Below are 70,724 nucleotides of genomic sequence, written 5' to 3'. Positions count from 1 at the left end.
AATGTTTGTGGATTCTTTAAAGGAATTCTTTCAGTGTAACTTCATATGTGTGATGTCCACATTGCATGAGATTTTTCATGAAAGTGCAAAGAACAATGGAAGCTTGTTTTACACTGATTATTTGAATCAGTGTGTATCAATTATCAGAACGCACATGGTTATATTGACTAATAATGCATCGTAGGTAAGACACCCAGTAGGATGAGATCTACAGTATAAGAGACAAAAAGAACAAACAAATCTGAGGCTGGAGGCTGATATCAGTTAACAAAAAATATTGGTTATAATATCACTTGATTAGCCTAAATGAATCAGAATATAAATGGTTGAAAATTAAACATTGGTTGCACATCTTCACAGAGCCTCAGAGAATTGAGAGATCGTTCTCATTAAGTACATATTTTCGCAGTTGCTGTCGGATTGCAAAGGAAGATTGTAATGATTTATTTATCATTAATTATTGAGCTTGATTATTCGCTTAAAGCATTTTCAAGAAATCTCACTATAAGATAATGATGCTTCTTTGGGAAAAATGCAATCTGGATTTAAAAATATATGCTGCTCAATAACCTTCAGAGCCAAGCTTACTTTTTAAAAGTGAAATTGTGTTGTGTGAAAATTCCTCCCTGAGCTAGTGAAACATAAGTATTTGTATTGTGCACACTAGCCTACAAACACGTTCTGAATTGTACACATTGGCCTGGGCTGTCATGTATCAAAAGCATCATTAGTTTGGCTTTGATACCACAAGTAATTAATGCTATAATGTTTCAAGATTTATGATAATCCACTCATCATGGTGGTAAATTGTTCTACCTTATTCAGTGGAGCCTTTCTAGAAATTAGAGATCAAGCACCTCAAAAACCGAGACTGATCTCCTCTGATGTGGGGATTAATGTCTTATCATAGGGTGGGCCGACGCAGAGTCAAGGAGATAAATCCTACAAACTCACGGTCTGAGAAAGCTTGCGCAGTAAAGGTACTGTATGTTCAGTCTGTGACCATTCCCTCATTAAATCTGACCTTCACATAACACCCACAAATATAACTGAGGGCGGGAGGGGCTGGAGACAGCGGAGGGAGATTTGATATGATTCTATTTCATTCTTGCCTCAGCATTTGTTTCACTGGGCTGAAATCGATACAGCTTCTGATCAGTATGTGACAGAAATCAATGAAACCGGATCGTGTCAATCCAAGGAGCCTTGAGCATGACTGACATGTAATCAGAGTTTGGTGTGAAGAGTAGAGTTTGGTGTGAAGAGTAGTCTCACTCTCTCCTCCCCTAACTCTGAGCACAGGCCTCCAAAGGTAAAAAGGCATAATCTTAGAGAGAATAGCTGAGGAACATCATGGGTTGCATCAAAGCATGGTTCATATTAAATCATAAAAAAAAGCCATCATGACGATGGCATGTTGTTTATCCAAGACACAAAATCTTGGATATGTACATGCAAATTGAGCCTAAATGCATCTCCACCTTTATTCAACGTCCCCCAGGTTTACATCCTCTAGGGGGTGTTGCATCACAGCCTGCCTTTGCGCTCATGTTAAATGCCATCATGGCAACAGGGACCACGTCTCAGGTCCTCATTCTCAGCATCCCAAATGAAACTGCAGAACAGAGACCAATGTGCAGCAGGAGGTGCAGCCTGTAATCGGTGTCAGACGGTGTTGCTAAACGCTCTTGACTTGATGGAGTCCATCATGGGTCTCTGTCTCAGTTATCAAATTGAGTTGGATTATCTGCTCTGACACCCACTTAACAATACAGAAAGGCAGGCAAGATTCTGCCTGTTGTCAGGCAGGTACAGTAAGCGCTGAAGTGAGGGTGAGATCCATACACGAGGCGAGCGACTGGGCCACTGAGGTCTCTGACGGCCCTCCCAAATCCCAGACTAGTGAATGTTAGAATGCTGCAGGGCCTCAGCGCTGTTTATTCTGCACTCTGAGGGCTGCAACAGTCCATTCCGGTAGAAATAACAGATTAGAATCACACAGAGACGCATGCGTACGCATGTGCACACACACATACACACAGAGACACACACACACACACAAAGACGCATGTTCACGCATGTGCACACACACATACACACAGACACACACACACACAGAGGCGCCTGCTCACACACGCGCACACACACATAGACACAGAGACGCACACACACACACACAGAGGCGCATGCTCACGCACGCGCACACACACATACACACAGACACACACACACACACATGTTGTGTTGGAAAAGGAAGCCTGGAAGCGTTGTGCATCAGATGCGGGGCCCATCACAGCAGTTCATTGTGATATGGGGCCCGTGGTGGCGTTTGTGCCCCTCTGATAAACTGAATCATTTACTCTCTCCCGGGCTGGGAGTTAATTGCCTGTGGGTTTTTTTTTTAGTCTGGCCACCGTGTTTATTTTTGTAACATATTCATTCCCGGACTTATCAGCGCTCATAATTTTCGCTACCTCCCAAACCAGAAACATATCCACATGTTCCACATACCCACAAGGGTCAAAGGTGACAGTAGTGTTATTTTCTCGGCATGAATAAATAATTGACCCATTTACATAACATTTGGCTGGACCAGAAATGTCAAATCAAAATAGTGTGGCAATAGGGGGAAAAATACTGTAATTACCCAATCACATTACATGGTGGTGGGAGATGGAAACTCAGAGCTGTTGCGGGTGTCTGGCCTGCAGGGCTTCAAAGAGCCCATAACAAAAAAGCACCCTATCAGTGTCAAACAGCTGTCCATCCTGATCAGCCATATTAGATCCGCCTCTGTGAGTTTCAGAGCCTACCTGCTTTTATTTCCCAGACTCTGAGCATCTGGCCTTTATTGTTTGGCCGAGGCCCCACACCAAATTACTGTACCTCAACAGTCAACCCCACCACTCTCTCTCTCTCCCCCTCCCCCTGTCTGTCTGTCTCTCTCCCTCTCCATGTCTCTGTCTGTCTGTCTGTCTGTCTCTCTCCCTCTCCATGTCTCTGTTTGTCTCTGTCTCTCTCTCTCTCTTTGTCTGTCTCGCTGTGTCTGTCCTGTGAGCGAGTATGGTGGTGTTACCTGAGGACACAGAGTTGTCCCGCGTGCTGATGGGAGCCCGGAGAAGTCGGCGCAGGCTGAGAATGGGCCTTTTATGAAGTCATAAAAAAGCTGCCCATCTGCCACCGAGATGATGTCATTTGTGGTGGAGGTGATCCTGTGATTTTATGACTGCTTGCTGCCCGTGCATGTGGCAGCCGGGGGAAAGAAACATAACGCGGGAGATGAACCTATCTGTCAGGCCATGAGGGTTGCTCACAGGTACGCTCCCAGGCAAGAGCTGTGAACACAGCGCCAGATCAGTGGTGGCTGAAACGTATTAAGGCCACAGCTGTAAGTAACCATGCCAACAACACATCCTTATATGTGATTTGGGGATGGACTGCATCATTAATTGATATAGGGGAGAGCCGGGTCGATTGAAACACGGGACGAAAGTAACACAGCGATTTCCTCGAAAACCATGCACATCTGAAATGTCATATGTCGTCAGTTTGTTCAACACACAAGACTTGCCAACCACGGGAAATCTCGTGCCATGACGTCATCGAATTCCAACGTTATCCCCGCAAACCTGTTTTTGACACCGGCAAGTAAAATCTTATGTGCGGTAATTTTTTTGTGATCACAACTCGTGTTTATTGTTTCATGCAATGATCACATGACCATACGAGAGATTAATCATTACTTAAACATGTCTGAAAGTGTTAAATGTCAGCATTTTGAGGTTTAGAAGCAAAATATGTTTAAGTGTTAGTTAGCACTGTCGGGACGAGTTGTTTCAATCGTCCCGAACTATCAATGCAAAAAAAAAAAAAATGTTTCAAAATAAAAGAGGAAGATCAATTGTGAATCCCTCAACAAGGCTTACAACGGGAAATAAGTAAATTAGATGGAAATGTAGTCATCAGCATGGTATAAAATGAAGAAATGTGAGTTTAATCGAAACGCGTATCTCGACATTGACGCACATGGAAAAATACCTTTTTTGACCTACTTATATTTTGAAGAATCAGGTGAAATTTTAGAGTAAAGTGAATGGTTTCTGTTTACAATATGCTGTTTCATTCGTCCCGCACATGTGTTTCAATTGACCCGACTGGGTGGGTCAATTGAAACAAATGACAACTTACGTTCAAAGTTAAAAAAACAACGCGATCACTCAAGGTGTATATGAAATTACACTGGTAACTAAGAGAGGACACATGTGAGTTGTTGGTCATATGACAACATTATTTGTATCACTTTCACCTGTTTTGAAAAAGACGTTAAACTGAAAAGTGTTTCAATTGACCCTGCTCTGAATTGATTAGTCGATACTGTGATTTTCAACTGTGTTTGCTTCCTGCAATGAACCTCCAGATTAAACATACTGTATGATGAAAGAAATTTGTCTTGTGTTTACAGTTTCTGGATGAGTTATTCTCAACTGAGTGTAACTTTCAATTGAGCACACAGTTGTGTGCAAGAGTAAATAGACACAGAAGAAGGCCGTTTTTATAGCTCACAGCTTGTGATGTCTCCTGAAGAACACATCCTGTCTGAATGCTTGTTTAGGTTTCATATCAGTATCTTGTTCTGCTGTTTTCATCAATTGCTATTGTTATTTTTTTGTTTGTTACTGAATACTGCAAAGGATGGGGTTTCAGAGAAATGCATTTGAGAACAAACCGACCTTGAAAAAGAAGCACTGCAGACTGCACTGTATCTGTCTGTTTCCCCATCTATATTAGATTTAACTGCTCAATACCCCACATTTGTGTACCTCTGCTTACTGGCGGCCTATCCCACCAAGTCTGACACAAACCACACAACCAAACCATAGCCTATAGGCCCCCATTGCTGTGGAGGGTAAACATGTGGTCGCTGACTGTGGGCTTGATGGTGGTGGAAGTGGATGCTTTGGATACTGGAGACAACGCTAATCATAACAGCTTTACCTGACCCAAGGAGAAGGTTAACAATGCACCAGTGCTATTTTTGATAAGAGCGCTACTTGACACCGTCCATCAACTCACATGTAACACAAGCTTCCTCTGTGGCATGAAAAAAAAGCCTGGCGCTAATGGCTCTTAATATGATACAATAGCCGGCGTGTCAGCCTTAATTGGGCCTGTGATTGTCTGAAGTGGTCTCACCATTGCGCTGATTAGTAACGAGACCCCTCTCACCCCTATGACCTTCCTCTGTCCACCACACGCAAGGTGTCCCTTTTCAGAGGCTAATTGCACTTTGTCCTGTGGGAAGGCGAGCAAGTGAATCCAACACCGTGTCCTCGCACCGCACCCGTCTGGATTAAATGCCAGTCAAGCTGCTGCACTTTATCATTGGCCATGTTTATTTAGGCCTCAGAGTGTGGTTCGATAGCAACGACAATAGGATCCTCCGTCCTATACATGAATTGTAACAGCTTGAACTGCTGTGTCTCAAACCATACACTAAGTGCTATATAAAACCACAGCCCTACTTTCTGACAGCAAAAGCAGCAAATAAAGTCAGATGCAAATGCTGACATATTTTAATCAATAGAAAATTGTTTAAAAATAATGTTGCTTAATTAGTGGCAAGTATCTTTAAAATACTCTCTTAGCTATTTGTTTTCTCCAGAGCTTTGCATATGTCTCAGCTTAGGTCCAATAAATCCCGACATGAAGCACTTAACGGAGGAATTCATCACAGGCAAAGAGATGAGCTGCCACATCCAGCAGTGCAGCCAAACATCACTCTTCAGGAACATGCCATTTGCACACCGTCTGTCTGATCACAGTACACAGACGCCAGACCATTTCAACAACAATGCATTGTATGTTTAGTGTACATTTACTGCTATTGTGTTGTTGCACTAGCCTGGCTAGCGCCTTCCACTGCTCAAATGAGACATTTTTTCTCGTATTTGAAAAAATGCCCAGATCCGTTCATTGGGCGCCACGGATGTCTATCAAATGCGTCTGTGCATAGCTCATCATGGTCTTGCTTTCTCCCCTGTCATTTGATTGGTCGCCAACATCAGGCGAAAATGTGGGTGTTAGTTTCCAGACTGCCTTAGCAGCGTGAATGAAATCACCGCGCAAGGCAGGATGGGAACACCCAGGCTACTATTACACTAAATTGAAAACGCAAAAAACATTCACACAGAGGAAGTGCTCCTCTTTAAGGTGCCACAGCCTGCACTCAAGCACATCTGTTCTATAGAGATGCCTTTCTAGGCACCAAGAGGCATTCACACTCTTCACAGAGTTGGCTCCCAAGTGTTCAGGGGGAGTCACACCTGAGGCCTCGTATGCTAGAGTGATGGCCTCGATCAAACAGTAGGAGAGCCTCTGCTTCAATGGCACATGAACAGATTTCCGGTCTTGTGTGCAAGGGGTGCATTCGTTCCGTGTAGGCGAACATCAGAGCAAATGAAGGCCATGTGGCCGAAATCTTGGCATGTTGTTTGGCCTACAAAATGGGTGAAATAGAAATGAGTCCAGTTCTATGAAGAAGTGTGTGTGCTTCCTTATTACCTTTGGGTATTCATGTGGATTCTTGGGAATGTTATTTAATTTAGGCTTAGCACCACAAATAAAGACTGGGAAAGCGCATCCTTTCAAACAAGTTTACTCCTAAGGGCAGAGTTCAGCACTTTAGGTCAGTAGAAAGGGTTCGGATGTGATTCAACCTCTGAATCACCCGCAAGGAATTGCATACGAACAGAGGTCACTGCTAGGGCTGTTGGGTCACTCATCCGTTTAACTGGTGTGTCAGAGCAAGCAACGGCGGTTGAAATGAGCTCAATGTCTTCCAGAGCTCGAAGAGAGCACTACCGAGTGCCTTTAGCACCACCGTGAGGTCCCACAGGGGCACCTTTTGAGACGGGATGCGAGGGGGTCAGCCCCTGAAGTCATGCCTGACCAACACCAGGCGGAGCATCCCTGTCAAACAAATGCTGTAAGATCATGAATACCAATTCAATGGGACGCGTCAAAGAGTCTCAATTCTTCTACATCTACCACGTCAAAGAGTAGAGAGACTGTGCACATGGCTCTACAAAGAATAGTTTCAGGAGTAGTTCAGGAATAGTTTTCTAGGGAGATAGATAATCCTGCTGTCGGCTGTCACGCCCGCTCAGGAGGCAGGTGGTTAGGGGCCAGCTCTCAGACTCTGGGTGCCGTATCGACCCCTGCACCAGCATCAGGAGGTCTTTGTACATGGGCAGCTGACATCCATACCTGGGGCTTTACGGCTAGCTCACTGATCTCCTGCCTCAGCGAGCATGGCAGGGCCGTTGAGGAGGAGATCTTAGAGGCCAAGCGTTGATGTGGGAGTATTGTGCGTATAGCATTTGCGGAGAGCTGGTCCAGAGGCTGTGCCGCTCGGTAACGTGTCAGGTCTTGCCACTGCTCGAACGGGTCCTGTGGGGTGAGATTGGCAGCCACCGCCTCCTCAACACGGGGCAGGGAGGTGTGCCTGAGCTGATCCATCGTGCAGAGAGTGGCAAAGGCCGAGTAACCCTGAACCGAACCCTGAGCCTGTGGCTGGCGATGAGGGGTGATGCCAAGCACACTGAATTTTTTGAGCTGAGTGAATTGATGTGGACGGCCATACTTTGAGGGGCATCCAGGGCTTCATCTCAGCACCGTGGGGTTAGACAGTTGGCGAGCAGAGAGCCACCTGTGCGTGTGCGTGCCCGTCCAGCCTGCCGGCCGGTTAGAGGCTTTCTGCAAGCGTGGGTCAAAGTCTTTGTGTTTGCTGAAGGATGCCAACAGAGGACTAGATTATCATGGTGCAGCCATTTATAGGCAGTGGCCCATGAAAAAATCCCTAAGGCAGGTAATTAGAGATTGGCTTGATCGATGACGTCATCAGAGACGCCTACTGGTTAACGTTGAGTGAACTTATATAAATATACCCATAGTAGCCTACCCCTGCAAGTATGAAGGTCATATTTGAGGTTCACTGGTGAAGTTATCTGAGGATATCTCTACAGAACTATTGGTCTGAGGTGACTAGAAATGATCATCTGAGATGTAGTCTTTATTTCTCATGCCACTGACTTTACCATCAGTAACGCATACCAGCATCTTTTAGCTGTGATTATTTTAGCCTCATGTCTCACTAAGCACTGCTTGCATCTTCAATTAATATCTCGAACAGTGAGAGATAATGCTTGTTCATTTGTCACCACACGTGTTCCATATTGAGTAGGTTAAAGCACACTGGAGAGGTGTTCATTAAAAACCATGAACCATGAAGCGCTGTGGTTCTTGATCAACACTGTCACACATCCGCACAGCGTCCTTTAACAACAAAGTAGAAAGCTGTCTCACAGAAGAGGCAGAGGATGTTTTTTCTCAAAAGGCAAAAAAAGGATAACAAAGATAACAGGTGCTTCCATGAACACAAGACGAATCGTTACTTTCGATACCACAAAGTGAGCATTGATCATGAAAGTGAATGGGAACTTTGAAAGAGGCCTTGTGTGGTATGGAGTGAGGTTTTCCATTCTAACTTTAATTGGCTGCTCTGTGTTCTTGTCCCCTTGGCAACAGAGGATGTAGCCTTCCACTTCCCCTTCTGCCCCGAGCAATTTCCTCTTCTGTCTATATATCAGTAGTGGTGAAGATTTCAGGGCTGATCACTGGTCCCAGTAATGTCACTGACATGATTCCCATGGCCACATAAGTATCTATAAGGCAGAAATTGCCATATGCCAAGATGACACAATGTGTCACACTGCATATCCGTTGACACTGGTATCTACATATGCAATGTGCAGTGGTCTCTTATACAGCTCTTATATATACACACACACACACACAAAATTGAGAGACCACTACATATCTAGAATATTTTTCTGATGTCATCCTTCGGTTGCTGAGTAACATTCAAATGAGTTGACAATCATTCAGAATTAAGAGACCTTTGCTAATTTGAATATGACCATCAACTCATTTCAATGTCACTCAGCTACCGGATGACATCAGAAAAATGTGCTGTGGTCTCCAGGGCTCCTGTGGTCTTCCAGGGCTGTATATGTATGTGTGTGTGTGTGTGTGTGTGTGTGTGTGTGTGTGTGTGTGTGTGTGTGTGTGTGTGTGTGTGTGTGTGTGTGTGTGTGTGTGTGTGTGTGTGTGTGTGTGTGTGTGTGTGTGTGTGTGTGTGTGTGTGTGTGTGTGTGTGTGTGTGTGTGTGTGTGTGTGTGTAGGTCTTGGAGAAACCAATAAGAAATGCTAGTGTCAGCTTTAACTGAGAGTGTGTGGCCCTGTGCTACTGCACAGAAATTACTCAACGCCAACACTGTTTGTGTAAACTATACTCCAACATTTCAGTTAAATATGTGAAACTTGATTTGTATTTGACACTTACAAAATTGAAGTGATCGTTATCTTCCTGCTGTGTACACTGGGGAGAGAGAGAGAGAGAGAGAGAGAGAGAGAGAGAGAGATAGTGTATCAAGTCTCTACTGAATTTATGACTCAAGGCATAAAACACATAATCTGTTGTCATATGGAAGAACATCATTTAACATCACAGTGTTCAATCATCAAACAGTCTCATAACTGAGCCATTCAACTTTTGTTTGAGGTATGTTTACATGGGCAACTACTTTTGGTATCATCTGAACATTATGATGGCACAATGCTATGTGATGGACAGGTGAACACAGCTGCTCTTCCCACCAGGAATTGAGGAGTTTGAGTGTGAACACACACACACACACACACACACACACACACACACACACACACACACACACTCACACTCACACTCACACACTGACCCAGGACAGATAATGCAAGAGAAGCTCTCATAGCATGGCATATGTCAAAGTGAATCACCAAAAGACATACATGTAGGTCGGCATGTCAGCAAATTTATCATTGACAACTGGGCTGCTGATGGCATTTATATAGTTTTTTTTCTAGCTTTTTAGGTGGCTTGTTTTTTTAGAACAAACTCCAACATGTTTCTTTAAAAAACACATCTAAAAACAATCTGAATCTGACCAAATAGCAGACAGCGTGGCAACATAACTGAACACATTTTACATACCCTTAGCAATCTCACAATGCAATGCAGATGACCTGACACCAGCAAAGTGACTGACAAAACATCTGGAATTTCACCAGCCTCATTGAATAGTCTATCTGTGTGTCCATTAAACGTACCGTGGGTCTTTACTGCCACCTGCTGATAGTACTTAGGCTGCACAATCTCCCTTGACTTGGCCGTTGCCTTGCCCTCCGCTACCTGGGTTGATTGGATTCTAGTAATCTCTGACTCTTCACCCCATCAACATTTGCCTATTTTCACCGACTACCAATTCAGCCTACGGCTAGTAATACTCAGTATTAGGTAATTGCTGTGTATAACCATAGACTTAAGTTAGGCTGATTCATGGATTGTGGACATGCTTGTGTGTAGTGCAGTGTGCTCCAGAAACTGCTGATGAATCTGGGCATTTGCCAAGTGGTTCAGTTCAATTACAAAATCTCTCCGTCACTAACCCTTATATACCCCATGAAAGTGCCACTTGACTCTTATCTTCCTGGTTTGTTTCACAATCTCAGACAAGACTCGCTATAAGCTGACTACTACTTCCATTAATAAGACTTTCAGTGTCTGCAGACATTCATATTTCAGTAAGAATCAGCAGGTTCCATTAGCATACTGGAGAGTGGACAAAGACTTGGCTTGATAGTTTTAGTGTAGTCCACGAAAAGCTATTCTTAATGCCACGGACGTCAAGCGTAAACATATGATCCTGCCAACCAGGACAGGCAGTGATCCACACGTACTTACCTACAGGCTTTCCAAGTCTCTAGGTTTAAGAAGCCAAGGTGGATAAATCCTAGCCCCGCCCCCCAGGAGTAATCAGGCACTGTGGACTGTAAACTCTGTTACATAGGAGCACACTGTTTTCTCTCCTCTAACATTGGGCAATGACAATGAAGTATGAATCAATCATTTCATTTGGAGAACTAAATAGTTAATTAATTACCCTTCTGCTCACAGACTTTCATGGGATGAATGAGTTTTTGAGGTTAAGCACTACGTGTAAGTCCTGACTTTTTCTAATTGACTTGTTGACATGCTGCTTTCTAGGTGACGTTTGTCTGTAGTCTGGTACAGTATGGAAAAAAGCGATTTGGTGGCTATAACTTGATTAGACCCCATGAAGAACAATTTATTATATGTTAAAATAGGCTGTAAATTTAAATATATTTTGTAGACTAGCAATGTTCTGTCTGTTTTTATTCACTAACACTTGGGTTTGTCATCATACTCTAGCAATTTGACAATGTAAAAGAGACAAACAAATACAAAGATTTCAGTAGTTTAGAGTTATCAACACTGTAGTAGTTTAGAGTTTCCCAGACTGAAAAATAGGATGTTCATGGGTTGGCTGGAATAATGATTAAAAAAAAGAAGAGTAAACACAATAATGGAATATAAACACAACTCCTTATGAGTGAATAGAAGGCTCATCAGCTTACATGGGACAATTTCCTTTTTATACTGTAGTGGCCATGATGCCCTGGTTGCTGTTGTTTGTCCTCCTTTTTGTTGGTGAGTTTTATGTACAGTAATATGACATCTAATTCTATCTAATGATAATATGTTATACAACTGTGTTTCTAAATTCATACCTTCTGTTCTTCTAGATACTTCTTTGGCAGGTGTGTGACCAGAGTGTAAGAGATGGGGAAACAATTAGCTACCAGGTGTTATGTGAACATGTAGTTAATTTGCACATTATATTTCAGTATTTCAATCACACTATGGACAATGATGATGAGATTGTGTGTTGTTTTTAGATAAGCCAGAGGATGTTGGTGGATGTTACAACAAGAACTTCAGTATCCTACTCATCGAGGCGTCCCCAACTGATATCCCTGACCCTGCAAAAGCTTCAGTCTATTTTGCCTCCACCATCTCAAATGGTCCTCAGAGACTAGTGCTGGAGAATGGACACGTAAGTGTTTCCATTTGGGCCTGTCAGTGCTGGATGTATAAGATATAAACCATAACTGTTATTATTATTATTATTTATCCAATATTGTAACAGGCACTAATACGTGTTCACTAATTCATGCAGTTTACCACATGTTTGCATTTCTGCTTTGTAGCTAAAGGACAAAAGATACAGTCTTGTGTCCAACAAGTCAGGGCTCTATTTTGAGGTGCCCCAGCTAAAGTTAGAGGATCAGGGAATATTCTCTGTGATATTCAATGATACCGATATGGATAATGAGACATTCTCCCTCACAGTGGCAGGTGAGCTGTTTTCGGAGCTGTCTGTTGTCTTTGAGCTGTCATTGTCTTGAATTTGCTTTCAACACGTGGTAGCTGAAACATACAAAAGATGCAATACAAAATCAAACTTTGCACATGTCCATGCATAATATGAGTCTCACAAAGTCTCACCAATAAAACATGCATGGATTTGTATGACTGCTCTGTATATGTCTTTAATATTTTTATATTACTGGTTGATATTTTCAGAGTGCGCCCATCTAGACCATTTGGATTATGGAAGTAATTTCTCCATTCTTCTTGATGGAGACCTTTTGGAGTTCACCCGAAGGGGCTCGTACTTGGAGCCAACACTTTTGTGGAACCGCAGTGACCCTACAGTGAGTGAGCGGGGCAGAGGTCGAGTGGTAGCTGGACACTGGCTGGCGCAGAACATCACCCAGTCAGACCAGGGAAATTTCACCCTCCGAGATGTTATGGGCAAAGCTGTGTCAACTACAGTGCTCATTGTCACTGGTAAGTCAGGACTTGAAAGACAGAGGATTGAGGGAACACTTTATTAAGGTATCTTCCTTTCTCTCTTTGAAGTCATGAAGTCAACTCTCTTTTCATCTCTGACCATTCCCCAGGGACCAAAACCTATGACTATTTGGAAGTCAATGAAGATTTGGTCATTGACCTGCCCTTCAGTCTCTCCAAAGTGACCCTCCTCTTCCGTCCTGAAATCGCTAAGTGTAATATAAACAACTACGTCAGGCCGAGGGTCCTGATAAGGGACGGGATGCTGGTTTTGGAGGAGAAGCAGAGCTATGAGGGGAGGCTGAAGATGTCCAACTACCAGATCGTCTTAGAGGAATTCCAGATTGCTGATGTTGGATCTTACCATGTGCACGACCCCCAAGGAAACTTGGCTACCACTGTGGAGGTGGAGATCATATGTGAGTTCTATTTTTTCCCTAATTTTTTTGTCTTTGCCCTAAATCATGAGTCATTTGGATTTAATGTAGCAGCAAATTAGTATGAAATTGCATATTTTGTCATATAATCATAAATATATATATATATAATCATATTGTCATATACTGTCAAAGCTTAAAATACACTAATAAAATCATGAATAAATGTTCCTTCATAATATCTGTAATATCCTTATATCTTAAGATAATAATGTTGACATTTTCTCTTCCTATTTCCTTGCAGTGCCCTCTGAGGCCTGGAAAATTGCAGTCTTACCAGTGTTTGGAATTGTGCTCATGTTACTAGGTTACTATTGGAAGGGTAAGGGTCGCACATGTTGCAAAGGTGTTACTGGACCGGTGGCAGCTTAAACTTTTTGTGGCTAATGAAGAACAGCAGAGGAGCAGGAGTGTCTGTTTGGGTGACTGTGTGTGTGCTGTGGAAATTATGGTCAAATTTATCTGTCAGTCAGCTCAATCTGAGTTCACAGGCCAGACTGTATCACATGACAACTTACTCTGCAGTTTCCAACTGACAGCTTTATGGCCCCTCCTGCAGAAAAGAGGCTACCAGATATCACAGGCTGTAGCAGTTGGAAGTGCAGCATTGTTGAGACCTCTCTAGATCATTCAGCCATACACAATCCTAGTTGAAGAGACTGAGAATTCCAGTCACTCAGTCGGCAACCTTGCAGAAGTTCTAATAGTTCTCCCATCTGCTTCTTTGTAATCCCTGTTGAGTAATCTTGGTATACGAAGAAAATGCTATCGGTGATCACCATTTCAACGGATAGCTTGATCTGCATGGCATTTCTCTGTAAACAGATGGGCATTTCAGCAAGTTGATTTTGGCACCATCGCCCTCTCTGTACTGAAGCCTGATAGATAATCTGCTTGCTTCTCCTCCACATCTCGACGATGTTTTAGCAAATGTTGTCTCACTCTAAACTTGGGCTGTGTCACAGTTAAGCTTATATTATCAAACAGAAACTCTTGCTTCTCATACTGTCTCACTCAGGCCCTCAAACATGTATTTATACTTTCCCAGTAACAGCACTTTTTGCCACACTCGTGATCATTTTACTTTCTGACCGCTATCATAATTTTGTGACTTGTTGAATTTTCAGCTGTACAAACTTCCTTTACCAAAAAAGTTTTGAAAAGAGGTTTTTTTTTCAGCCAAAGACTTTTTGTAATATAATTGTTTACATTTTTATCTACATGGGCTAGTACACTGAAAGGAGAACACTATCTACTAGCTACACTTAAGTGGGATTACATTATCCTGATACAGCAGCTTTGAAATAATTCCATTAAAGTCTTTCCAAGGGATCAAAAACGCACAAATATTGCAATTATTAGCCCAATTATTAGATTTTGTACAACCAAAGCAGACCAAATAGTAAGTGCCATAGGCTAAAGGGCCATTCACACCAAGAACAACAGCTATAACGATAACAACAACTTGGGATCACTTTGAGAGTGCTTTTGAGAACAATAAAAAGCTGAGGGCCAATAAGAATCCATCAAATCTGAGCCATCATGATTTTACTTATCGTTGGTCAGTGTGGATGCTTTTATCAGTTATCTTTATAGTTATCATTCCTGGTGTGAACGGCTCTTAAGGATGTGTAACATTCTCCATGTACAGAATGGGCAAATATACTGAAGAAGAGTAAAATAAGAAATATAAAATGGAAATTTTAAGCAGAATGTTACATTTTCACTACAATAGTTTCTGGAGTCAGAAAGTTTTTCTATGTGTGCGTTTATTAACAAAGATTGTGTGTAGTGGTAAAGCACTTTGAAATGTCTAGTTTTATACTGTATCATTTATCACTGGAAACATTAAATATTTATACTCCAATTGTACATACTGAACTGCACAGTAAGTCATCTCATTCATTTCTATAGCCTCTGCAATTTCCCTAACTGACAACTTGGAAGGACATGCTGTCATCTACCAGCCAAGTGTTCATTCCAGTCAGGTTCAAGTTAGCATTTAGTTGCTACCAGACAACAAAATGAGTCTCACGCATGCTGGGCAGTAACTCGGTGTCATGAGAACAGGGAAACGAATCTAATGAGGATCTGTAATCTCTGGTGACAGTAAGGTCGTTTTGCGGTTTGTCAGGCCATCAGTTAACACCATAAAGGAGAGGGCAGGGGATGGAGGGCAAGCCAAAAGGAGACTGCTGACCTGACATACTCTGCAACACAAACGAATATCCTCTGTAAGCCATTTGGGAGAATGGGTACCTGCTGTGTAGCTCTGTAAATCCCTTTGATTCCTTCTCTCTTCAAATATCAGGCAACACTTTTGAAAACGACAGCTTGGATTCCTTGTCATTTATGTACTTATTTTAATAAAATCAATACTTCAATAATCAATAATCAATAAATAAGAAAAGTTACTAGTAATACAATTACAGAAGAGATGTAGGCTATATATAATATAAGTATTGGGAAATTGGGTAATTTTAATACACTGACTTGCTAAGGTGTTCATGGTCAAGGAAAGGGTCCCACTTGTTAACAGCCACAGAGCGAGGTGAGACTGGTGAGACTGAGACGTCTCTGGTGTGGTCATTTGAGAGTAATCCATATTCACCATGTGTGCTAGCACAGATTACCTGGAAGAATAGAGTCTGTTTGCTGTCCTTGTCAGGCACTATTCCATTGGTTGGCTGAGGGAAAGATCAGAGGTCAAGTTTAGGTTACATGTTCTGTTGAGGTGAGGGGATAAATGATGGCTTGTCTGTTTCTTTCCCCCTGCACATGTAGGTCATTGTGAGTGAGTAAGTAAGTCTTTATTTTTATGAAAGCACATGTGAGTGTGTGTGCACTGTGTACATGTCGGTAGGGCTATCTTCTTTTCTGACTTAACACCTCATACAATCAACAAAATAAATTATGTAGGTCAAACATTTGGACACATAGACCTACCCAGATACCTCTACTTGTACAAATGTACATCTCTCTGTTTTACACCGGTTTGACTGACCTAGCCGTGGGAACCCCCACACAGGTGGGATCACAAACAGACTAACTGATTGAGGTTTCTCATTGCTACTGAAACTATTTAACACCCAATTGGTTTATATGAGGAAAGGATTTAGCCTAATCCAGGAGCATTTATGGCCCAACATTACTCTCTACTGGACACTCCATGCAATTGCACTAAAGTTTCCTACCCCATTATCTAACCATTGCCAACAATTTAGGTAAAACCGGGCTCGATTATCTCTCCTGCTTCCTGTCCACATTTTCTGGAACAAATCACAAACTGGCTATATCCACCAGGCGCACCCAGATTGTCTGTAATTGGTTGAAGGACTATCCAAATGCGTACGAGTCATTTGAATTTGGCTATGCCCATTGATCCTGCCTCTAGTTCAGTAAAAAATAGAGCAGATTCCCCAGAATAATGTTCAATCCCAAAAGATTGGTGGTGATAGCCAGACTAAACAATTTGGCCAATTAATTATGAAAGTTCCACATCCACATACTAGCCTACATACTTTTTTGACACTTTTCAAATGCTGGCCCACTGAGTCTGAGCTCTTCTAGGCTGGTCTTTGAATGTTTATAATTGAGTTCTAGCAAGAACTTTTGTACCAATTAGCAGAGTAGGCCTAGCCTATAATTTTCCCTCTTTTTTTGTTCTGTTGACCTAGGCTACTTCTAATCTAGGCTATGTCTGCAGTGTCTCACCATTGCTGCTGGTCTGATGTTAATGCTAAACTTAGACTACTGTAACTGTGGTTTTGTGCTCTCAGACTCACAGAGTCCACCCCTAGAACTAGATCTACATGAACAAGTCTGCTGTGATCCAGAATGCAGAGGTCACTTGAGCCTGTAAATTGTTAACTTTTCAAAAATGATGACATGAATGATGATTGGAGATTAATTCATTGCAGGGAGCTGATGGCAAGTGGAGAGAATATAACAACAGCTTATAAAACCACAGTTACAGTAGCCTACGTCGCCATGGTTTCAAGACAGACTTCTGGGAAACTTTCTTCACTCGCGGGATGCTGGGATACTGGTGGACTACTGTTCGACCTGACTGTCATGGCGACCAATTTTCAGCAAGTTTCCAGAATTTCGTAATCAATAAAATTAAATAAATCCGAAAACTAGGTGAGAATCATAAGCTTTGTGTATGCATTCTGATATTCACCAGAGTAATATTTTAGCATTAGCCGTATATGTCGTGAGAGGTTCGTTGCTAATGTCAGGCGAACCTTGGTCGGCTTGTGATGCTAGGATAGCTAACGTTGATGTTCACCAGTCGACTAACGTTAGTGCGAGGAGGCCGGTGTGGATAGGATGCGTCCGTATGGGAATGTGCAACAAGATTAGCAATAGCTTCTTTGTTAGCACGTTATTAGGCCATCTCGACTGGATTGGCCTCTTGTCCTTTAAGAAGCGCTAACTGGTACATTTCCAACTCTGTCAAACCTGTAAGCTGTGTGTAACATCATGTAGTATCGTGATGTGTTGTATTTTCTATCTAAAGTGAGATTGCAATGTTACGGCTAATGCGTACGTTGAAAGCATTAGTTAGCTCGTGCTAAACTGCCCTCGCTGGTAGGCCTGAATGTTGTTAGCTTGCTCGCTCGACAACGCTAATGTTACTTAGCTGCTACTCAACAATTGTGTAAACTAGCCGCGCGAATTTCAAACATTCATTTTTTTGGATGAAAGGTCCGACGATGGCATAACTGTAATCCTGTTTATGTTCGCTAACGTTGGTAACTAATGTATTGGGTTGCTTTTGTGTTCCGAGTCTGCGGTCATTTGCAGTGTTTGTTAGTAACTTGAGGTAGCTATAGCTAGTTCCTGGAGCCAGCTGTTTACATGGTCTTCGTCACAGTGACCAGAAACTTAGTCACATTTGTCAAATTTAACGTCAATATAACTTTAAATTGTGTAATGCTAAAGGTAGTGCACCATTAGCTTGGTAAATGTTTTGGTGGAGTAGCTCTGCAAAATGTGCAGCAGTCGGAATAATCTGTCAGGTTTCAGTTTGTCTAACCAACATTAGGCTAATATCGCTAACGTAAATGGGCCGACGTTAGTTCACTAGCATGCTGGTGTGGCGTTTTCCCAACCGCATAGGTAACATAAAATGTTGAAACACAGAGCCGTTTTCGACTTTAACAGCAATCCCACCTTGCGTTCCGTGTGCATTGTTTAGGATTTTAATGGTGCCTCATATACATATACTTTTAATAAGAATGCATTACTCAACTCGTCCCCTTTGCCACACTGCTACATTCAAGGAGCTAACGTTACCCGTTTCCCGCTCGACTACTTTCTTGAATGACTGGATGATTCCCTTCTGTGATCAACCGTTTCTTTCAGTCACCGAGGAACCTCTGTTTATGAGTGTTACTTGAGCATTATAGCCTAGGTGCTACGGATGTTGTTTATACATCAGGGTTTGTGTTGCCTGTATACATGCCATTACTACTCGGGCAAGGGGTTCACATTTGATCCAACTTGGAGCATTAAATACAGACCAGTGTCTAAATAATTGATGTTGATAAACAATGGTTATTCTGTGAATATGGTCCCAGTTTCTGTGTAACATGTGCATTGCATCTTCTGCAGAATCCAGTGAACTGTGACCTCCCCTTCTGTGGTGGAGAGGGTCCAGCCAATTCTGTGGTCAGAGATTGAAAAGGACCACTGTCAACTGAAGCGATGGAATGTGCTGTGAATACTGCACTAGGTAAGTTCCAGAACAGTGTTTGTGAAATTCCATAAAGAAAATGTCACTCAGATTGAGACAGTTGTGCTCATAAGTTTACATATACTGTACATTCACATGCTAAAGTTGACAAAAAAGAGGAATTTAAAAACAATAAAATAGACTATTTTGGAAACCTAGTTGATCTTCTTACCTTAGAAAAATGAGGAGAAATCCAACCTTTTAGTTTTACACCAGTTTTCTTTGTGAATGAATAGTGTATCAAACAAAATAAATGTTCTTCCTTAAAATACAGGGGCCATAAGTATACATACCCCTATGTTAAAGGCTAGTTATTTCATGGATCCAGGATACCATGCATCCTGAAGAAGTTCCCTTGGCCTTTGGAGTAGCCCCACATCACACACCCTTCACCATATCTAGAGATTGCCATGGTTTTATTTCAGTTAGCCTAATAGCTGGTTTGATTTGCATTGAGGGATGATCTTATGGAAAGTACTCCATGCCAATCATAAGAAATGGTGAAGGGTATGTGATGATGTGTATGTACAAGGTATGTAAACTTATGAGCATAACTATATTTGGACTCAGAAGATTGCTGACATGTATCTACACAGATTTTATATATGATCTCATTGTCTTATTTTTTTTTTGCCATTATGCAACACACATTTCAAATGAAGGGCAATGTCTATTGCTACACTACATCACAGATATAACCAGGAGCCCATTTATTCTTCTGTCTATGCAGTGCTCTCGCTAGTTTTTTAAAAATATATATTATTATATTTATTATAAGAGATTATGATAATGCATTTGTTTCTCCCAGATGATGAAGAAGCCTCTGATAATAGTGCTGCTGTAGAGGTGGCTGTGACAAAGGAAGGGAGTGAAACTCCTCGGAAGAAGACAAAAAAGCAAAAAAAGCACAAAAGTAAGAAGAAGAGGAAGAAGCGCAAGTGTGAAAAAGAGAGCAGTTCTGAATCTGAGGAATCTGACTGTGGAATGCAGACAAGAGCCAGGTGAAGTGACCTGATTTAGAAAATATCCCCCTTTTTTACTGTTGTTTTTCAGAAATGTATCGTCACTCATTGACTTGTATCAATTCCTGTTTCATTTACTATAGAGCTAAGAAGACTGAAGGTCTTTTGACATCAAAGGGAGGAGAGCCAATTAAAGTAAAAGATGAACCCTCAGGAATCCCCATACCAGGTATACCAGTTCAAACCTTAAATGTTCTGATAATGTAATGTACTTATTTACTACTATTGGCTTTGATTGTGTTTCAGCTGTGTATGTAGCATTTTGTGAACCATTGCGCTTTTTGTATTGAAATAGTTAGCTTTAGTTTAACCTGGCGAGACTTCATAAAAAAAAAAAAACATGGTAATACAAAAATGATCAATAACGAATCATTGTTCTTCCTCCCAAGTAATATAGTTCTTTAGCTAAAATGGTTGTCTGGCAACACCCAGACACACTGTTGTAGTGTTGAGGCACTAAACCTCGAGTCTCGAGTTCAAGTCCAAATCATTAAAGAAAATTTGACTACCAATTAATCCAGAATTGAGCCAAAACCAATGACACAGCCATCACCTTTTAAAAAGCCAAGTATCGCATATGCTGCAAAATGTATTGATAGTTGTTAGTGTGAAGATGCATTCCATACTATACAAGAAATAAATTTTCTGTCAGGATTTGTGTGCTTGGTGGCTTTGCAACCCCCGCCTCTTTAAAGGAATGGGTATGACCAGACAACAGGTAGAGGTCCAGAATCAGGGGGTCAGGGGTTGACTGATTAGCTTCGCCGATTAGCAAGGCACTTCCTCGTCGCCGTTTTCCAGAAATACATCATGTCCGGTGCCGTTCCTCCTCATGCTGATTGGTGGCTGTTCCACTCTCAGCTCATGCACGAGCTTAGTGTGGGCACAAGCTCTCCTTCTGTACCTTACGTCAATCAGTAACCTGGCACTTAATTGGCTAAGTAAAATGGCACCGGAAACAAGCCCCTTGAAACACTGTGTTGAAGCCTGAAAAAGTCGTTCAATTTTGGCAATTTTCACTAGCCTAGCATTCCCATTGAAATGATTGGGGGCGGGACTTGTTCACTTTCTCCAGTTCTTATAATACATCCATGTCCAGAATGGTGGAAGGTAGGCAGCGGCTCGTGAATTTTCAGTCTTAGGTTTTCCCCTGTTATTACATTTCAAAATGTGACTTCTCAAAACAGGTTGTAAAACATGTAATTGTGTACTGATATATTCCTATTTTCATAGACTTGCAAGGGGACGACGCTGTTGTAAAGGCCAAAAAACCCAAACGACGCACAGGGAGAAGAAAGAAGAGGGGTACGAAAAAAGATGCCGAAAAACAAGGGGAAAACAAATCGGAGAGCAGTGCTGCTTCAGGTTCCGAGCCGGAATCAGAATGTAAGCAGTTATTGACTTCTGACAACACAGATTTGGACCAAAAGACTGCCCTGGATTCTTCTGAGGCATCGAAAGGCCAGATTAAGCTTGAAGAATCCAGAACTATTAAGTCAGAGCCCTCTGTTGAAAAAACTAAAGACATCCAATGTAATGCTGAGGAGTTGCTTGAGAATTTGGCAAAAGGTGATGACCACTGTGAAACCACTATGAAGACTGTGCAATGCTGTGGAGAAAATGGAAATTTCAGCAAAGTACAGGACTTGCCTGATATAATTCCGAAACAAGAGAATCTCCAGAAGGATGATGCAAGCCTTTCAACAGAATGTTCAAAGGAAACAAATGGAGATCAGAGGGGAAAGGTTGGCCAACGTAGAGTGGAGAGTCCCTCTCCCTCACGATCCCGGTCAAGATCTATCTCAGACACCAAAAGAGTAGAAACAAGCCCAAGTTGCTCACCAAGCCCTCGCCGTTCCCTTGATAAGTCAGCTTCTCGAAAGGAACGTTCTTCTTCTAGGGCCAGGTCTACATCAGGACCCAGGAAAAGGGGTAGGTCTACATCAGGACCCAAGAGAAGGGTTAGTCCTAAACGGAAACCCTCAAGGTCACCATCAGCAGAACGTTCTTCTTCCAGGGCCAGGTCTACATCAGGACCCAAGAGAAGGGTTAGTCCTAAACGGAAACCCTCAAGGTCACCATCAGCAGAACGTTCTTCTTCCAGGGCCAGGTCTACATCAGGACCCAGGAAAAGGGGTAGGTCTACATCAGGACCCAAGAGAAGGGTTAGTCCTAAACGGAAACCCTCAAGGTCACCATCAGCAGAACGTTCTTCTTCCAGGGCCAGGTCTACATCAGGACCCAGGAGAAGGGGTAGGTCTACATCAGGACCCAAGAAAAGGGTTAGTCCTAAGCGGAAACCCTCAAGGTCACCATCAGCAAAACGTAGGTCGAGGTCCAGATCAGTCAGGAGGTCAGGACGAAGGTCTAGGTCCCTTTCTCCTAAAAGAACCCGCCGCTCTGTCTCCAGATCACGCAACAGAAACAGAAAGTCTAGAACCCGGTCACCACGGCAGGGCAGACGATCAAGATCTAAGTCCATTGTGCGCATGCGTCGCTCAAGATCCAGGCAGTCTTTGTCACGCAGAAGGACTCGTAGATCCAGAACGAGGTCACGCTCTGCAAGGAGAGGCAGACTCTCAAGATCCCCTTCACGCACGCGAAGGAGGTCTCCAGTTCCCCGGTCTAGGAGGTCACGTTCTCGGTCTGTCAGAAGAAACAGGCGAACTCGATCAAGATCTCTTGTTGTTCTACGACGGTCTAGGTCTCGTACAAGGAGAGTCAGGAGATCTAGGTCACGGTCCATCCGTAAAAACAGGTCAAGATCCAGAACACCAAGACGGCTTAGTAAATCTCGCTCTAGGTCCCCAGCAAGACGAAGAAGATCAAAATCTAAGTCCCCACAAAGGGCTCGCTCTAAGTCACCCAAACGCACCAAACGATCAAAATCCAGATCCATGACACCTGTGACAAGCAGCAGACGGCTTAAAACAACCAAGAGAAGAGAGCACTCAAGATCAAAATCTCCCATCAGAAATAAATCACTGTCTAGATCTGTCTCAGATGGCAGGAGGTCTACAGAACGGAGTCTTTCTCCGGCTGAACAGCGTTCTAAATCACGCTCCCTCTCTAAAGATGAAAAATCAAAAGAAACTCAAAAGCTGAAGCTTAAAATAGATAAAGTTGATGAATCTCCCTCACATGGGACTACAGGCAGTAGTTCTGACAATGAGGACATTGCAGCATCACCTGCACCTGCAGGACCATGGAAAAAAGTTCCATTAGCTGAAAAAAGTGTCTCAGGCTCATCAGATGAGCAAGATATGGCATCATCTGAAGTTGAGAGAAATGACTCTAAAAACTCAACTACTGCACCACGTGATGGAGACAAACAATCTACCTCACTTCTATCTTCATCTGAAAAGACATCATCTCTGGCAGTTTCCCAGGGGCATCGTGTGTCTGAAACAAACAGAAGGGAGGATTCCCTTGACCGTGATGGATCAGACCATTCAAGAGCATCTTCACCGGATAGTGCTAAACATGAAGAAACGGGAAGAAAGTCATCTAGTAAAATAAGAACAAGCCTGTTGAAATTAAGACAGCTGTCAACATCCCTATCACCTGCCAGGAAGAAGCACTCAGAATCTAGGTCTTCCTCCAGAAGAAGGATCTCAAAATCTAAGTCCCCTGTTCGGAAAAAACGCTCTAAATCGAGATCATCCAGCCGAAGAAGACGTTTAAAGTCTAAATCTCCGATAAGGCGAAAAAGGTCAAGGTCTAGGTCCCCAGGAAAGAAGCGTAAGTCTAGGTCTCCATCTCGTGGAAGAAGAAAAAGGTCTAAAACAAAGTCACCTGCAAGGAGGAGGAGGTCACGTTCAAGATCAACCGCAAGAAGAAGAAAATCGAGGTCTAAGTCCCGTACTCGTGTAAAGCGTTCCAAGTCGAGATCACCAAAAAGAAGACGATCAAAATCCCGATCTCAAGGAAGGAAAAGACGTTCAAAGACAAGATCACCAGCTAGAAGGAAGATCTCAAAATCCAGAGATGACAGCAAGCGCTCCAAGTCTCGTTCTCCTGGCAGGAAGCGCAGGTCTCGTTCTCGATCCACAACACGGAACCGCCGATCACGTTCAAGGAGATCCCGCTCTGGTTCTCGTCACCGGAGGCCAGCATTCCGTAGTCGATCCTTTGATCGACGAGATAGATGGAAACGTGAACCAAGCCACTCTCCAATCCTTATTCTTCGTAAAAGGAGATCCACCTCTCGAACTCGCCGGAGCACCAGCAAAACACCACCACGCCTCACTGATCTTGGTATGATCGCATTCATTCATATATATATATATATATATATTTGTTTATTTAAAATGCTAATTTGTTTATAGACGTTTATTGCCGGTTATTAATGAATTTTCCATTTGTTCATTTGACAGACAAAGACCAGTTATTGGAGATCGCAAAAGCTAATGCTGCTGCCATGTGTGCTAAGGCTGGAGTGCCTATCCCAGAGAGTTTGAAACCTAAAGCCATTCTCCAACTGCCTCTTCCAACTCCAGCTCCTCAACCTCTGTCATTACCATTGCCACTGCCCATGAGTTTGCCAATGAATCTGCCCATAGGAATACCAGGTATGCCAGGGATGCCCAACATGCCCATGAATGCTGCCATGGCAAGTATGACTGCAGCTACAATGACCGCAGCCCTTTCCAACATGGGAGCGTTAGCTGCTATGTCCCCCATGCCACCACTTCCCACCATTACCAACAAGCCACCTCCTGTGCCCACACCAAACCTTGCTAATATTGAAGAGGTGAAGAGAAAGGTGACTCAACAGGCCAATAGCTTCAGCATCAAGGAACTCACAGAGGTTTGTATTTTGTATTTTTGTTTACCAAAACTTTCCTTTTAGCATAAATACTTCCATTGCATTTAAATGTGAAGTCTTCCATTGCCGTTTGAGTGTGAAATTAAGTGTTTTTTTTGTCATTTTAGAAATGCAAGCAAATAGCAGCATGCAAGGAGGAGATGGCCATTGCCAAGCCCCACATGTCTGACGATGAGTGATGGGAACCAGGTAAATTCTAGTTGATATAACATATTAATATGTTGTTAGTGCTCACTTAGTGCCCACAGTAAGTATTCCAAACCTTTAGCTAGGCCTGTCATGAAAACATTTCTTTCTGGACGATAAATTGTACCAGAAGTGATTGCGATAAGCGATAATATTGCCTTTCTGAGACAATCGTTATATAGAATGATAATGGCATAATAATGCAGGTACACCTTATCAAAGATCAATAAACTTATCATTCTAAAGAATATTTAACACTGACACTGAAAGACATTTTAAATTACACACAATTAATGAACAAAACAACCAAAATTGAGTCTCAGTCTCTGTTAAGAAAAATGCACTGGAATAAAGATGTGTCGCATTTGTTATAAAACACAACAAACATGCATATTGTCAATCCTCAAATTATGGTTGGGGTCTTACTAAGGCTGTGCAATAGTGTTGCACAGGTGGGCTTTTTTTTAAAACCCGCCCAAACCCGATTCTTCGGGAGATCCAAACCAAATCCCCCATCCCCCAAACCCCAATCCAAGGGGTTCCACACCATTCATAATTGGAATCTGCAGCCTAGACATAGCCAGTGTTAAATCTCATCTTCATGGACATAACGATTTTCCATTAATATTTCCCCTTGCAACTTCATAGGCTACTTTTGCGTGAAACACTGGCAAGCATAAACACATTCCGCATGAGCACAGCTGTTCATTCGTGTATATGACAGAAGCAAGGTGTTCTCGCATTGTGCACCAGCACAACCTTCCATATCCCAGATCATAAGGCTACATAGCGTATGCGCGATTGACCTTTTGTGAGAGCGCTTTTGACTGCAAGAGAGCTCTGCATGTGTGAAAGTGGTCATGCCTTTAAGGTCATAGCATGTCGCATGCGATTTAGAAAGTCCGTAATGCAAAATGTTGGCACAATTTGTTGCACCTAATGTCATAAGTTCCCAAGTGAGAAATGTGCATTTTTACTTTTTTGACCCAACCCACCCGCAATATTTAGAAAAAAACTAATAGGCCTACCCAAATCTGACCGACCCGCAGGTAATGGGCTGAACCGCGCATCACTACTGTGCAAGCATAGGCCTTTGTTTGGGGCAGGCGTGTATACGTATTTCTTGCATGGTTTTTATTACATGCGTTTCATTTGGAGCGGCCACAGGCCTACCAATAGCTATGTACAGTATATGGACTGTATCGGTTATACACCATTGCTGCAGGTGCCTGCCATAATGTGTTTTCCCTTTTTTCCCCTCCAGTCTCAATCAACTTCTGGCCATACCTCCTCACCTTTTCTGCCCATGATGTGGACTTGCTGGATTTGGTGATTACCTTTGTAGACAATACTCAGATGGAATCATTTCAATGGATCTTCAGAAAGTGGAACCTGACTGACCACAGTTTTGGGGCAGCAGTCATCAACAGATCTGAAATGGCAGGTTTTCATTACGCTTCTGGAGAATATTGACTGAATTGACAGGATTATAAATGCAAGAGTCCATCTTAATAGGAATAGGAAAAGTGTTTGAAAATGTCCAGTCATGCTGTTGTCAGGACACACATGGTGGACGATGTGATGCGAGAAGTTGCTCTTTCAGGAACTACAATTTTGTATAATTACGAGTGTCTACTTGAAGGAACTTAACGAATATTCCTCCACATGACATTTTACTCATATGTTAACTGCCCATTTGATTGTAGTGCAAAATTGTCTAAGACTTGGGATAAATTATACAAATGTTGTAAACCTGTAAGCTTTTAACCTTTTTTAATTTTTTTGTGTTCACTTTCCATGGATGGATTGTAAATTGTGGTCCTAGATGATATGGCCCGTAGCTCATTAATCCACCTCTACTGTAATACTCTGTAATGTTTGGTTGTACTGGTTTAAATACAAGTAGAATGGAGGCAGAAGAGCAAGCCATGTTTTTCTGTTCTAATTTTCAGAAACCCAGTATTTAATTGAATTTGCTTGGTTGCAAAACTTGCTCTTGTGTTATTGGGGAACTGTGCTTGCGCTACTAGGAACATTGTTTGAATCCTTTTTTAATGCAGGCAGTTTAATTATAATGTTTCACTAGTGGTTACTTGAAGTGATTGAGGACGTTTCACTTGATTTTATCCTGGACATGCAGTGGGACCTTTTTAAAATTCAGATTCTGCTTTTTTTTTCTTCTTCTGTGGTTGGCAAAAGTATAGTTTCAGGTGATTGACATTACTGAAAACTATACACCAAGGTAGTATCATCCAAGTATGAGAGCTGGTTTGGCATTTTTAGAAGGAAATGACAATCAGACTGCCATGTTGTAAATATGGCCAGAGGGCTGAAGCGAAGAAGGAAGAAACATACCGGTAGATGTATTGACCCCTGGACAGTAATTTGTGCTGTGTTGATGTTCATTTCTGTGCGTTTTGTGTTTTGTCGTCTTGCTGTGTAGAAAAAGAACAATTAGCAAAGGCTCACGAACAATGCCCATTTTAAAGGGACAATTATGATTTAGTTTTTTTTCCCCTTTGTAAATGAGTGCAGTCCCCAAGAATGAGTGAAATCTTCAGAATGTAGTTAACCATTTTCACTCTTTATCTGCACATCTGCACCCTACACCATCTTTCCACGTAAAGCTCTGTACACAGATGAGGTTACTTTATTGCAGTATGATCTATGATATTTGTACAGAATAGAGAAGAAAAGACAGCTGTTTCCCCTATACACCTGCAGACACTGAGTTATTGACTGCTAGCAGAAGTTGCCATGCACACCATTAAAGCAAATTAATCAACCAGGTATGTTTTGATACCAGAGCAGGGAGTTTTACCTAGGGTAATTTTTATAGTTAGTAAATCACATCAGTGGCTTGTCACTAGGGACAAGTAAAGATAAGTTCAAAACACACTGTTAATGAGAGTATGGGACTGTGACCAGTAAACCTATATTTACATTGTAGAATTAAGAATCCTGCTCTGAAAACCCATAGCTTTTCTTGTTTTAAAAACAGATTTCAGTTTGTGCCCAAAAGTTAGGACCTTAATTTGCTTGCTTTGTACATAATGCCATGTTGATTATTAAATGAAGCTACTAAAACATTGGTCTCCAATGTTTATTTATTTATTTTATTTTAAATAGACTTGTATTGAGTGAAAAGAGCTGGTGATTTGATTGTTTCTTTGTTTTGTAGCCAAATCAGGTTTGTTTCCAATGGGTATTACCAAACATTCTATAACTACTGAAGACACCAACTGCACATTCATCCATTAGATGGAGCCATTGGCTAACTAAATAAGAACTGATTTTTTTTGTCTGATAACGTGATGATCTGAACATTTTGTACCTCCTTTCTAGGCTGGGTGAAAGACTGAGCTTAGTATGGTGATAGTCAGACTACCTCCTTTCCATACCATACTTCAAATGGTAGGTAAGGCCATTTGACGTTAGAACAACCTTTTTCTCATTAAGCATGGTAAAACCCTTAGAGTTTAGGAAATACAGTACAGGTTGTTCTGTACAGCCCATCCAGTTGGTGCGGATATTGATCTGCCATTCTTGACTGACCTGACGTAATCTGAATTTGTTGGTTGTCACAACAGAAAGCAAGGCTTGTAATACAAGTAGACATATAGGCTAGATTTGTTGCTTTTTGCAAGTTCAGGTAAAAGAATCCGGTGTCAAGTAGCTGTCCCTACGCCATTTAAACCACTTCTATCGTGCCAGTACCAAAACACTTCACTGCAATGAGCCTAAATGACTTCTGTTCGGTTGCACTCACCCCCATCATCATGAAGTGCATCGAGAGGCTGGTCCTGGCTCACCTCAAGACATGCTCACCACCCTCTCTGAACCCCTTCCAATTCGCCTACTGCCAGAACAGGAGTATGGAGGCTGGTATCTCCACGGCACTTCACTCCGCTCTGTCCCACCTTGACAATAGCAACACCTGTGTGAGAGTGCAGTTTATTGAATTCAGTTCTGCTTTCAACAGTTACAGCATCATCCCCTCCAAACCGATCACCAAACTACGTAAACTGGGTTTTAATATAGCTCCCTGTCTAACTGGATTTTGGACTTCCAAACCACCAGCAGTCTGTTAGGTTAGATAAACACCCCTGCAACCCTCACCCTGGCCTGAATACTGGTGCACCACAGTGCTGCGTGTCGAGCCCCATCCTTTACTCCCTTCACCTAGACTGCACACCTGTACATGGCTCTGACACCATTGTTAAGTTTGCAGCCGACCTTACAATAGGTCTCATCAGCAATGGTGAGATGGAGAGGACGTCCAGCACCTACATTGTGGTACACAGACAACAACCTACCCTGGCTCTCAACATCAAGAAGAGCTCATTGTGGAGTCAAAATGTGGCGCACACATCTCTGGACTGAGGTGAAGCGTGTCACTAGCTTCAAGTTTCTGGGTGTCCACATCTCTGAAGACTTCTCGAGGACTCTCAACATCTCTACTTTGATCAAGGAAAGATTGTTCACATCCCAATCATAGACCGTTCATCTCATTCCTATCCAGGAAGCGTTAAAAGCCTCTCTGCACCCGGGCAAGTAAAGTTTAGAGGATATGTCTTCCCTGCGGCTGTCATTCTACTGAACACTAAACTCCCCACCCCTCCACCCCTCCACCCCTCCACCCCACCACCCCACCACCCACACACACACACACACACACACACACACACACACCTACACTAACTAAACTACACGCACACTGTTGTAATATGCTGCACAACAGATGTCATCCAAGAGCATTGACATTATATGATTATAGATGCATAATTTTAGAGAGAAAAAAAGTTTTAGTTTTTGTTAAGCCTGCGATCATGCAAGCACTCAGTAGTGACTGCACGGGTTCACGGGCTAGTACGGCTCTTACAAGACGTCATAACGTCCCTTGCGTGTGGGTGTGACTGAGCGATTCTAGTAAGATGGCTGCGAAAAGGGAGAGTGATTGAGAAATCTGACCAACGTTTGTTTATGACTGGCACAATACTGCGGTGGATAACTGGCCCGGAAGATTAATGGTGTGAATGAGTGTCCTCTGCTGCCATTGGTTTATGTTTACCTTTTTTCAGGAAAAGGCACCTTGTCTGACGTGATGAGAATTGATTTGCTAGCAGCTCTTCATAGGCTGTTTATTCCAAATCACTGCTCGGCAACCGAACGCTAAACGTTGAAAATACTGGAAATAAAGCAGGTGGGTGGCTTCATTCGTTACCAACGCTGAGATTTGTGGCATTTTAAGTAGCTGACAGTGGCATCAGCACATTAAACATTTAATATTAGCAATTGGTATGCTCCACACTGCGACAGAAGTAACGTTAACGGTTATAATGCCAGTTCAATCTGATAGCAGTGGATGGTTTGGACAGCCCTGCACTCGGTACTGGGATGTACTGCGTGGCGTGATAAATGTCATTTCGTTGGTCCAGCTGCCCTTTTAGTTTGCTATAGGGACATAAACAACAGTAGCTAATGACATGCTGTTTACCTAGTTACAGATAACATTACATGTTTGATCATAATAATCACTGCATAAATCATCAACGTTACCTCAATTTGATTTGGTTAACATTAGCCACCTAGCGATAGCATGTTTTATCCCTGAGTTAGCTGGTGTATGGTTGTGGTAGGCTAAATAACACCACCGTCCGGATAACTTTTAGCCATTGTAACATCAATGTTATTGGGTGAAATAGATTAGATTAAGTGGAATAAGGTTTACTAAGTACATAGTTATTGTCAGGCAGCTGTGGTTGTGAATTTCAATAACCTTAATTTAAATGAAATTACCTGGGACCATAACGTTACATCAAATCCATTCGTTCCACGTTAACGTTACCTCCATAGATAGATGGCTAGTTAGCTACCTGTTAGCTACTGGCTAATTGCAGTGTGTGAAGTAACTGTTTTATGCATCGATGTGTTGCTTCTGGCCTAAAGTGAACAAGTCACACTACGTTAATATCTAATGGATTACGTTAGCTCTTTAGCTAGCGAGTTAATTAGCTTCTAGGGTTGAAATTTTGTACACAAGCCTTGCCTATTGAATAGCTTGAAATGCTCCCAAATGATGATGCTCCTCAGTAAAAGGGTGTAAGTTGGCTCGTTGATTATAACTGTACTTTATATGAGTTTAATGGTTCATCGACTAATCTTGAGTAACGTCAGACTTGGATAAATGTAATGGTCTGAAAAAAATCACTGCTACTAAGCTCTGCACCACCTTGGTGTTGGTGTCATAGTCCAGTTATCGCTAGTATCCAACGCTTTACATTCTCACCTTCAAGACACACACCTCTTAAATACATTCTTTCTGTAACTGTCAAGTTAAAACTTGTGTGTGAAGTAACCATACAGGAGCAACGTTAGACTCATTTCGGTAGTATTGGCTACTGGATACCAGTCACTGCCAAGAAGGAAGATAGCCTGCTACTACCATAGACGTGTAAGTTATGCAGCCTGAACTTGACAGCGTTAGAATTGTACATAACGATGTACTGTCGAATTGCTGATGAACATAATATGATACATATTGGGCATTTACCTAAACTGTGCAATTGATAATGTTAAGTTGTGTTTCCTGATCCCGAGAAGAACGACATAGGGGTTTTGAGACCTTAAGGAAAACAGCGTTTTTATTGCATTTCTCTTGTCACATCTTTGTTTGCCATCACGAGACATCCTGCAATTTAGTGCTTGCCAAACTGAACTTTGTACCCGTACAACAGCATAAGGGAGTGGAAAGAATGTGACCTGTAAACAGAAACTTATGTCTATCTAAACCTGTAATATATTCACCTAGAGTTTTGATAAAGTGTCCAGTTGTCATCATTGTGGGGAATGATTGAGCTTTCAAGCATGACTATGTATTTTTTGCTGAACACATGCATTATTGCATGCAACAGATGAAATCGTATTGTCTTTCATCATCAATCATTATTAAGCATATATTGTCAGATGATTGGTTGACATTTCATATCAAAATTTCCCCAGTTATTCTTACCTCCCTACAACAATGCCTCTCGAGCATCCTGATGACGACAAAATTCAAGCTATACTCTGATGAGGAAAAAAACGAAGAAGCGATCTATGCCAAATTATTTTTACATAAATCTTTCAAAGTATATAACGGTCAAATCAATGAATGCCCATGCATCTGGCATTAGCCAAGCCCATGCATTAGACTGTCTGCTTTTATTTCTGGCAACATGCACAAAGCAAAGGCCAAATATCCTGTCAAACACAACATCGTCTACAGATTAGTAGCATCAGTAGTAGATTTGAAACAAATGTAAAAAGTGGGTGTAAGGATACTTTTTAAGGCACGTGTCCTGAAAGTCCATCAACTTTTATTCAGGGCCATAATGGGTGCTTAAACATTAGGCAGTACTCTACAGAAGATTGTTTTGTGATGTCTTTCCTCCATTGTAGGTAGGTCTGTGTTTTAATCACTTGTTACTCCTGTAGAAGAGAAAGAAATTGTCAGGATATCAGCAATATCAGTATTGTCTGAGAATGCCTTTACAGCGATGCGTATTTGTCTTGTAGTTGTTTTGTTGCAGACAGTAGTGTGAAATTCACTCTACTTTTTGCGTCATTGACCAGGTGAGCAGGACATCTGGCTAATGATTCATTATAGCTGGGGGGCGGAAGTGACTTTGTCTCGTCCAGCAAGCTTGCTTCTTTCTAAACTCCCCCTCTCTCTCACTCTTACTACTAGGATTCATATATTTGTCCGAAGTAAAATCAGGAAGTTGGCTTCAGTGAAGTGCTCCAGCTTGGTCATCATCCCATGACTCACTGGTTTACACTAATTTAGAGGTCAGTGCTGCTGTCAGAATTGAATGGACGTTACTTTCATATGTGTTTTATTATTAGCTTTGTGTTAGTCATAGTTTCCCTAGCACAGAGTGGTAATGGTGGTGTGTTTTGCTTTCTCTGAATTCAAACTACTAAGCTTCCTGCGATCGTTACTGTTGAGACAGCTTTGCATTGCTTATTTTTCTCTCTTTGTGCTTTGGTCATATGCTTCTCGCTGGTTTTCAGGTTGCATAGTAAATAGATTGTGTACCTCTCTCTCCTGGTAAGGCAGTAGTAGTCTTACTGCCTGGCCAGCAGAAAGATAAACATGAAAGTTGAACCTCTTCATAAAGTCGTCTCCAGACTTCCATTGTTCAGACCAGGATACTGTGGTGGCCAATTCGCATGCAAATGATCATCCTGATGAAATCCTGCATTGCCATCCTGGAATATGCTGTCATTGATGGAACAACCTAGTCATCCAGTCTATTCAGATAGTTAGCTGACTTTTTATTGCCTCCTAGCCTGACCTGAAGCAACCCCAGAGCATTTACTAATTTAAATTAACTTTGACTTTTAGGCCCAGTGCGTCTATGCAAGTGGTAACCCACAACCTTGTCGCTTTTTCCATCCATATCCATGTCTTGCTTTCTAGTAGTGTGTGAGTGCAAGTGAATGCTCCATCCTCAAGTGCTGGTGCCTCTTAGTGGTCTCAACAGGCTCACAGTTGAATAAACAAATCGTAACACAACACAAGGAAGCGCCTGTGCCTTCATGGCCTCTAGTCACTGAGCTGGAAAAACGAATGTGTTCCACTGCTTCAGGGATCTCACAATGGTGAAAAAAGGCCTTTCTTCTCTCCACACTTGTTAGAAAGGGAATGGCTGTCACAAGAAGATTTAAGTGAATGGAAACTTGGGACGAGTTCGTGGACCGTTGTTTTGGCTAAGCGGAGGATCATTGGTGGGGATTGGTCTTGATGCCAGAGAGTTGCACCGGGTGTTTTAGGTGAAGGTGGTTATCTTTTTTTAACTCAGTCACACAAACAGACTGTAGCGTTACGTAGAAAGAATGTAATAGAATATGATTATGGATTTGCAAAATGAAATGGAAAAAGCCACATGGAGTTACTTATTGAGTTTGAAAGATAAGAAATCAGAACAGGTCTATCTCATTTATGAACACAATGTACTGAAAGCTTCTGTCAACATAAACACCAAGCATCGACCTGTGTTTGTGTTGGTTTGCATTTTGGAACATTTCTCTGTTGCCGTCAGAACAGAAAAACGACTCGCAAGCATGTTTCTGTTTACCTAAAGACACCGGCTGTTATCCTCCATTCTATTCAAATCAGACTCTATTGATTCTCCCTCTGCAGGACGCTGACCACAGCAAGCGACCGAAGCACAGGCGAGAGCAGCAGCGTGCAGCACGTTACTGAGAGTCCTGGAGGGACTGGAGTTATGACTCAGAGCCCCTGAGACAGCATGGAGCTTTAGCTCGCCACACCAAACCTCAGTTCAAGTAAGAGCATGTTTCTCTCTCTCTCTCGCTCTCTCTCTCTCTCTCTCTCTCTCTCGTACACACACACACACTGTCACATAGAAACACTTGACCTTTTTCTCTGTCTTTGTCCCTCACACACACGCGCACACACACACAAGCAGTGAGGACGCTGAAGGTGCCCTACTCGGCGCTAAAATTTGTCCTGTCCTCCTGAGAATGGGGGTGAGAGTGAAGGGGTGTGTGTGTGTGTGTTCGCAGTTCAAGTCCACATAGTGGTCATAAGGAAGAGATCTGGATCACAGGGCAGTGCTTCATGCATACTAAGCATGTTAGGTATTTGAACGACAAGCTCTCCACTGGGAATTACGTTGCAAACCAGTTGTTGACTGCTGTCAAATATTTAGCTTAAACCATAATTCTACTAGTTGTTAACTCCTAACCTCGGCTATCTGCCTACTTTTGAGTTGTCAGTTTGTCTCTTTCAAGAAAAGGTTAAAAGAAATGGGTTTATGGTGACCTTTAGGGTAGGGATATGGGTCCATTTTGTTAGTCAAGATTGTGTCTGTTTGCCAGCTGTTGATGCTGACTGTTGAACCTCTTCCCCTGTTGTGTCAGAGCAGTCAGGATGAGTGAAACAGCGTGATGAAGGTGCTTAATCATCTGCCTCAGTACTTGGTGTGGAAGTTGCTTAATGTGTTCTTCTTTTTAAGACAGAAGCACTCCTACACATGCACAACCAAACATGCACAACCAAAAGGCCATATTGTGTGTCAGCGTGTGAGTGTGTGTGAGTCAAAGGGGTCAGCTGGCTATGACCTGACACAGCTGATTAGCTCAGAAGTCAGGTGAAAGTTGAAAGGTCAAGAAAAGGCACATGTGTAATTAAGGTTCCAAAAACCCTGTATTACTCAGCTGTGTCTGTGCGTGCACGCAACCCTGTCAGGGTTCCCAGGACCATTATGTGTCATACTGTCTGACCTCAAGAGCCTTTGCTATAAATATGTACACACACACACACACACACGCCCATGGCTCTTCTCTGATATGGGAAACTTGACCATGCAGCGTGTAGCAGACCAGGAAAGAAACAGGACTCGTGGCCAGCTCTGTTTACCCACATTTTTCAAGCGCTTGGCTTCGTCGATTTGTTTGTTTGCACTAAGTGGGCAGTGTTTCTCAGTTCAAACGTAGGTCATGCTACCCGCAGAGACCAATTGATTGTGGTTTGTCTGTTTGGGTCAGCTTTTCATATATATATTTTTTTGCACTCTTGTGTGTTTGTCTGTCTGTCTGTCTGTGTGTGTGTATTTGTGCATAGTTTAATCTGGAGGTTTTTAGTGTTGCACTGTTTTCTCTGTAAATTATTCCGATGGGAGGGTCTTCTCGGGACTGTGATAGTTTTCCTCGTCTGTTTCAGCAGACTGGACTCCACCCGCTCGGGTCGGCCTGAGCTCCTTAGAGATGATGTCAGTTGGGCCTCTCCTAGGGAAGGAAGCCTGTAGTCATGTGAGATTCCAGGAAGTTTTTGGGGATGGCAGGGTGGAGTCGTCCACATGCCATTCTGCCGTTTAGATTCCATGTCTGTTGTTCCAGGCTTCCCGAGAAATCAAAACACGCCTGTTCCTTCTCAAAAGTAGTTCTCAGAGGTGGCAGAGTTCAGGCTTTTCCCCCCCTCAGTCCATATTTAAACTCCAACGTGAATTTGGTCTGTGTTTTTCCTCCTCAGCCAATTTTACCAGGACAATGTAACATATCTTCTTTTTTTGTTGACATGGGAGGTTTTGGGGCTGAAAGTTATCCAGTATGTCAACAAACAGTTCAGCATAAAGCTAGGTTATTCTGTTTTTACAAACAATTGTAAGAAGTAAAATGTGAGTTTGGGCTCAGTAGTTTGGTGCCCATCATCTGCTTTTGATTGCCTGTCCATGGTGTGTAGTGGAGATTGTCTCATGTTCCTTGAGCCCGGTCTCTGTGCTTTCTCTCTGTCTCTGTCTGTCTCTGTCTGTCTTTCTCTCTCTCTCTCTCTCTCTCTCTCTGTCTCTCTCTGTCTCTCTCTCTCTCTCTCTTTCTTTCTCTCTCTCTCTCTCTCTCTCTCGGTTCTCTCGCTCGGCTCTGGGGGGTAGCAGGGTTTGGAGGGCTGCTGGAGGGGCTCTGTTGCATATTATTGCTGGGTGGGAGGCTTTTGAGTGTTTTCACTCTCAGGAAGTGTTCTGACATCACAGGAAGTTCGAGGTGAAACTCTTTAGCTCTTCCTGTGATTAGATCAGTGTAATCTCATCGTGGGTGCCGAGCTAGACTGTGTGTTTTCGCTGAAGGCGTCTTCTAATGTGTGGGGATATTGATTGTTCTGTTGAAGGTGGTAAGTTCTTTTCTGCAGAGAAAAGTCATGGTTTCTGTGTTTTCACTGGACATGAATACGGTCAGTGTTTAATGTGTGAGCTGTTGGTATGTGGACTGTGATGACTGCTGTATCATGCTGTAGTGCTTTATAATCTTAGCTACTATATGAATAAAATATTGACTCCTAAGCACTTAAATCAGTGATTTAAAAGACTTATCTACTGTCCTTGAAGAGAGCGGTTCATTTACTCTAATGCGTACTGAATTAATGTCTCTCTCTCTCTCTCTCTCTCTCTCTCTCTCTCTCCCTCTCCCCCTCCTCTGCAGGAGTGTGTCTGTCTGAGAATGGAGTGGTGCAGGCTGCAGGCTGGATGACAGGGTCTGCAGGGATCTCTGACTGCCCTCGCCCCCCCCTCCACACCACCTGATCGCCCCGTCTCTGTGCTGACGGGGATCCGGAGAGACGGCCACACACACACCCTCCTCCTCCCCCCCCGCCTCCCCTCGGGCCACAGCATTGCACACTCCAGGGCAACCGTTCCTTCCCCTTCCTCTTCACTCACCCCTCCGCCTGTGTAGGAGGACACTCCACCCCTCTTGTTTTGGGGGTTTCCCTCTCCACCTTTCCCGAGCCCCCCCTCCCCTCCCTTCCTCCCCTCCTTTTCTCCCCCTGTTCTCTCCCTTTCCCTCTTCTCCCCCTCTTCCTCATTTCTCCTCTTCTCCGTTCCTCTCCTCTCTCTCCCTCTCTCTCTCTCTCCCCTCGGCGAGCGTGTGAGGGCAGAATGAGCTGGTTAAGCCGTCTGAACCCGCGGGCGGCCGGCTCCAGGCCCGGCCGAAACGCCGCCCCCTCCAGCCCCTGCATGGCTGACCCGGAGACCTGCCTCATGGTCTTCCAGAACCACTGGAGACAGGTGAGGATGGACAACTCAAATCAGCCCCCGTGCTCGGCTCTGTGGTTTCTCCTCCTCTGCTTGGCACACTTTGTTTGCCTAGGTTTTTACCTTGGTGTGTTTTCTCTACTCTGACTAGCTCAGTCCAATTCACTTTCAGTTTAAATTCAATACGCTTTATATTGGCATGACCATGTAAAAGGAAACAGTGTTGCCCAAGCATAAACCATGCAATACAGAAATATAGAGAACTTGGAAAAGAGAGAACTTTGTCTCAGTCTCATTCTCTCTTCCCCATACTCATGTAAACATTCTCTTTCTCTCTCATTCTCCTGTTATGCTAAAACCAGTTGCACCACTCTGTTGGCCATTGAACAGTACAGTGGTAGCTTACAGTTGTTTTGGATGATGGCGTAATGTAGATACGCTTGTGTCAACTTGCTGTTTCACTTGTTTATGTGTACACACAGATTGAGCCGCTGTCAGATATTATTGATCTGTGTGTGTGTGTGTGTGTGTGAAATAGCATCTCTGTGTGTGGTCCCCAGATTTGTAGGACACGTGAGATCTACTCCCCTCCGGGTGATCGTTACGCAGCTTTATTTCACACACACAACAGGGACAGGTTCCAAGGGGTTTTCCGGTGACGAAAGCAGAGCTTTCTCTAGTGCACTGCTCTTCACAGTCCGTGTCACTAGTGGAACGCTAAAATAAATAGGAATCTTTAAACCTGACTAGTGTAATACATAGTAGTACGTAATACACAGTTGAAAAGGTAAATACATGTTGCAAAGGGAAATTATCAAAGTTTTAACAGTTTTGGTTTATAGTTGCAAAGAATGGAAAGGAAATGTTGTTCATGTAACCCACCAACAAATGAACTGATAAAGCAGCATCAAACATGAAGTTGGAGTTAGATTGAGCCGAAATATTCTCTCTCTCTCTCTCTCTCTCTCTCTCTCTCTCTCTCTCTCTCTCTCTCTCTCTCTCTCTCTCTCTCAGGTGTCGTGGGTGCTGGAGCAGAAGGACTCGATGTCCAGTGGCGCTGACGACTTGACCGCCGTGAGGAACAACACCGACCAGATGCTGTGCCTGCTGGCCGAGGAGCGGCCCCAGGAGCTCGACCCCGAGGTCCTCTCCTCCTCTTCCTCCTCCTCCTCTTCCTCCGCGGCCGCCTGCATGGGGCCCATCTTGGAGTTTGTGGTGTCCGAGCGGGTCCTGGAGCGGCTGGTGGAGTGGCACGTGCGCCGCGGCCTGGACCCCGACAGCCAGGGGGCGCTGCTCAAGCTGTTTGAGATGCTGATCGGCCAGTCCCAGCAGCCCTTGCTCCAGCACATGGCCGTGCTGCAGCCGCTGCTCTGCCTGCTGGCCACCTGCGCCGACCCCCAGCTGGGCTGCCCGCCCGCCCTCGAGGCCAGCCTCGTGCTCCTGCTCAACCAGGTGAGCTGAGCGCCTCCACTCAAGGGGAAACAGCTTATTTATTTATTTATTATTGCTCTAGTCTAGCTCTATGTCTACATTATGCTGTTGCTGTTGCTGACTGTGCTGATGAGCAGGTCTGTGTCGCTGATGTGACTGCGCTGTCGTTCTGAATGAGGGCTCTGTGGAATATTTGCAGACTGCGCATCTCCTGCTTTCAAAGCATATTTCTGTTGCTCTGTCTGTTCTTTTCAACGTCTTTGTGTCCCCCCCCCTCTCTTCATCTCTGACATTTCTCCTCCTCCTCCTCCTCCTCCTCCTCCTCTCCTCCTCAGGTGTGTGTGTGCACAGCGCGGGAGCCCAAGGTGCTGGAGCTGTTGTTCCAGGCGACGCCGGCCCCTCAGGGTCCCACCAACCTGCTCATCTTCTCCCTGCTGGTGCCCTTCATCCACCGGCACGGCGCCATCGGCCAGCAGGCCCGCGACGCCCTGCTGCTCGTCATGGCAACGTCCGCCAGCAACGAGGCCGTGGCCCAGTACATCACCGAGAACTCCTACTTCTGCCCGGTACCAGCTCTCGCCTGCTCCGCCCCCCTCTGTACCTCTCACATGCTCTCTTCCTCATACACTCATACACTCATACACTCCACCTGCACTGATGATCAGAAGACGTTTTGGACTCTTCTCCGAATGTTCTTGAAATCCACTTTAGCTTTGATGTATACAACGAACAGCTGCATTAGCTGAGTGTGAAGTGGGGGCCTTACCTAGATGAATTCAAGGATTGGTTTCAGGTTGTGTACTATTACGGGTAGCTTTTAACTTCTTGTTTAAAGAAATAAATTTTCTACTGTAATGTTGCCATGAGGAAAGTAAACTAGACTTCTGTCATCACTCTGAACTGTGATTTGCATCATCATCCTTTCAGCCATTTATAATCAGTCAGTATGCAAGCCAACTGTGGAGATTCAGAAGTGTAGCATATCATATTTGGCAGGCGCTCCTGTCATCAACAGGATTCAGCCTGGCCACAGGTCTGTTTATTTCTGCATTCTCCAGATTGCAACACTAAACGCTGAGCATGTCCACTGTGAGACCAAGTCTGAGAGCATTTCAGCTCACACAGAGTGATTGCATGTAGACATGACTCACTCACATTTGCAGCAATCTGCAAAGATCTCCTTATTTCACTAGATGTCCCAGAGGACGTACCCATACAAAGACCACTGTTTGGAGTTGTGAGGGTGAAGTGTCACTGGTGTTGGTGGACTTGGCTTGGGACGGAAAAAAAGGAACAAGGCTCAGTGGATGAATTAGAATGATTGTGATCGCTGACTGTGTTTTGAATCAATCCGTGGAGCCGGCCAAAGTTTTATGCTAAGATTGCAGGAATTCCCCACCTGTTATTGGGACTGTTGTCTTGTATGTTGCCTGTATGTTGTCCCACCAGAAGCATAATGTGTATGTGTGTGCGCGCCATGGCTGCTGTGATGCGGGATGGAAACACTGGCTCAGTGTGTGTCTGGGTGGCGCTGTGTGTCTGTGGAGGCTCTGTGGACAGAGAGCGCCTGTCTCGAGCACTGATGCCACAGTGTGTGTGGGCGTGGGTGCGCACGGGAGAGCGAAGTGGCATGAGCTGGCACTCTGTCGGGCCGCACAGGCGGCCATTGTGCTCCCGGCGGACGGCTGCTGTGGTGGCGCTGTGTCTTCGCCATGCCCACACGAGCCGCCGCGGAGAGACAACGGACGAATGTTCTAATGTTTCCACCAGCAAGAGGCTTGGCCTGAGGGGCTTTATGTAAACATTTTGTTGTTGGGAGAAGCAGTCCTCTCTTCGTCGGTTTCTGTCCCTCTCTGCCCCAGCCCAAGCTCCTCCATGTCCTCTGCCTCTCCTTCAGTCTCTTCCACACTCCTCTCCCCCTTCTCCTCTCTCACCCATGAAATATTAGATAAGGTCGGATCTGACCTACTTAGGCCGCCGACCAGCCGAGGTGCCATCTAGGATGAATGTGTGCCACCCTTTATTCTTCTCTCTCCATCTCTCTCTCTCTCCAATCGCTCTCCATCTCTCTCTTTCCCTCTCCCTCTCTCGCTCTTTCTCTCCCACTCCCTCCCTCTCTGTGTTCTTTTCTGTCCAATCCTGTACTTGTCCTACTCTCCTCGATCTTTTGAGAGAAAAAAATCCCCCTCTTTATTCCTCCTCTTATCTTTCCTCTCTTCCTCCCCCTCCAGTCACCCCAGTTCTTTTGTTTTCCAGCCGCAGCAGCTCCTATCGCTGCTTCTGTCTCACACTTTGATCTCTGCCCAGCCTCGCTGCAATCACGGCGCACGTTTGAATTGCTCCTTGATCGTCTCCCTCTCTGCCCCACTCATGAGACAGAGGCGGTGGGTTGGGGTGGGGGGGGAGTGTTTGTGTTGTCGCCCCCCCCCCCCCTCATCAATGGTGCATATCTCTGCAGGGGCGCTATGCTTCAGCTTCAGTAATCTGGCGTCTGCCTGCCTGCCTGCCTGCATTTTCTGACTGCTGTGGTGGAGAACACTGAGGCCTTTCCCACTGCCCCTTGGATGCTCTGAGGTGTCCATCACCTCACTACTGAGGCCATATCCCACCACACAAGGGAGGGAGCTCCAACCCCCAACCCTCCACACCTTCTTCTCCTCTTCCTCCTCCTCATCCTCGTCAGTTGCCATGTCTGTAGCGGAGTGTGATCAGAAAGAAGTTCATAGCAGGGCTTCTCTCTGATGCCACTGGCCAGGGTCTCTCTGTGCTCTGTGCTCTGTCTCTGCTGCCAGCCTCTGCTCTGATGTGTCCCAGAGATGCGGGCCAGACAGCTGACAGGCCTAGAGAGACTTGAGGACTGCGCCGTCTGCTTGAAGGCGCGCCATTTATGTGTAGGAAGAGAGCTTGCAGAGATAGGTTGAGTTTGTTTGCGTGTGAGGTTCTCAGCAGTGCAATAAGGAGTAGGGACAGGCTATATGCCAGACTCATTTCATGAATGGATGGGCGTAGCAGCAGGATGAAGTGCTTGCCACAGTGTGTCTTGTCTGATGCCAGACACACACACACACACACACACACACACACACACACACCGATGACTGCCCTGCCCTGTCTCACTGGTGACCCGTCCTCTCCAGGTCCTGGCCACGGGCCTGAGCGCTCTCTACTCGTCGCTGCCGCGGAAGATCGAGGTGCGCGGGGACGACTGGCACGCGCTGCGGCGCGAGGACTGGATGGGCGTGTCCTCGCTGGTCCTCTTCATGAACTCCCTGGAGTTCTGCAACGCTGTGGTGCAGGTACGTCAACAGGAGCGCTCATCCATACCCGTCAACCTGGACAGAATTAGCGTGTTTCTCAGGATCTGTTCCTCTGTTTTTGTGAACGGCGGACGACTACTCTAGCGTGTCTGTTGCCTTAAGGGTATTAGTCTAGCGCGTTTGATGTCTTTAATGTACTCCAAAGCCTAATGGCTGTCATTGATGGGAAATGCGTCTGGACACACAAGCTACATGGGAGCTAAAGCTAATTTACTCTGCAAAATCATTTAGCTAATGTAATAACACAAGCAGCATCCTGAGTTCATGTTTGGTCCATGTTATGACAACCTCCTAAAGAGACATGCTGCATGGACATTGACAGGGTAGCATGTGCATACATGTACGTATGACATGGAGCAGTGAGACACCTACTGTATAGGCATCTTAAAGTAGCGAGTGGGGACTGTACTGTGACTGTATTTCAGTAAGCCCTGATCATCATTCAAAAAATGCATTTAAATGCATGTCATTTTTGTGATTGCATTTAAAAAAGACTCTTCCTACTGTAGATATTGAAAGCATAAGCCTGTTCACATTGTGTTAAAATTGACCTTCACTGATATGCCATAGAGGTAATTGTTTCTCATTATGGCATGTTTACTGCAGATCCTTTAAGAAAAACAATGCCTATGACCACTGCACTGATTATATTGACTAAAGGCACAGATTGTAGACAGGTTGTCCTTTTTAGATTGTGCCTTGCTTTGTGTCGGTGGAATTGGCAAATATTTATCCCTGCCTATTCTCACTGCAAGGTTACTGCTGTGGGAAGCTCGTTCATGATGCATTTTGCAAATGGACTGTGTAGTTAGGGCCCCAGTGGGGTGTACTACGAACCTCGATTAGTGGGTTAGCGAGGTATGTTGCGCTTCCCTGAAAATATCATTGAAATCTATCCATTACTTTTTGAGTTATCTTGCAACAATCTAATCTAACAAACAGACAGACAGACAAACGGACAAACAAACGCTGGTCCCCGATGAAAACGTATACCTCTAAATAAAAAATAATTTATGCGCATCAAGGGAGAGACAGCATGACTTCACCCTAAAGATCCATCAGCTGCTCTAACTAGACAGGGAAATAGTTAGCAAAGGATGACTAATCATTCAGTGTCAAAGTCAGGAGGTATCCCGTTTAGAACCACTACAGATATCCTACAGGGTCACAACGCAGGAGCATACATTAGTGTCAACGTGACCTACTAGTGAGAAATGCAGAACATTAAACCACATATTGGAATAGAGGACATAGTACTCTATTCCACTTATTCTCATGTGCACCCCTGTGCCCTGTTCTGAGGTGTGTTCTGTTGTTCTGTGTGTCCCTGCAGGTTTCTCACCCACTGGTGCGCACTCAGCTGCTTGATTACGTCCACAATGGCTTCCTGATTCCAGTCATGGGCCCCGCCCTTCACAAGGTACAGCCAATCATTGTGTTGCATATTCAGCGGTGTTCGGGGTGTGGTTGGTCCTCTAGAATTGAGTATAGAACTGCATCACAAAAGAATATGGAAAATGAAAATATTTTAATTTGAAATCATTTAAATATAGTTCTGATACGTTTTTTTTTCCAGTCCACAAAGGTCTGTACTGTTTTGTCATTCAAATGTCATTCAAAATGAGGATGTTTATTTCTGTCCCCTTCTGTACCATATCCTGGTTTGCTATCCTCAGTCGTCTGTCGATGAGATGATCGCCAGCACGGCCTACCTGGACCTCTTCCTGCGCAGCGTCACGGAAACGTCCCTCCTCAAAACCTTCCTGCGTTTCATCCTGCTGCATCGCCACGACAACGACACCATCCTGGACACGCTGCTCACACGCATCAGCAGCAACTCGCGGGTCAGTTAGGAGCACACACACGCACACACACTGTAGAATTCCTGGGTACTTACTGTATGCTGGTGTGTCCATATGTTACTCCTGTGTGTAGTATACGGCAGGGTAGGGGGCCATACCATACCAGTGTACAGGACTTTGTCTGACACCTAAAGGCCAGATGAGATATAGACACTAATGACTAGTGAGGCCTGTGCCATCGAGAGGGTCATGTTGCCCTGTTGCTCGGGGAACATCAGCGATAACATGGGCCGAAGGAGATCGCATGCTGGTCATGTGGTCAGAGCCGGTTTTGTGCAATGGTTGGCACCACCTGCCACGTTGCCATGATTTACGTTTTTATGTTTTAGTATAACACGCGTGGTCTTAGGTTTTGACTCTGAGACGGTTCGAGGAAGCAAATTGAGAAGCAGTCTTCAGTCGAGATGCTCAGCAACCGCTTCTAATAGCAATCACAACTGTCAGACTTAGCCTGTGCTCTGGTATTCATTTATTTTACCATCTAAAATAAATCCTCATCTGATTGTTGATCCTGATCCAGCAGTCAAGATTTATTCACACACACACACACACACACACACACACACACACACACACACATGAACTTGTCTTTCTCCGATTTCTGCCTAAGATACGGGAGGTTTTATAGCACTGAGGGGAAGCTAAGATGTGTATCTTCCTTGTTTGTGTGTTTGCAGTTGTGCATGGTTTCTCTCAGCCTCTTCAAGACACTGCTGTCCCTCAACTGTGAAGACCTCATGCTACAGCTCGTTCTCAGGTAGTGTGTGTGTGTGTGTGTGTGTGTGTGTGTGTGTGTGTGTGTGTTTGTCTTGCTTCATTTAGTGCTAAATAACAACAGGGAAATTAAGTCTTTCAAACGGCTCATAATTGGGCATATAACTGATAACTGAGTATTGAGACTGCCGTGTATTATTCATTTACCTCTACAAACTGGCCACTTTTTATGTTGTGCTTTGGAAAGGTAACTCAACGGTTCAATTAAAGCATTTGTACCAAGTAATCCACAGTTCATCTGTACATGTGAAACAAGCAGTCCTCTATGACGAATAGACTTTGAGATCATACCCAAGCACTTCCATCCCACTTGGAATGACCTTCCTCCATTTCCCAAGGTGCCACCTAGCTGCGGCTGTGTGTACTGTTTGTGAGTGTGTTTGCAGTGACGTGTGTGTTGTGCTGTAGGTATCTGCTGCCATGCACACATGTGATGCTGAGTCAGAGGCGTGCGGTCAGGGAGACAGACATTTACGGCAAGTCGGCAGACAAGTTCCTCTCCCTCATCCCGGAGTGCTGCCGTGCCTCAACAGCGCCATCTGGGGAGCGGGAGGAGGAACCCGCCTTTTGGGGGAAAGGTGAGCCTGCATGAGAAATGCATGCACAATACCAAAGAGGTGGAAAAGTCACCCTCAGAAAGTCAGTCCTGCCACATGTCTGGGCTAACCATCCGCTAAACCAACTGATTCTAATTTGCACAACTCTTCAGCCAGGTAGAGCAGCTAATTAGTGATCTCGGGTAGATCCAGGTACATAGTTGAACTTTTTAGAAGTTGAACTTTTCTATCTCTGACAATTCCCACACATGTATACTACTGAGAAATGAGAAGCTTGATTACAGGTGATGAAGTTGACAAATGTGGCAACTTCATCTCAGAACATGCTAAGAAGGGAAACTCACATTGTTACTCTACAGTACCTCTCATGACTGTTTACAGACAGTGTGCAGAAAAAAGGTTCCATTGAGGGATGCAGTATTGCAGTCATTTCTATGAACATCATTCACCATTCTCTCCCTCTACTTCTCCCTCTTTGCTTCTCCAGTGCTGGGCAGCCCCACGGCTGAGTCCCCGGTCCACCCCAGACCCAGCACGCCGTCCCGCCTGGCCCTCTTCATCCGCCAGCAGAGTTCGGGCGGCGGCGCCTCGGCTAGCTCCCCCACCAGCACCGAGCCTCCCTCCTCCCCCCGAGGGGCTCCAGCCGCTCCCCTCTCCCCCGACAGCCCCCTGCACCAGGCCTCGGGCTCCACCGACGAGCCCAACGGGGAGTCGGGCTACCTGGACTACCTGCGGGAGGCGCGGCGGGGCATCGAGGTCTGCTCCTGGGCCTGCCGCAACTGGTCAGCCCCCTACGACGGCGAGGACCCTTCTCCGAACCTGGCGCCGGCTCCCCCTCCCCCTCCCACCAGCCACCCCAGCCTGAGCCTGGTGCCCGAGCACTTCTCCCTCCAGGGCGGCCCAGCTGGCGCGGCCAGTGCGGGCGCGGGCCCAGGTGTGGGCCCAGGTGTGGTCCCAGGTGTGGTCCCAGGTGCGGGCACAGGCTCAGGCGAGGCCGGCCAGAAGGAGCGGGCGGCGGTGGTGGCGGCGGCGCGTTCGGAGTGGAGCAGCACGGAGCGCGACAGCGGCGAGTGGGACGTGACCATCAGCAAGAACTGCATCAGCCTGACGCCGCGCAGCAAGAAGCGCAGCCTGCAGCGGGACCAGACGCCGCTCAACACCGCCCCCATGCACCTGCCCACCTCCTCCTCCTCCTCCGCATCCTCATCCTCAGTATCATCAGCAGCAACGACAATGCCGACCTCCACTGTGTCCACCTCCTCCACCCCTGCTGCCCTACACCAGGCCCTCTTTAACGGGACGGGCCGGGGGGACAGCTGCCCCGACATGGCCGATGGGGGCATGGAGGTGAAGAAGGTGAAGCGGGACGTGGATGCGGACTCGAGCGTGAGCGTGAGCACGGGTGGCTCCGGCGCAGAGCCGGGCCAGAACGGTGCGGTGGGCGTGTGCTCCCCCGAGGCCTGTGCGCCGCCGCAGGGAGGCGGGAGTTGCGTTGAGGCCCGTGGTGGCCCCGGCGTCCTCCAACAGACGCCCCCGCAAGTGTCCCGCCAGCCTGACCGCCCACCACTGTCCTGCACAGCCCCCGCCCCGGCCCCTGCCCCGTCGCTCGACGAGGCCCCCCCGAAGCCCACTCCGTCTCCCGCCCCAGCAGCCCCGGAGGCGACCTTGGCCCCATCGGCCTCCTCCTCCTTCTCCTCCTACTCCTCGGCGGTGAGCCGGGGGCTGGAGTCGGTGGAGAGCCTGATCGAGGAGCTGCTGGAGCGCGCACCGACGGCAGCGGCCCCCGGGGACTCCAACGGCCAGGGCATCAGCATCGAGGCCTTCCACCAGGAGCTGCGCGAGCTGGAGGAGCGCGTGCGGGAGCGGCGGGCGGTCGCCCAGGCCCTGGAGGAGCTGGCCAGAGAGCCGCCCGCCCTCGAGCACGCCGAGGACGAGCTGCAGCCGCCGCCCACGCCGCTCGAGGCCGAGGCGGCAGCCGGCGATGCCAAGATGGAGAACGCGATGGGAGGGATGTTCAGTCCTGCCAGGCCCCTGGGCCAGCCGGCCGCTCCTCCATACACTGGTAAGGCCCACATCCCAGAAACACCTACGTCACTCCACTGATGTGGCTTTGGTTACCAGTTATGGCAGTGGCTCTCTGCCAGTCATGTCCAAATGAAATTGTTGTACCTCACACTCTGTTTCTTTCTTTTCTTTCTCTTTCTCTTTCTCTTTCTCTTTCTCTTTCTCTTTCTCTTTCTCTTTCTCTTTCTCTTTCTCTTTCTCTTTCTTTCTTTCTTTCTTTCTTTTTCTTTCCTTCCTCTCTTTCCTCCCTCCCTCTCAGGACCGTTTATTATGGTGCTGTTTGCCAAGCTGGAGAACATGCTGCAGAACTCCCTGTACGTGAACATCCTGCTGACGGGCATCGTGTTCCAGCTGGCCTGCTACCCGCAGCCTCTCATCCGCTCCTTCCTCCTCAACACCAACATGGTCTTCCAGCCCAGCATCAAGTCCCTCATCCAGGTACTGCACACACACCTCCACTCCCGGCCAGCCCGTACAGCACAGCACACCCAGCTCACTCAGCAACACGTGTCCGAAGCTTGTTCACAACAACACATTTCCACACCTTTGGGTCAGGACCTAGAGTTGCTGCCTGGGGAATTTCTTGTAGTTGGTCTGTACCAGTACACAAACATTCAGTAGAAACCATTTTCACTTAAAAAGTCGAGTGAAAATAGCATGCTGATAAACATGTGTGTTTCATTTGACAAGGGGCATGTACGTTTTGCTTTCTGGCGTCACAAGCGATTACAGGTGAAAAGCGTTGCGGTAGAGAGGTCCAGGCATTCAGAATGGCTTTATCCTAAGTACCATGGCGTCTTGTTGACATGCATTGCCCTGGGACCAGACATCTGTCAGACGTGCTCATGAGTGTGATGTCTGGGCTCTGGCCCAGCTCCCTGTAATTGGTCAGCTAAGGTGTTTCATCAGGCCCCCGTAGACGGATCATGTGCAAGGTTAATAGAGTTAAGCCCAGTCTGTGCCACATCAGCTGATCCTCACTGAGCACCAAGAGCCCCATCAGCTGAGCTCGTTTGGAAGATGAAGGTCAAAAGTTGGTTGCCTGGTTACTGCTTACTGCAGAGCTATGCATGTGTGTGTACAGTGCAAAGCGAATTAATGAATGAGTGAGTGAGTGAGTGAGTAAATGAATGAATGAATGAATGAGTGAGTGAGTAAATGAATGAATGAATGAATGAATGAATGAATGAATGAATGGCAAAAACCAAGCAGGTGGCCACAACTGCCCCACTTTGATGCTTCTTTTTCATGCGCAGCATTTAGCCAGCAGACGTGTATATTTGTTGTGTGATGCAAACATTGAATATGATTAGCATCTGATTTGCATGCATATGACTATCATATTATGAATGTGGGAGGTAGCGTCAACTGTTAGAGCCAGAGTAAGAGTATTAGCCTGTGGTGATGCGTTTGAACATGCTAGCATGCAGAACAGGATAATCCACCAGCCTAAATGGCAGCTGTGCGTAGGTATTAAAATTTGGCCTGTCTCAACATATATGAACGTCTGAAAACGGATAACGGGGAGTCTTCTTGACTCATGACCTATTATATGGGCGTTTATTCTGTAGAGAAGCGTCCATGCCCTTGCTATTTTGAGGTGTTGACACAAGACAGCACAAGTAATCTATAGAAATGGTTAACAACTCCAGTTGCTCTCTGCTGCCCTCTGCTGTGGAGATGGATACTATACAAATCCAGGTCATCTCTAATGTCAAGGTTGCTCACTGTTTGCTGTTTTAACTCAAACGCCAGAAATAACTTTTGTTTCTCTTGACGAGTTCCTCCTCCTGTTCCTGTCTGCGCAGGTGCTGGGCACGGTGAAGAACCGCATCGAGGTGTTCGCCGCCATGCACGAGGACTTCCCGGCCATGCTGAGGAAAGCCCGGCGCTACCTGCTGGCCCGCGGCAAGCTGGACTGGAGCGACTCGCCCACCGCTCTGCCCAGCCTGCGCCGCTCCGACTCCATGGGTGAGGGTGAGCGCACCAGAGCGGGGACTGGGAACGGGCGGAGGGGGCAAGGGCACAGAATGGTAGAACCAAGAGGAAACAAGGGAAAGAAAGAGAGAGACAGAAAGGCTGAAAGAAAGAAAGAAAGAAAGACAGAAAGAAAGGAAAAAAGACTAGAAGAAAGGACTGAGAGGGTAGCCTGTTCTAGTGAGATGCCCTAGTCCAGCTGTGTGTAATTATGGTCATCTGAGGCCTGTGTGTGTGTGTGTGTGTGTGTGTGTGTGTGTGTGTGTGTTGAGCAGTGCTGGCAGCGCTCTGGGCTGACCATGGGGTTGAGGCCCAGATGGTTGAGTTGCGGCCGGACTGGACTCCGGCGCTGCTCCCGCGTGGCCTCAGCTCTCTGGCCGCCACAGCTGGGGGTCTGAGGAGCAGCTCTGTTGCCTCTCCTCTAGATGTGTGGGGTTTGGGCTTCTGCCTCTAGTGGGCTGGACAGCAGGCTCTCATCCAGCCACATTCAGCCCTTAGATTGTGCTGCTTGTTTGTTTGTTTGTTTCTTTCTTTCTTTCTTTGTGAGTGTGCTGGTTATAGTATGTAGAGAAGAGGCTTGTTTAGTTATTCTTTGAATCTGTCTGTGAATTGATCTTTCTGTGATTCTCCATTTGAATGTCTCTGAAAAAAACGCTTTCATTTTTTTCTGTTCTGTCTGTCTCTCTCCCTCCCTCTCTCTCTCTCTCTCTCTCTCTCTCTCTTTCTCCCTCTCCCTCTCTCTATCCCTCCTGCAGTGAAGAGCCGTAAGCCGTCTCTGGGCGACCTGATCCTGCGCCACACCAACAGCCCGACCCGGGCGCGTAACGCCGCTCAGATGGCCCTGGCGCACGTGCGCGACGGCGGCCAGTCCCTGCACAGCGCCCTGTTCCGCGCCACCACCTCCTCCACGGCCTCCAGCCTGGAGCGGCAGGCCGAGGCGCTGCGCGTCAAGAACGCCGTCTACTGCGCCGTGGTCTTCGCCGAGTTCCTCAAGGAGCTGGCCGCGCTCGCCCAGGAGCACGCCGTCGCCCTGCCCTTCCCCCGCAGCGGCCCCGGGGTAGAGGAGTGACCACACACACACACACACTCAAACACACACACACACTCAAACACACACACACACACATACACATACACCAACACCACAATGACCCACAAACTGGTGGCTTTTTTTTCTTTCTTGCCACATGAGGGCAGTATTCAGTTTAATCGAACTGAGAAAGAAGGAAGGCAGTTGGGGTTTCTGTTTTTTTTTTTTTTTTTTTAATTGTTTGTGGAAATTGCACAAGTGGCCCCACACATCTGTGCATAGCTGTGTACATACCTATACATAGAAAGAGTATAAATATATGAGATATATAGAATATTTATGTGTATGATGGGTTTTTATATGCACAGAGACTAAACGCTGAACTGCTATTTCCTGGAAATGGTATTCCCACCTGTGTACACACAAATACACCCATACACACTGTGCGCAGAGCTCTGCCACTGTAGAACTGTATTTTAGCGGCTCGGCTGAATGAAGTAGTTGTCCACCTGTAGTGCACGGCGCTCTCCTCTCAGCTCTGTGTGACTGACCGCCCTCCCTCAGTCCAGTCTGATGCGGGACAGGAGAGGACTCTCGCGAGGCAGATCCTCATTCGTTTTCTACACATTTTTAAAGCCCTGTTTGTCTCCGCGTGTCAGAGAAGCGTCCAATGAATGCATTGGTGGAAGAGATTTTTTGTTTTGTTTTGTTTTTGTCAAAAAAAAAAAGGAATAAGGGTTCACCTCACAACATGGGGACATAAATGAATCATGACTGGGGGGGGGGGGGATGAACAACGCTGCGCCTCTGTTTTGGATCCTCCTCACCGCTGCACATCATCAGAGGAGGCCAACCCGTCGTCGGCATCTCAGACTCGACCTCTGACCCCGTGCTCCTGCTTTCGCTCTGTGGCGGAGAGCCGGGAGCACGCCGGCCAATCGTCTCTGACCACCATCTCAAGGACACACCTCCACTTTTTTTTATGATTATGATTATGATTATTATTTTAATTGTTTGTGGTTTTGTAATTGACGCATCACCTCGGTGGGAGAGGAAGGGGAGTGGAGGAGGTAGGAGGCCAAAAGCAACCTCTGTGGTGATGATGATGATGATGATGATGATGTAGGAAATCAGCTGCCAGAGCTGCTACCTCCTCCACTCCCCCTGCCGTCTCCACTCTGTGTGGGGTCTGCAGTACTGGACAAAAGCAAACACTACATGAGCTTGTGTGAATGATCACATTGTCTCTCTTCATATTTGAACACATATCAGCCATGTGTGGGAGCCGCACACTTGTATGAAGGCTTCTGCGTCGGTGCTAAGTGTTTGTACGGGTGTGTGTGTGTGTGTGTGTGTGTGTGTGTGTGTGTGTTTAAGTGATGGGGAGAGTGAAAGAGAACGCACACGTCGTCTTTTTTATCTCTCTCTCTTTCTCTGTTGGACTGCCAACAGTTGAAGAAGGAGCCAGAAGTGTGAACTTCTGTGTTTGTGCATCTTTCTGTGTCATTGGGACATGTGCATTATGATTTTGAAAGCAGTGTTTCCGTACTCCGTTGTGTCCATCATTTCTTCATTTATCCTCATTCATTTCAGGCACTCATTCTCCTGCCGTCCCTAGTTCTCCACTACGCATCTCTCTCTGGAAGGGACAGCGCTACAGAGCGCTACATTTAGGCCCCTGTGGTCAAGGGAGACCACTCCTGACTGGTCATGCTTGAGAGTAGGTGTCCAGCAGCATTCTCCTACTCTTCTAGCTTGTGTTTTTGAGTTTCGCTTTGTTTTTAAGTGTGTGTCTGTGTGAACAAAGGGCCTTTAATTGTGTGTCCAGGTGTTTGAGTGTAGAAGACAAAGCCCTTGGCTTGAGTGCTTGTTTGCTGGCTGCCTGGTTGGCGAGAGATAGATGGCCGCTGGTGATGTGAGACCAGCTAGAACGTGTAGCCTTGGAACGGTCTGTGTGTCCAGTTGTGAGCTGAGATTTTAGCTCTGGCTAACCTGCTTCCACCGCACAGTGTTTTTTCTACCAATTCAGTTTGCCAATGCTCTTGTCACTTTGGGATATGTGTGTGTGTGTGGCAAACTTGAGACTGTCAGCAGATTTGAAGTATGTGGGTGCAATTTGTGCTGTCTCGTTGCTGTCGAGTTTTAGAATATTTCCTTCAAAAATCAATGAACTCCTTCCAACAAGTCCACCGAAGCCATCGATTCCATTTCATCCTTTTTTTCTTTCCTCTTTTTTGTTGTTGTTGCATGTCATTGAATGTTAGTCTTTGGAGCCAGAAGCCAAGTAAGATTCACATGTTTTCATGGGGGTCACCAGATGATCTGGAACAGAAAGAGAAAGAGAGAAGCGCTGTTCTAAACAGAATTAGCTTGCGGCAAATCTCCTCCACCTCCTCCTCCTCTGAGCGGTGCCGTGGCCCTCGCGAGGAGAGGAGCAGGAGAGAGCGGGCGTCCAGCCAGCCGATCCGTCCAGGCTGTCTCTGAGACGATGAAGGAAGTCTGCTCAGGGGAACCAGGCTTGATTGATTCACTCAGAACTCACTAGACTCTGGGCTTTTACATTTCTATTGTTTTAGTGCTCTTTTTTATTTAGTGTTATGATTGCAGTATGTCTCAAAGCATGGTTTTATCTTTTTTTTTTTTGATGGAGAGAGTGATGGAGTGTCTTATGCATTGAGGAACAGTAGTGCCAAGTGTTTTCTTTTTTCTTCTTTTTTTTCCAGTTCATAGATGAAGATAATGGTCTTAAGCCATATTCCCAGGGTTTGCCAGACTGTGGTCTCCAACCCTCTGAATCGGTACAAGTATAGTGTGTGTGTTCGTGTGTGTGTGTGTGTGTGAGAGAGAGACAGAGAGAGATTGTGTAAGTGTATGGGTGTGTGTGTGTGTGTGTGAGTGAGAGAGAGTGAGAGTGTGAGTGATTCATGCATTGATTCAGAACTCATGAGAATATTTTGATACCCTTCTGTGCACTAAAGCTGTCCCAAAGAGAAAAAGGGATTACATCTCTCAATAATAATAATAATAAAAAAGTTCTCATTTCAGTCCAAAGTGGATCCAAACTTTAAATCTCATTTGGGTGCTTTTAATTTTAACCAGATTCTTTTGATTGATTTATGTGTGATCAATTGACTGATCATATCAATTGTTTTGAAATTTGTATGCATGTATGGGAATATGCCAACAGAAATATCGTTCATTTTAATCTTTTAATTTCACAGTATTCAGTGGTTCTTTTGTTTCCTGTTTTGCTTGTTTCTGTATGGATGTGTGTTTTTAAGGAAATAAGGGGTGTCGGTCTCTCAAAATCTATGCAAATCATCCTCCTGGTTTTCTCCAACACCACTGCGATCTGAGAAGGACTGGGTCCTCTGTAAATAATGTATAAAGAGACACTGGGGCGGGGAGCATCGGAAACCAGAGACAACTTAAGTAATCAATAGGACTGAATGGAACACATGCAAAATAATGAATGTTGTCAGAATTATTTTTCTATATTAAAAAAAAAAAAAATCGAGAGGAAAAGCTAGGCAGCAAAAAAGCTGATACAACAACTTTGGGAAAAGCTGTAAGAAACACTACAAAGGGAATGTTTTTATTAATTTATAAATGTTTTAACTGGCAATAGTTGTGTTGTCCTGGTCTTTCTCTGTCTGTTTGCCTATTTTCTTGGTAAATGCAGAATGTTGTATCACTACAGACACATTAACAGCAATTAACGATTTAAATGAAACCAGTTACAGGTTGGTATACTGCCATTGAAAGTAACAGAATAGATAGACTGCATCAGGAACAGATTGCATCATTTCCAGTTCTTGTTTACATTTCAGTATAAACTTACAGACTTCCAAATAAAGAGCCATTCAAAAGTGATGGTGTGTTTAGTTTACACAATTCTCAATGCATGAGAAGTTGAAAAAAAATTGTTCTACTTCAACAACAGGTGCCTTGGGACTCAAGTATTCCCTTGATTCAAGACAGGGTTTGGAATGTGTGTGTGTGAGAGCGTGCTGCCTGGGGACCCAATCGTACTGATGAGTCACAAGGTATAGAAACAACAAACCTAAAAGGGGTGTGTGTGTGTGTGTTTGCGGGTAGGCTAAGGATCTACACAGGGCACATTGGCCTCCTCTCTGTCTCTCTCTACAGACTTAAAGAAGAGGCCAGAGGCTCAGTGCTCTTGTATTTGCCTTCATTTCTCCACCCACCATACAAGGCAGCATAAATGTAGCCCACGTTTGAGAGCCAGCCGAGGTCTTTTCACTCTCCTGTCTAGACACCTAAAAGGCAGGTAGTATCACATGCATATTCTGATCTGTTACTTGCACTTTATGATGGAAGCTCCACTCCTTTCATCTAGAGAGGAGGACTTGTTATACTGCTGAAAGATGAGGGTTGTCTCTACTTGTCTGCGATTTAGCTTTAATCAGTTGACAGAGGGAACCTTCCACTTCTAGTCATACATTTTCTTGCACATTCCTTATGTTTTGTCATCTGCCTTCATCTGACTGTCAACCAATCCCCCCACACACTATTTTGCAACCCCTCCAAGAAACCTTGTGTTCTCCCTCTCTCTCTTATAATCCATTCTTCCTCTCCTCTGTAGCTCTTCCTCACTCCTCCTCATCATCATCGTCGAGAGGAAGCAGGGCCTCGTCAAGGTTCTCCTCTGGCTGCTCCGGTTCTGGGCTCAGGGTGTCCTGGCTCAGTGAGACGGGCCCAGGTAGAGACATGGTGGAAGGGTGCGCAAAGGAGAACGCTGAGTGGGAACAAAAGAGGCTTCATGTGAGAACTTGATGTGGATCTTGTAGGCCTTCGGAATGGAGCAGTAGTATGCGCTCCTCCCTTTTGTGTGAAGCCATGTTATACAACAGCTAGATCTGCTCAGACAATGTATTATTATTCCTTATTATCTATATCACATCACTGTAGAATACTAATATAACTGCCACTATAACTATCAAACCGTAGTGTACATGTCATTGATTTTAGTCAGTCAATAAGAGGAGTGCTGGTCAGAGTCCTCCAGTATCACCAGATCGCTCACCGAGCTGAGACAGCATGCCCATCACTCTGGGCTCCGTGGCCGTCCCTCCCTTGAGCCGTTCGTACTCGGGCGAGTCGGAGCGGGCCCAGCGGGCCTTGGGGTGGAGGTAGCCGCTCTCCCAGCCCCGCCGCACCTCCACCAGCCCCGAGGGCTGCGCCGCCAGACGCAGGCAGCTGAAGCCCAGCGGCGTCTCGGGCCCCAGCTTCAGCTGGTGGCCCTGCTCCGTGCCCAGCAGGCGCAGCCGGCAGCTGGACGAGCACACCGTCTGGCTGACCAGGTAGAGCCGGTGCACCGAGTCCAGCCAGGGCAGGCTCTCGCGCAGGGTCAGCTGTGTGTGCGGCGCCAGGGGCTGCACGCCGGACTCCCTCCAGTAGTCCACCACGTGGATGCGCACGCGGCCCACGCCGTCCAGGAACTCCTCGTGGAACACGTCGCAGTGGACGGGGCCCTCCCGCATCACGGGGCCCAGAGGCCGCGGGTCGGGGCCGGTGTCGCCGGGACGGTCCAGGAGTTCGGAGAGGGGCCCCAGGGGGAAGAGACTGCGCACCTTCCGCAGACGGAGAGAGCGCTCCACCCGCTTCCCGATGACGGAGAGCGGGTGGAACATGTGGGCGTCCTGCAGGTGAGGAGTCGGGGTCCAGCCGTCGCCACACATCTTAAAGAGCACCTGCACACACAATCACAAACTACAAGTTGCACAGATGTACCTGTATGCCTCAGGAACACAGATGTTCAGGTTACACACATGTGCTCTGAGCCTCAGGTACATTTGAATCCAGTTTTGCTTTCCTTGGCCTTCCTTTTCCTCTGCTGGTGGAGATGTCTAGCTAACGTTTTGCTCACAAGATGCAAGATAAATGTACCACTTGTGCATTTCTTGCAGTTGCCTCTTGTCCCCCCACAGAACTGAATACAGCATCTCCTGTCAAGAAACGACTTGTTAGTAGAACTGAAATGAGATGTTTGTCATGTGAGAAATGAAAACTACTACCCTTGAGGTATGAAAATAAGAGACAAGCTGACACATTTCACATTCTAGATATGGAGCACATGTATTTACCTGGGGAAAGGTAATGGGCTGGTATTAAAACGAATGGCGGAAATGCTTCTTTTCAAAAAAGAACAAAGAACAAAATAAAGGTTGATGGGTGCCTGACCTGTGTTCTTTTTATACGCTTAAAAATGGGTTAGTGTGTCAGACACAGTCCAGCCCAACAGGTTTGAGCAGGCTGCTGCTAGACTGCTAAGTTGGTGTGAAGTCACCTGAGAAGCAAACATCTATCCTGAAACCAGGTCACAACAGCATATCAGCCAGCTCCTATATGGAGTACCACAAGTTTCCATTACCTGTACACATCATAAGGACAGGCAGAGATGTGGACAAACAAAGTGCAAATACATATACATGTATGTATGTATCTTACTTGAAAGCTCATTTTTGCTGGCAACGTTTTGCTTTCACTACCCTGCATTTCAGCAGAAATATCTGTAGTATATTGTCGTCTCCTTACATTTTCAAAATAGGCTTGTTGCTTTTGTGTGTATGTATTAGAGGAGAGTTATCAATTATTTGTATTTCATGTCATTGCGTGCTTCCCAACTTCAAAGCCCATTTAACCTATTGGATGGTACAGTAAGAGAAGGGGTAGCCTTTGCAACATATGCAGCGGCAGCACAGAGAGTAGAGCACTAAAAGCAATTTACATACTCTGCAATAATAACAGAAACTCTATTCTGCAAGCTTACCTCAAACTGAATGTTTGTTTCTCTGCAAGTTCATCCTCAGCTTATACCAAGCTTGACAGTGAAATAGTTGTTTTTGAATTAAATTGGAATATCTAAACTACAGGCAACTCCATTTCAAGAGCCTGTAAAACAGTCCCTCAAAAAGGCTAGGATACTTTTTACTTTTATGCTTCGAGTACTCAGAGTGTTACTTATTTGGGAAAAAAAGCAGAGTTTTCTTACACAAGTATCTGAACTTTAACTTGAGAATGGAAAGTATACAGTGCCTATAGAAAGTCATCATACCCTTTTGAAATAGTTACTTTTTTTTGTCTTACAGCCTGAAATCAAAACCTATTTTAAAAACAATCTTTTTCAGTTTTATTCACAAATGTAGCTGTACAACATCAAAATAATGAAAAAAAAGTCAACAGTTCTGAAAATTAATAAAAAATTAAAAACTAGAATAACAGGGTTGGAAAAGTCATCATACCCCTGACTTAATACTTTGTAAAGCTTCCTTTTGCTTTCATTACAGCCATCAATCTGTTTGGATATGTCTCTATTATAGCTTTGCACACCTAGATAGGGGAATATTTGCCCAATTTTTTGTGCGGAAATGTTAAAATTTAGTCAAATTCTGTAGGGAATGGCGATGGACTGCTCTCTTCAAGTCAATCCACAGATTTTCTATAGGATTTAAGTCAGGGCTCTGATTTTGCCACTCAAGGATATTCACCATCCTATCCTTAAGCCACTGCTTTGTTCTTTTGGCAGTATGTTTAGGATTATTGTCGTGTTGGAAGGCGAATGACCTCCCCATCCTCAGCTGTCTAGGAGAGGGACGCAGGTTTTCCTCAAGAATGTGGGTGTACTTGGCAGCATCCATTTTCCCTTCTATCCTGACCAATTGCCCAGTCCCCGCTGAAGAGAAACATCCCCAAAACATAATGTTGCCCCCGCCATGCGTCACAGTAGGTATGGTGTGTTTTGGGTGTGTTTGGGTGTGTATACTGTGTTTGGTTAGCGCCTGGAGCTCAGTCCAAAAACTTCAATCTTAGTCTCCAAAAAGTTCGATCTTAGTCTCATCTGACCATAAAAGCTTTTTCCACATGGTAGCAGAATATTCCAGATGTGTTTTTGCACTGAACTCCAAGCGCAATGTTTGGCGAAAACCAACACAGTACACCACCCAAAACACACCATACCTAGTGTGAAGCATGGTGGGGGCAACATTATGTTGTGGGGATGTTTCTCTTCAGCGGGGACTGGGCAATTGGTCAGGATAAAGGGGAAAATGGATGCTGCCAAGTACACCCACATTCTTAAGGAAAACCTGCGTCCCTCTCCTAGACAGCTGAAGATGGGCAGGTCATTCGCCTTCCAACACGACAATGATCCAAAACATACTGCCAAAAGAACAAAGCAGTGGCTTAAGGATAGGATGGTGAATATCCTTGAGTGGCAAAGTCAGAGCCCTGACTTAAATCCTATAGAAAATCTGTGGTTTGACTTGAAGAGAGCAGTCCATCGCCATTCCCTACAGAATTTGACTACATTTTAGCATTTCTGCACGGAAAATTGGGCAAATATTCCCCTATCTAGGTGTGCAAAGCTATAATAGAGACATTTCCAAACAGATTGATGGCTGTAATGAAAGCAAAAGGAAGCTTTACAAAGTATTAAGTCAGGGGTATGATGACTTTTCCAACCCTGTTATTCTAGTTTTTAATTTTTTATTAATTTTCAGAACTGTTGACTTTTTTTTCATTATTTTGATGTTGTACAGCTAAATTTGTAAATAAAACTGGAAAAGATTTTTTTAAAAATGGGTTTTGATTTCAGGCTGTAAGACAAAAAGAGTAACTATTTCAAAAGGGTATGATGACTTTCTATAGGCACTGTACTTTTGCCACCTCTGATATCTCTACAAGTGGGCAAGATGCTAAATTAATTTTATGGTGTAAATAGCTCTAATGTACTAGTCATCCATCTTCAATATGTTTCATTGTTTGTGGGTGTGAGCAAGCAAGATTACATTTTCTATAGTCATTGGGTCAGTTTTGCTGATAGCAAAACAACAATGTTTAGCTGTACCTGTATGTGTCTATACAGTACATGTCGATTGGTGTGTTAGATAGCCATATTTTGGATCTTTCTCACCTTGTCCTTTATACACTGCCAGATGTCATTCGCCTCCTCCATGCTCATGCCAGGGCCAGCAATGCTTGGTGCCGCCATGATGTGCCCCTCTTGAGGAGGTGTACTGGAACAGTTCTAGAAAGCTCCGCTATCTATCCATCAATGCAGGAGATGGGAAACATCAGCATGCATCAGAGTTGAGAACACTGGATGTTCTCCTTTTGAAAAAAGAGCCACTGACATTTTGATGATGTCATAAAGATCCTTTGTATTCCATTTGATTCCATTCCAAGGTTCAGAAAGCCAGGGTTTTTCAGAAATGTTGAACTCTTTTCCTAGTAGTGGTCTTGGCAGGAGCATTTTGTCAAAGTACGCTATACAGTACATGTCAAGTGCATCCTATAATGTTAACAAACAACATTTTTGTTTTGGTCTAAAGAAATCTAATCTACTCCGTCCCTCTGCTTACTTGTTTGTATGTCTCCCAAAATATCAGTTAGTCTGTCCTTTCAATACAGAGATTGTATTGAATATCGCTATTGTATTTTTGACATGTTCTTTTAAGCTAGACAATAAGAATATGCAATACATTAATCACAAGAAATACTGTGACAGTTTATAGTGAATGGCCTGTTGTTTTTTTATGTATGTGTAATATGTGTTTTGGGTTTAACATCTGCGTCTACCAGTTTTGTCAGCATCATTCATTTAAACTTATGCTTCTTACATATTTTATAGCCTTTGCAGTATTGCAGTAGCCTAATAGATATCATGTTGATGGGGTTGATCCATTTCTCTACCAGAGGACCCTTCAAGATTTTTGGAACAATACTTCAGCTTGCTACCCCCGGCACAGGTTTATTGATTCAGACATCAGCTTTCATCCACTGCACTTCCAAATCAAATTAAAGAGCCAAATTCATGATTTGTTTGGTTTAACAGGGTCCCAAGGAAACCAAACTTGGCTTGACTGTGTCCTAGCAACAGGAAGAATACCAGCAAGCTAACAGATGAAAAGAAAAAGCCCTCCCATGTTTGAGTGACAGGGAGAGGGATACAGAGAGAGAGAGAGAGAATCATGTTGAGTTAGAGGGCATTCTACAGACTGGACACAGGTGCAACCTACCTTAGCACAGGTAAGACTATAAACATATATACTTTTAAAAACGGTTATGCATAGTATTGTTTTTATTCAATCCCTTTTTTGTACTTGAGTTGAAATATTTGATTGGGAGATATTCTGACAAAATTGTCAAATTTGCTTTAAGATTTTATGTCTATGCTTTGGGTTACATTTTGACCTTTTAGTATGTTTAAAGGATAAATTGTTACTTGTTGCAAGTGCAACTTCATTACTTTTGTGAATGTTCTACTGAGTTAGAAAAAGACACCTGCATTACAGTTTAAATAAACTGACTATTTTGTCATGCTATTCTTGTATACATTTTGGTGCCATCCCATTTGTGTATGTTTATTGCCATATGGAAGAAAAGATACCATATGAGATATGACGAAAGTTCACTTATCTCCAGTGTTCACTTGATACAGCCACCATGCTCAATAGAAACGCTCTCCTCATTGATAATGCAGAAGGTTATTTGAGATGCTGGTTTCCGTTGAGAAAGGAGAGAGAGAGAGAGAGAGAGAGAGAGAGAGAAAGCGCAGGAGATACATGCTCTACTGTCAGGATGAATAAACACATAGATGCGCACAAGGCATGCTTATTTATAATGAGTCACGATCACATATTCTATTTTTATTCAGCAAAAAATACCATCTCTGGCAGAAGTACACCATGCACCCGTTGTATCTTATTTCATTTGATCTGTCACACATGGCAGGTCCCCTTCCATAGTAAAGCAGTCAGACTACACCAGGAGTGTCAGGTGTTCAGGCTGTTCCCTATCTCACCTGGAGAGCTGCCATAGCAAAGAGGACACCAGGAACAACCTTTCTGTGCTCTCTTATCTAACTAACCAGCTGGTTTAGTAAGCCATGAGGTCAAAGTAGCAGTGCTAGTTATGAGTCATGCAGTAATATCAGGTGATGATCTCATTCTCTGCATAGCCTTGATTACTGGTGTTCAGAGTTTTTAGAGCTTTGCCAAAATATCAGTGTTTTGTTTTCGCTAAAGTTACATTAACTAACAGTAAAACTAATTACAAGTAAAGCAAGCTAAAGACGTGCTGTACTGGGACTTCCATTCCTTTATCACTCTAGGCAGGCTGTGATTGAAAGTATCTACTAGGTGAAGATGTTTAAGTAAACACCTGCATTAGCAAGTATAGACTTTAGAAGCAGAGTGGACTCAGAACGTATCTCAATAACTAAAAGTCCACTCTGCACTTTGGAAGGTAAGGCCATCTAAATTCAAAATTGTTTTAGATATGAATAAAATAAACAAAACCAATAACAGCCTATTTGTGTCGCTTTACAACAAGGACATGTTTGAACGCAGCATCCTTTTGGTGAAAGACCAACATGTAAGTTACGCTTTGCATTTGCCACTGATGCAGCTACACACACTGCACATTTACACCATCTTATGGTTGCAACATCTAAAATGTCATTACAATAGCAATTCAAAATGTCAGCACAACTCAGACCTAGACATGTCACAATTGTAATATAAAATGCCACAGTAAGTGTGCTGTAACTTGGTTGCATGCATTAAACACACTACTCATAATAAACTTTATCTGATAGATGTGGTAGTCCCCGTGGTAACCATTATCAGAATTTCATACTGTGTGGTTTTCCTAAGGCACTGACATCTCTCTCAGACTCCCCTTTCCCTTCCATCTGGCTCTGTGTCTGTCTGTCTGTCTGTCTGCCTCTCTCTCTCTCTCTCTCTCTCTCTCTCTCTCTCTCTCTCTCTCTCTCTCTCTCTCTCTCTCTCTGACACACACATTTGCCATGCCTACAGTGGCTCCTCTCTCTGTCACTTGGTTCCTCTTCATGAATTAAATATTGAAGCTTCACCAGCCTGATGTGTCACACTTCTGGAGGAGGAAGAGTAGACACAGGAATTTGTGTGTGTGTATGCGTACGTGCTTGCGTGCATGTGTGTTTGAGTGTGTGCGTGGACGTGTGTGTGTGTGTGTGTGTGTTTGTGTGTGTGTGTGTGTGTGTGTGTGTGTGTGTGTGTGTGGTGTTTGAACATATTTCTCTGTATGTGTAACACTTTGTGTGTGTGGCGGGTGTGTGCATGTTTGCTAACTTGATGACACCTCAGCTTTCAAGACTGACTTTACCTCCCACACACACACCATTCCATCGACTTCTGCCTGCCTTTCTGCATTTGAAATGCTAATCTCTGCCAGAGAAGACACTAGATTCTCTTTGTCTGTCTTCCCCTTTGCTTCTCCATACTGGCCATCCATCTAAACAGTAGCTGCATCTGTGACTCCTTCAACAGTGTTCATAATATTTACAGACTGAAGTGTATGGCGATATGCATACGGTAGTTACTGTAGGCTATGTATTCCCAATCTTGGTCATGGAGAATTCATAGCTTTAATTGCATGTTGGAATGTACTGTATGACAGAAGAGAAGCTTGCAAAGTAACAAGCTCTTCCTACAGTATAGCCTGGATAACTGATCATATTCCTTTGGGAATCCTTTGACACCACAGAATTCCGATGCCCTGCTCTCCCCTGTAACCATTAGGGGGGGGGGGGGGGGGGGATTATATGTAGCATATGGTTCAAGCCAAGGATTTATTTTTGCAGGAAGGCAGCCTTAATATATATTAGCCATTATCACTAATAGCAGGCTAGAGCAGGAATTTAAAGTGAGGCTCACATATCCTGTCAAGATGGAACTCATACACACGGAAGCTCTAAAATAAAACAGAATACAGGCTATGTGCACTCATTCTCGAATGAACCCGCATGAGTCACTGGTCAAAAATGTATATTTAGGTACCAAACAACGCTTAATATTAAGCCATCTTATTTATGAGCATTAATGAAGAGCTACTGTGACTGTGAAATGTGCGAAAGAAATATGAAATGTCTTCCTTTATATTGCCTGATGCTATGACTGGCTTGACTAATTAGTTTTACTTTCTTACTGTACAACATTATTCCTGCTACAACAAAATAGTTATCAGTATAAAAACCTGTGGATTCAAAGAGGTAAATGGTCTGGGGTCTGAAAGATAATGAGCTTAACATGCACTGTCTTTTTTATCCCTTTAAGCATTACTTTCAACCAGAGATATTTATGACCCATGTATCCTTATCACAGGAAGAGAAGCAAATTATTTCCATAAGAATTGAAATTTGTCAGGAAAAAAAAACAGGATGTGACAGGTGAATTATTACTGCTTCTCAGTAGTCTGGTGACGTCCCTTCACCATTGTGAAAGGGGAATCACTGTGACAGCTGAGGTCACTCAGAATAAAGCAGCATCATGAAGCACATGTTAGAGTCGTTTAACCTTCACAGCATTTCACCCCAGTCCTGTTCAGAGTTGTTTTTTAGTTGTTTTTTTAAACCTTCCTTTTACATACCCTGTACTCAAGTCTCGTTTGAGTGTGAGCTGCTTGGTTGTCCTCTCAGTACAAGTCTATGTATGATGGAGTGAATCCTGAGCAGCCATAAAAAATGAAACACCCTTGATTGATCTTGGGTATTAAAGGGGACGTGGGAACGTTTAGAAATTCATTTTGCCTCTAACACTAAGATCTAAAGCCACCCAGAAATCATTTGAAAGGACTTAAAACCGTATGGGGCAATAGTATACCAAGGCTTTCTCTGATGTATGTGGGCTACCAGTAGTAGTAGGCCTAATTATATAATGAAATTTTTATGAACATCTCAATACCTTTAGCATGGCTCCTTTGCTATTCCTCTGAAACACTATGTTCTGTTTTAAGGATCATTTTGTGGAAGTAAAACAAAAAAGAACTGTGAATTATCATCAGATACAATTTATTTTTATATCAGATACAATTATTTAATAAACAGATTATTTTGACACTCATTTTTCTGTCTCCCTTCTCTCTCCCTCCCACAGTGAGTCTGTGACACTGAGTAAACGGTCCAGCCTCTGCTCCTGCTCAACAGTAGACTCCATCCCACTTTGCCTTCAGACATTTCCTGAGACTTGTTGAATCCACCATGAGCAGCAAGGCCTCCTCAGCCACCTCCCCCATAGCCACACTGAGTCTTCTAGGTCAATCGGACCCCTCTGAGGACTCTCATCCTGGGCCTAGTCCCCTGCCCTCGTCCCCACTGCCCTGCTGGGCCACCCAGGCCCTGTGTGACCTGGCCCGCAGCGAGACGGACCTGCGGCGCCTCAAGGAGCGGCAGACCATCGAGACCGAGTCGGTGAGCCGGGGCCTGGAGCGGGCGGTGATGGGCGTGCACCGGGAAGAGCGCCGCCTGCTGGAGCGCGTGGAGCAGGACCAGCGAGACGCCCAGCAGCGCCTGGAGCAGCTGCGGCGGGAAAACGGGGCGGCCACGCGCGTCGCCCAGTCCCTGCTGGACCAGAGGCTCCACAGGGTGGCCCAGTTACGCCATCGCGTCCAGCAGAGCGGAGCCGAGGCCATGAGGACCGACGGGCTGAGCGACACCAACCCGCTGAGGGACGAGCTGCTGAAGAGCGTGGCCGAGCTCCTCCAGCCCTGGGAGATCTCGCTGTCGCTCAAACGCGTGTCCTTCAAGCCCAGCTCCCAGCCCAAGCCCATCAGCTTCGGCGAGATCAACGTCCAGGAGCACAACCTCAGTTTCCCTGTGGGAGGATGTGGCGCCCAGGGGCAGCTGTGCGCCCTCCACGCCTCTGGGGGGCACTATGGGGAGCAGGGAGTCAGCGCGCAGGATGGAAGAAGTACACCAGATGGGGCTGGATCTGGACAGGGTCAAGGCCAGGTGGGAGGCACGTCCTCGGGCAGCGGGAACTTGAGGGTCGTCAGGAAGTTGCGACTGTCAATGCGCAGTGACGAGGAGTCAGGGGAGGAGACCAAGCGCTTGTCCTCCAGATCACAACAGTGGCCCCCGAAGAGGGACTCCAGCGAGCGAGATTCGTCCCAAGATGAGGAGCAGGAAAGCCCCACGTCCGACTCACGAGGGGATTGTCTCTTCTTGGCTGTTCCCAATTTGGTTGGCAACGGGGATTCAGAGGGGGAGGAACTCGGGAATGGGAGGACTGGGAAGATGCATCGGCATAACGTCAGAGACAAGAGGAGCCAGCTATCCCATCGCGAGGCTTCACCCTTCCTTGAGCAGGGCAGTGTTGGAAAAGAGGGCTGGTACTTTCGCAGTTTTGAGGCCAGTGATTCGAATAGGGGCCGACGAAAGGGCAGGCAGGACTCCCCAAGAAGCCTCTCGAGATTTGGCTACGGGTCATCGCCGTCCCCTCGTGGCAGCCCAAGAGACCCGCTGTCCAGCCACAGCTGTATGGACCTCTCCTCACGTGACCGTCCTCGCTCTCGTCTCAGTGCGTGCTCCGATGACCACCCCCACGGGATGTACGGGGAGACGGGCGGCCGAGCCTCCTCCCCGACAGACAGCGTGGACTCTGGCTACACCTTCATCATCAGCTCCCCTCGAGACTTCGCCAGCTCTGTCCGTCAGGACTCAAGACTGTCCAAGTCCACCGTCGATTTGTCCCATCGAAGTCGTCCACTCATCAACGGAGGCCAGGGGGAGAACGCCGGCAGCTGGAAAGTGCACCGCAGCCGTTTCTCCTCCTCGTCCGCGTCGCCGAGTCTCGGGAGGGGGCTCAGGCGAACCGCTGGACGAGCGTTCTCCTGCACGGCCACCAAGGCACCAGGTTCTCAGCCTCCCCAGCAGTACAAGGGCCAGAGGCACCAGAGCCGGGTCTCTCGATCGCTCTCCATGTCGGTGATCGATGGCTCCTCTCAGGATGGACTGGGATTCCCGTCTGGCCCAGGCAGCTCCCAGTCCAAGGAGAGGAGCTGGAGTCGGGAGGGGAAGAACGAGCCCACTTTAGTGGAGGAGCTGGAGGAGGAAGGCGAGCCGGTAGCCCAGGGCGAGGCGCGTCTGGTCCGGCAGTTTGGAAAGCAAGGCTCTGGCCGTGCCGACCTCACCCTGCCCAGTGGCGTCCAGGCCACCCCTCAGGGACAACTCTTCCTGGTGGACTGCGGGAACGCTCGCGTCCAGGTGATGGACGCCGTAGGGAACGTCATGCAGCAGGTGAAGTCGACGAGCAACGGCTCAGGCGCGCGCCGGTGTCGCAACTACTTCGACGTGGCCGTCAACTCCAAAGGCCTGATCGCTCTGAGCTGCGCGGCCGAGCGAGCGCTCCTGGTCTTCAGCCGCCATGGGCGCCTCCTGCAGAGCTTCGGGGGGAACCCCGCGCCCGGAACGGCAGCCTCCGCAGACGGGCTGGAGGCCCCCCGCGGGGTCGCCGTGACCAAGCAGGACGAGTTCCTAGTGGCGGACATCCGGAAGGGCACTCTGACCGCCATGAAGTTGGACCCCAAGACGGGCTCCAGGCTGGAGCGCACCGTGGTGACCGGCTTCCACAGACCCTACCTGGTGGCCGCCTCCCAGCACTCCGACCTGCTGGCCGTGTCGGAGAGGGGCAACGAGACCGGGCGGGAGCCCTGCGTGAAGGTTCTGGACGCAGGGTGGACGACCGTCCGAGTGCTGGGCGTGTGCTCCGGCATGGGGCCGGTGCTGGCGAGTCCCTGGGGCATCTGCATCGACCACGACGGGGCGGTGCTGGTGGCGGACTGGGCAGAGCAGCACCGCGTGGTCCTGTACCCCGCCCAGGGGGTCGGCCGGACGGTGGTGAGCCGAGGACTGAGCAGCCCGCGTGGGCTGACCCTGCTCCCAGACGGGTCCCTTGTGGTGTCAGACAGCATGCACCACTGTGTAAAGATCTTCCAATACAAGTGAATCAAACAAGCTACCTGCTTTAATACATCATACAGACAGAACTTTAGTTGTTTCAAGGCACAGATGTAGCAATGCAGCACGCAAGGAAGTGATCAAATATCAGAGTTAGGAATATATTATAAAATATTATTAGCTTTGTGTATCTCAGTGTAGGAAGTAAACTGTGACTCATTAAACTTGGCACACTTGCAATAATAATAACCACTAAACTGAATGAATTGTTCCTTCCTGATATCCAGAGGAATGGCATTGACTGAAAAGCTGGAGAAAAGATATCCCAGGGTTACGGGTGACTAATACTCTATGTGAAATGTGAGATACCTTGTTGGGCGATAACGCAGATATTATATTTTCCAGCACACAGCCCATAAAGTCTCTGCTGTGTCCACATGATCAAGATCTTTTGTCCAAATAGTGTGGCTATGGCACGGCTGGCGCAGCTGACCAAAAACACAGCCGTTTCAGGAGTCAGCACAAGAACACTGTAATTAATAAAAGATGACCTGCGGAATGAGAAGAAGACAAGCAGCGCAACACTGAAATCTAAAGCTATGCTGTAGGTCACCAGAGATCCGTTGGTGAAAAATAGTTTTAATATAAAATAATGTCAAGATGATAAATGCCATGTGTATTATTGGTAACTATAGCAACAGCAGATATGAAGGTATAACCAGGACAGTGGCGGATGAGAGCAGATCTGTGTACAGCATATATTGAAGATGTAGATTGTATGGAAACCTCACTAGACTTGCAGGAGAACTTTATTCCTGTGGGTACTAATTACATACAGTAGCGTTTCCCCAATCAGTTCCAGGCTACAGTTAAGAGTGAGTGTGAGAAGAGACAATAGAGTAGCATCTTATCACCTCCTTTCTACAATGAACAATTGATGTTTACTCAAACGATCAGTATATCACAGGTAAGAATTAAGATTTAGTCTAAATAGTTAATGTCATTATTCAGTGACTTATGTAGCCTAGAAATCTAGAAAACATTGGAAATTAGACCTACTTGTTGGTTACTGTTGTTTCTATGCATTTTACCTGTTTGTATTGTTGAAAGGTTAAGGTAGCCTTTCTTTTGTAGGTCTTTCTAAGTTAATTACTTCTTTGTAGTGTTGACAGAAGACACTTTCCAGTTTGACCTTTTGTGGCATTTATTGTTTTGCCAGTTACAGCACAACTGTCTTGTGTGCTTTTGGAATCTGTAGAATGTAAACAGAATCTTCAGAGGATGTTTTTCGGATGGGTTTTAGAATGTGAAGAATGGTTCCAAAATAGTTCTTAGACCTGTCAAGAATGCTGTGGCATACTTTCACTTAAATAAATAGCCTACCTGTCTGTCGGTCTCTGTGTAGTTGTGAATGAGTGGGTACTCCTGTGTTTGGCTGCTTCTTACTCTCAATGTGTCCTGGGTGTGATGAGTAATCGCATTCAGGCCTCCTGTTGTGCTCTGAGCCGGTGCAGCTCTCTACCTCAGTCCACAGAAAAGATGATTTAATCAACATGACACCTGCTTGCTCTTTTAGACACTCGCTAGACAACCACCATCGCAAGACACCCATGATCACCTATTTCAGAGGATGGCTGACGCACACACACACACACACACACACACACACACACACACACAGCATCTAGTTGTCACTGTGCAGATCCTGTTTTTAGACGAAGGATTACTTGGTAAGCATTTTCATGCTAATTCGCGCCACCTTGCAAGAAGGACAGAGTGCCGTCAGAGCCTCACTACCTATTTGTGATTCTCTCTGTGCTGCCTCTGTGTCGGTTTTATTTTGCCTTGCAGATGGCGGAGCAATTTTTAGTCCTTGGTATTTGGGGGGAGAACACGTCTGTTTGTCATGAGGTTGCAACAGTTTTGTTTGTGCGCCTGCACCTCTCTCTTTCTCTCTCTCTCTCCCTCTCTCTCTCTCTCTCTCTCTCTCTATCTGTGTGTGTGTGTGTGTGCGTGTGTGTGCACCTCTATGGAAGTTTCGTTCTGACAGGGTGTAATGCAAGGAGCGGGCCTACATTCCTGATTTCACAATATGTACACAGGTACATGGTGACTTATACGTAAAGTCTCTAATACCTATTCAAATCCCACATGAAGAGGATGTTTTTCTCAAGTGCAATGGCCTTTTACAAAACAGTGTTCTTTACACCTTCAGACAAGTCCCACATTTTGGCAAGTAAAGGTCAAATCCCACGGTTCCTCTCCCAGGCAGAAGTGAAAAGGCGTGAGAAGCCATGAGCCGAATGCAAATGAACTTTCCCCCGTGATCCACTTATCACGCAGGAGTCACCACGCAAACCGGTTCCACCTGTACCAGCTCCTTCCTGCTTCAGCCTGACATGGAGCATGACCAGACCAACACACCTTAACCACCTTGAGCCAAGACAAAAGTATAATCGTTAATGCCCAGCCTTGTTTGGAATAAAGGCTTTCCTACAGGGTGATTCAACCATGACATAGAAAATGTGAGGTTCCCACCCTTTTTTATTTATTTGTCTATTTTAACAATAAACGAGTCAGCGTCTGATCACACTTGCCCAAAGGATCAATTTACATTCTTCACAGTCACAGCAATGTTAGGCACTCATGTTTGTTTCATATAATACCATACAGATGAGGGCATCCAGCCTTGGAGCACTTTCATTGCTTGATTGCTTGGTATCTGAGGATGGTGTTGGTTGAAATGGAATTACAATAATGGGGGGAAATGGCGCTGACACATTCCACATAGCTATCAACTTTAGTATAATCAAGGCCTCTGTAGGAATCCCCCTTCATAAAATGAAATTGCCGAGGAGGCCATTATGTGTGTAACTGGAATGCCTGTTTTGGCGTTATCTCTCAGAGCACTCTGTCTTAGTCACGGGGGAAAGGAATAGAAATGAGTCAGGATGAGTCTAAGAGCTCCAACATTGTTTTAGTTCTTGGAAACGAGTTTTACTTGAGCATTTGTAAATGGTCCTTTTCTAAGAATGCCAATAAACAGTACAGTATGGCTGGCATCTTGCCCTGATGTCACATTCTTGTAGTGAGTGAAAATCTGCACATGCCGGCTGAGGAGATCTAATTATTTCTATGGCGCTGAATTTTATAGGGAGATGCAGCAACAGTGAAACGACACACCCTACATAACACTTACAGTAGACCTGCTGATTTGTCTAAACCTGTCATTACCATCTCACATTCTTCCTCTGCTCCCCATGGCCATGCTGCTCATAAAAGACATGATTGGGGTGAGTGAGTTCGTGGGACGAGGGCCCTCTCCCTCTCAGGCCTGCTGCGCTCTAATTCAACCCAGGAGAGAGAGAGCAGAGCAGGGTGGGGATCCATGTGTGTTGTACACCATGACATTCG

The 70,724-nt window shown here is 45.3% G+C and overlaps 3 protein-coding genes and 1 long non-coding RNA gene across 9 annotated transcripts; 2 read left to right on the top strand and 2 right to left on the bottom strand.

Moving 5' to 3' along the window:
* Positions 1-12,289: 12,289 nt before the first annotated feature.
* On the bottom strand, positions 12,290-18,597 carry LOC134078190 (uncharacterized). The gene is made up of 3 exons (XR_009938826.1): positions 18,509-18,597; positions 15,885-15,938; positions 12,290-12,388 (listed from the first exon to the last, which is right to left on the bottom strand). It is a non-coding gene; the product is annotated as an uncharacterized LOC134078190 (long non-coding RNA).
* sona (SON DNA and RNA binding protein a) lies at positions 17,262-27,522 on the top strand. 3 transcript variants are annotated; one of them, XM_062533927.1, is made up of 8 exons: positions 17,262-17,394; positions 18,871-18,991; positions 19,800-19,992; positions 20,097-20,182; positions 21,247-24,270; positions 24,390-24,823; positions 24,949-25,030; positions 26,292-27,522. In XM_062533927.1, the coding sequence occupies exons 2-7, from the start codon at positions 18,964-18,966 to the stop codon at positions 25,018-25,020; spliced, it is 3,837 nt and encodes a 1,278-aa protein (XP_062389911.1). In that variant the 5' UTR covers positions 17,262-17,394; positions 18,871-18,963; the 3' UTR covers positions 25,021-25,030; positions 26,292-27,522. The 3 variants fall into 3 exon arrangements, with proteins under 3 accessions (XP_062389911.1, XP_062389913.1, XP_062389912.1); XM_062533929.1 differs by lacking the exon at positions 17,262-17,394 and adding an exon at positions 17,555-17,692; XM_062533928.1 differs by lacking the exon at positions 17,262-17,394 and adding an exon at positions 17,605-17,717.
* A 2,452-nt stretch (positions 27,523-29,974) lies between these two features.
* fhip1b (FHF complex subunit HOOK interacting protein 1B) lies at positions 29,975-51,355 on the top strand. 4 transcript variants are annotated; one of them, XM_062533924.1, is made up of 15 exons: positions 29,975-30,230; positions 32,757-32,857; positions 34,215-34,360; positions 37,010-37,593; positions 38,575-39,012; positions 39,327-39,557; positions 42,129-42,287; positions 43,642-43,728; positions 43,985-44,152; positions 44,848-44,927; positions 45,353-45,522; positions 45,989-47,563; positions 47,825-48,003; positions 49,374-49,542; positions 50,298-51,355. In XM_062533924.1, the coding sequence occupies exons 4-15, from the start codon at positions 37,465-37,467 to the stop codon at positions 50,609-50,611; spliced, it is 3,699 nt and encodes a 1,232-aa protein (XP_062389908.1). In that variant the 5' UTR covers positions 29,975-30,230; positions 32,757-32,857; positions 34,215-34,360; positions 37,010-37,464; the 3' UTR covers positions 50,612-51,355. The 4 variants fall into 4 exon arrangements, with proteins under 4 accessions (XP_062389908.1, XP_062389907.1, XP_062389909.1 ...); XM_062533926.1 differs by lacking the exon at positions 32,757-32,857 and adding an exon at positions 33,710-33,850 and having other exon boundaries at positions 30,216-30,230; positions 49,374-49,536; XM_062533923.1 differs by lacking the exon at positions 32,757-32,857.
* A 3,618-nt stretch (positions 51,356-54,973) lies between these two features.
* On the bottom strand, positions 54,974-59,677 carry LOC134078186 (uncharacterized protein C11orf42-like). Its single transcript, XM_062533921.1, has 3 exons — positions 59,508-59,677; positions 55,620-56,286; positions 54,974-55,331 (listed from the first exon to the last, which is right to left on the bottom strand). Exons 1-3 carry the CDS (start codon positions 59,583-59,585, stop codon positions 55,186-55,188), a joined length of 891 nt encoding a protein of 296 aa, XP_062389905.1. The 5' UTR covers positions 59,586-59,677; the 3' UTR covers positions 54,974-55,185.
* Between the last annotated feature and the right edge of the window lie 11,047 nt (positions 59,678-70,724).

This window comes from Sardina pilchardus, chromosome 4 (genome assembly GCF_963854185.1).
Source record: "Sardina pilchardus chromosome 4, fSarPil1.1, whole genome shotgun sequence".
NCBI lineage: Eukaryota > Metazoa > Chordata > Actinopteri > Clupeiformes > Clupeidae > Sardina > Sardina pilchardus.
This window is presented reverse-complemented; position numbering and strand designations above follow the sequence as displayed.

Coding starts and splice junctions, on each gene's coding strand:
- fhip1b (XM_062533923.1), top strand. CDS start 37,465: ATGAGCTGGTTAAGCCGTCTGAACCCGCGGGCGGCCGGCTCCAGGCCC. Junction 44,928..45,352: donor ATGCTACAGCTCGTTCTCAG/GTAGTGTGTGTG, acceptor GTTGTGCTGTAG/GTATCTGCTGCCATGCACAC. Junction 45,523..45,988: donor ACCCGCCTTTTGGGGGAAAG/GTGAGCCTGCAT, acceptor TTGCTTCTCCAG/TGCTGGGCAGCCCCACGGCT.
- LOC134078186 (XM_062533921.1), bottom strand. CDS start 59,585: ATGGCGGCACCAAGCATTGCTGGCCCTGGCATGAGCATGGAGGAGGCG. Junction 56,287..59,507: donor GGCAGTGTATAAAGGACAAG/GTGAGAAAGATC, acceptor TTGTGTGTGCAG/GTGCTCTTTAAGATGTGTGG. Junction 55,332..55,619: donor GGGCATGCTGTCTCAGCTCG/GTGAGCGATCTG, acceptor GTTCCCACTCAG/CGTTCTCCTTTGCGCACCCT.
- sona (XM_062533927.1), top strand. CDS start 18,964: ATGGAATGTGCTGTGAATACTGCACTAG. Junction 20,183..21,246: donor CTCAGGAATCCCCATACCAG/GTATACCAGTTC, acceptor CTATTTTCATAG/ACTTGCAAGGGGACGACGCT. Junction 24,271..24,389: donor ACCACGCCTCACTGATCTTG/GTATGATCGCAT, acceptor TTCATTTGACAG/ACAAAGACCAGTTATTGGAG.